The following is a 72,089-nucleotide window of genomic DNA, read 5'->3' on the forward strand; positions in this document are numbered from 1 at the left end:
ACTGACATGAATTGGTAGAACTATTTTTGTTCCATATACTAAAGAAACTAGAGATTCTGCCATTGGTATTTTCTCTATTGTTTTGTAGGCTCATAAGATATAATAAAGCTTTTCCAACCAATTACCTTTCGTTTCATCTAGTATGCTTTTCAGTTCATAGATATTTACCCATCCACCTCCTTTTCTTTGACCATTTGGTTGTTAATGAGCTAGAGAAGAGCAGTGATTTCTGATACCTAAATTTGAATAAAATGTTCTAATAATCTATATGTAGGATTTTTAGTATCTATGCAAAAAAAGGTTAAAATCACATAGAATACTTGCAAGGGTACAAAGTAGTTGTAATATAAATCCTCATGCAAGATCATTCTCTACAAGGATTCGATGCATCATTTGTATTTAAACTAATCCTTAATTAAAAATACAAGTCGGTAAAATCATAAAACAATAAAATGGATTTCAATAAACACTTATGGAGAAGATTAGGAGTTAGCGGTCACCATTAATAATCCTATGCAATTCTATCAATTACTTATGAATTTCGACATACATGCTTCGAAGGTTAGGTTTTCCTAATGCATATTCTGCTCGTGATATTCAAACGGAAATATATATCTAACATAAAATCCTTCTGTGATATTCATATCAAGTATAAACATGCAAGACTCATTAAGTTTGTGAAAACCCTTTTAAAAACCATTCAGGGTGAAGTTCACCTTAAGTGAAATTACATTAAGTAATCACAAGAAGTCCTCCTCAATTTCAAGGTGATGTTCTAACAAAAATTGCATCAAATTACTTGTCTAAATATCTTAATGGTGGCAAATCACTACGTCAATTAGATAGTTTAAGCACAGTAATTAATAATTCAAAGCAATTCATTAGGCAAATTAATAAAATCACATTGCATGGTAAGACTCGTAGCCTGACCCTAGCAAAATGAATTAGTTACTCATAAAAACACCTTTGTAGTTTGTAGTTTACAATTTGCCAGGGTTTCAGTGAATGCTCTCAATATCACGTAGAGAACCCTAAAAGCTGGTTGGAAGCTTATATACAGCCCTTTATTCATAATCCTACCTATATAACGCCTTCTAAAAACTAGGAAACAAAATAACAAAAGGATAACTTAAAAATCACAATCCAAATCTAATTAGGAAATCTGGACAGCTAGCAATTGTCCACGTTGCTGGACCATTCTAGCTCCAGATCAGGCCTAAAAAATCTTTTTTTAAAGCATAGTGATCTGTCATCTTCAACTTTGCAAAAGAGTCTAACTCCAAAAAAAACGCCATGTTCATGCCTAAAAATCAGAATTAAGCCTAGAACGTAAATCTGTCAGCACTGCGTGCTGGACCTTAATTAATTCGCCACAATCATGTGCCTTGGAATTAAATGTTGAAACTTTGACACAACCTTTTGACAAACACACGAAACCGCTCCAATTGGAATTACTAAAAAATTCCATTGTTTCATCACTTTATGCCCAAAATGGATTTGTGTATCCTACATTTAAAATACACATCAAAGTATCAAAGTATCAAAATCTCACCAAAATAATCACCAAAACATACCAAAAAATAGGGTAAAATATATAATATGGAATCGGCTCATCACTATATACTATGAGTCTATGACAATCATATTGGATACATGTTTCGTCGTCAGTAATGATTATTTATGGTACTACAAATATGCACAGGATGAATTCAAGATAATTTCCTCAGCTAGACTTTTTAATTTTGGTTAGAGACCCATGGGTACAGTGTCACAGCCCGTTCCGAAATACTTTTATCAAATGTGTGAAAAGACTAGAATGCCCTTGGGCGTTGAGATGAGTCGTATGTGACATGGTTTTAGAAGTGGACCAATATAATTATTTTCCTAAGTTTTTGGGGCCAATGAGAACTAAACCTTGGTTAGTTGTGATTGGTGTGTAGATTGGACCACACACACAGATCCACATTACTTTATTTCTATCTTCCCTCCCATGTTCTCTCTCTATCTCTCGGACTCTCTCTCTCTCCTTCTTCTTGTACGGACAAACACCAAGGACTTCTCAAACCTCACTGATCGAGGAAGAAAATGGTACCATTGTGTTCGTGAAGCCCAGACGAGTCGATTGGTACCCATTTCAGGTAAGGATAACTTCGAAAACCCTAGTTTTTCATAACCCACGATTTGTGCATTGTTCATGCACACGTAATTATGGATTTTTTTGGGAATTTGAAGCTTGTAGGAAGCTTAGTGAGGTCCCAAGAAAGCTCGGAGTGCTTCGTTTGAAGGTTTTGGACGTCGGGATCATGTGGACGAAGTTTGGCCGGTTTTCTTGGAATTCTCCGGTGAGATTCCATGACTTTTAGAACTTTAAATAGTATGATTGTGTTCTACAAGTTAAGAGCTTCATTTTGGTATAAAATACGTGAAAATGGTGCAAAAACGAGTGAGAAATGGGCAGTTGCAGATCTGCCCAGAATCCGACGCCGGTGACACAGTTCCGGCGTCTGGAGGTTGAAGACGATGCGCGTGGGCCGTGCGTGAGGCCGTGCCCTCCCCGGCGCGTGAGGGCGCGTGAGTCATAGAAATTTTTTTCTAAAAATATCACAATGTTCGTGAGGTTGTGTAGGTCACTATGGTATATTCATATACCCATTTTGAGCAATGTATGAAAAGTTATTAGCTAGTTTTGTCTATGTGCATTAAAATAACGTTTTTATAGTTAATTCGCATATAGGTGAGACTTATTCCGAGGAAGAGCGTATCCACGGGCGACTCGGGGGCTACAACCCTTCGACATACCAGTGAGTGGGCTTTTGTTTTCAGTATATATATATATATATATATATACTTGATATATTTCCTAGAAATGCATTTTTAGTAAAGTACGCTTTGAAATAATATGCCAATTACTTTTATATTCTGAATATGCATTTCATGGTTGCATATATATATAAATATGGTGCTGGGGAGGCACAAGTAAGTGTAGGTTAGTTATGTTTGGTTATGTGAGTCATCAATGATGTGATATGTGATTGATTGATGTTGAGCTCATAAAACTGCACCTAGGGTGATTGTGATTTAGCCAGAGATATGAAGTACATGCCTGTTTATTTACGTCACCTCCCATACTATATGCTCATATTGGATCCAACTTAAGTGCACAGTCTTGTCGTACAGACCTTATTTATGGTTCCGACTCGTAGGTGACTAGCGATTTATCGCCCGGCTATTATGAGAGAGTAAAATTGAGCATAATTATATTACACCCAATCTTGTCGTACATACCCCTTTTTAGTGGTTCCGACTTATGTGCAGTATATTGCCATATAGGTCATTGTAGTGACTCCGGCTAGATTGACTTTTGAGCTATGAATTCAGCCGTACAGACCACCTCAGGGGTTCCGGCTAACATATCATATTTCTATGAAATCATTCTTACCTGGATGGCTTGCTTCGTTATATTTTGGCATGGCATACATATGAATCTGATTATGTGAAGCATGAACTGAATTGATATGATTTCAGATATATATATGTATATGCTTATATCTTGATTCTAGGAAAATTATACATGTTTTACAGCGAGGGTTTAGTATATTGATAAATGAAATGATTTTGTAGAACATTTGTTTTTGCCCACTCACGTTTTCTGTTTTGCACCCCTCCAGGTTCTAAGTAAGCTTGTTGTTGGTGGCTCGAGATCGTCGGCAATTCTGACCTATTTGATTAATAGTAGGACATTCCTGGTACTGTGTAACTAGTACTTGTCCTATTGGACTGCATCTAGACTTTTTATGCTCTGATTAAGAGTGTTTACGATTGTAACTAATTTCTATCACTTCCTGCTAGTAGTGCACTCTAGAAATGTGGTTTTTAATTATTCGTATATTTACTATCTTTATCGCTTCTGCACTGTGCACATGGCTACGTCACTCTCACGTGACGGCCAGTATGCATTAACCTCGGTCGGGGTGTGTCATACAGTACCTAGTCCATTGATATCAATGGTTTCTTCTCACTTGCCTTTTGAAAAAGGTCATGAACATAGGATTTGAGTCACTAATCTCCTACAAGTTGATAAATAAGATGAGCATTCTTCTTGCATTCACAAGTTCGAAGTAAATTATCTGCATATTGATTCATGATCAGCGATTGTAATCAACTTATGAGAAAATGTGTCAAATCCATAATTGCGCTTTAATTGACTAACCAATTACATACGGGTTGAGATTGCTTTACCCCGGGTCATGCTCAACCGATGTGCCTTTACGAGCGAGACTCCTCCAACCGAATACTTGGTACACCTTTTCTAATGAAGACATTGCATCCCTCGGCCCAAGACATTGTATAAGTGAGCTTTTTAATCTTATTCGATGCTACTTCCCTTTTTTTTTTTGACAAGAAACGATATCATAGTCTTTTATTAATCAACACCAAACAATTATAGAGTGTCATTGGGTATATAATTCCAGTGACCAATAAATTGATTTGGAATGAATTTGCACAAAGCAAACAAATAACATTAAACCCCTAGTAAACACCCACAAACTCAACCACACAGTCGCCAAGCGCACAAATCTACCAGTACATCTCTGTCACAATAAATGATAGTTGCAACAGAGAGATATCGGTAGACACAACGGTCATCGTTGAATAGTGAGGCCACAAAAAGTCATCGCAAAAGTGCGAGACCACGTCAAAGTCACCGTTAGCAGACGAGACCCACAATACACAATGCACAAAGGCGAAGATCAAATTAGCCAAAAACCAGCGTTGCCGCGGTACATAGGGGAGAGATGAACTAAACTACACCGAGAAAGATTCGATGTACAACTCAAAAACAAGGGGAACGAGGCACCCAGGCCTAGGCCTTCTCCAAAATTTGGACAGTGGGATGCCGGTGTCCATGCTTAAGCCGAGCCAAACTGCACTGAGACGAACACACCAAGCTCCTAGACTAAGCCGATCATCCAGAGCTGAGAGCACCGAAGCCGTCGAGGAGGGAGACACCACCATGGAACCGAGTTGATGAGGGGGGATCCAAGCCAATTGCAACGTAGATCTAAACCCCACACAAGGAAAACGAGTACAAAATCGAAGAGAATCTTGAAAGGGCATAGCCCGGGTCGGGGTATAGGGCATAGATCCATGGAAATCTACACCCAAAATGGTGGGAGATAAGCAAGGGAGGGGAGAGGAGGAAGGGGAAAGGTCGGGAATGAGGGGTGGACGATGGCCGAGATGGGGAATAGGAGGGAAAAGAAAGGGATGAGGAGCTAGGAAAGGGAGGGGAGAGACTGCCACCGGCCCCCAGCCATAGCCAGAGGCCGGCGGCGTAGGGGTTGATGGCTAGGGTTTGCTGGGAGAGGGAGAGCTTGTTGGTTGGTATTTGAGTTTTCTTCTTGTATCATTGGGAGAGCTAGGAATTCGTAGCAACATGGGCCACATAAAATGTTTAAGAAAATGCAACACCATGGGTTTATAGACAAAAAGAGTCCATCTAATAAATTTGCCATTTTTATTTAATTGAGTGCAAGGACAATATAGAGATTTCATGCGATCAAAAGGTTAAGTTGGATTAGAAAAGAGAATCATCGGATTTGAGTAAAATTTCCTTATTGTAAAGGAAAATGTTATTAGCACTCCAAAAATCTCATTATACACTCCTTATAAGGGTATTTTTCTTTCTAATTATAGAAAGTTTGAATTGTTAAATGAGATTTTTGAAGTGCTAATAACAATTCCCATTGTAAATGGTAAACCATTTCTTAAAGTAAAAAAATAATAATAGAAATAAAAGATAATATTTTTGGGCAAACTGTAGAATTTCCTAAAACAATTCCCGCCAAATCGAAGTAAGTACCTCTCTTCCTTCCCCATAAAACCTAAATTCCCTTTTCTTTCGAAATTTGATAAACCAAGATTGGATTCCCAAAAGAATCCCCAAACACCAAAAAAAATGAAAGGAGGGACTGTTCAGATCAACTGGCACGACACCAAGCCGGTCCTAACCCTAGATTTCCACCCAATTTCGGGCACTCTCGCCACTGGTGGCGCCGATTTCGACATCAAGGTACTCTCTCTTACCAGATTTCGACATTAATCTGAACATTTTCGCTCACCCAGCACTCAAATTGTCCATTTAGAATAGCTTATTTCTAAGTGTTGATTTTTGCTAGAGTGATTTCATTTTGTTAATTGTTGAACTAACTGTTTATTTTTTCCTGTTTAATATTTACCAGCTTTGGTTAATAAGTTCGAGCGAAACAGAGAAGAAACTCCCAGTAGCTTCATATCAAAGTAGCCTTTCTTACCATAGTTCTGCCGTGAATGTTCTTCGCTTCTCTCGTTCAGGTAAGTGAATACCTATGTCTCATTGTTGTCTGCTTTACTGTAGTGTAATGAATATGCTGTACTGTAAAATTATGATTGAGTTGCATAGCGAGTTTCCGCGAATTCTGACATATTAGATCCTGAAATTCATTAAATGTTAGTAATGCTAACTCCAGACTCGGTGAACAGAATGCTTACTGGCTTTGTATATTCTGAACTTTCTAGGATTATATTAAGGTGAAAAGGTGTTTTCATATGCAGAACATTAAGTTTTTCATACCCTTATGAATTTATTTTATCTTCCAAGGGTAGCAGTTACTGTTTTATATTTTATCTTAGAACATTGTTTCCATTTGTATAAGGGCTCATTGGGAAGCGCTTTTAAAATGATTAAAAGCGCTTTTGGTGAAAATATTTTTGGAACCAATCCTTAGGAAAAAAATTCAAGTGAATCTTGAAAATGCACTTGAAGTGCTTCCTACAATTTATCCATGTATGATATTGGTGTGAACCTGTCATTGAGGGTTTTAAGCAGAAATGTAATTTCAGTTTTACTATTTAAGTGGTTAGGAATTGCATGGATTTACAAGGAAATGTAATTTGAGATTTAGTATTTAACAGTCAGGACTTGCACGTAATTGCTTGAAACTCATTCCATGATGAAATTTGTATGTGTTTGTTTCCAACTGGAACACCTTTTTAGTTTTCAGTGAATGTTCATTTCTCTTTCTTTTCGATCTAGATTTCACTTTTCTAAAGATGATAACTTAGATGGAACTTGCTTCTAATGTGCTTGCTTTGGCAATTGTAATCCTCCGTTCTTGCCTCAAACATTGCTTATGAAGAGAATCAAGCTGCTGATGTAGAAATATGTTTTTGGGGTTACGTTTCCCTTCTACGCACACCTGAATGTATAAGACTAAAAGTTACATTTTCATTCCCATTTACTGATGTCAAATTTTTGTTATGTCTAATTTCCATATGTCATAATTTCAAGGACAGAAATACAACTTGCTGACTTAATTAAAGTATGAAATGACTAGCATGTGAGTTTGTGTGTGTATTTTAAACATCCTCCTCCTTAGGGATGACTGGGATGATTTGGCAAATTTGGTTGAGTCTGATCGGGGGAATTTAGTTGATTACATTGATCTGATTTGGATGGTTTTGAGGGTTAGTTTCTGGGAATTTTCCATTGATGTTCTTTTCTTCTGCATGGTTACCAGACTCTCAAGTCCCCATTTGATCCATGAGTGCGATCCCAAACAGGTTGCTCCTAGGTTTTGAAAAATAAAATAAGCAAGAAGTTTCATGGTGGAATAAAGCATGTACTGCAAAGTAGAAGTTCCTATACTTTAAAGTTAGAATTTTGAATGAATGAGGATGAATATCTTCTGGGATGAAGAAGTTTCAAGGTTTAACAGCATCTCAATGGGAGGTGTTCTAATTTTAGTCAATGTTATGCTAAAATGACTGGGCAGTGGGCACTTTTGAAGTGCTTAAGCTAACTATACTAGCTATTTTAGATACTCACCAATTTTGTATTACTTTTTGAATTCAACTTATTTAACAATTATGTTTTAGTCACTCTAGCCACGCGTGAAATGTAGCAGTATTAAGGCATTGAATAGCTAGGCACTAGGAGCCACTTTCTCTCTCCTTAAACATAGGAGTTCCGAGAGGTTGAGGTATTTACGAACTAGATAGCTAGTATGGCTACAACCCCTCACGGAGATTCTCTAAATGTTGAGAGGTCTGAAGTTTGTACATTTTGTAACAATTGGAAAGTACAGAAAATTGTGAATCTAATGAAGACGAATGGCGTCACAGCTCCCAGAGTGTCAATAGAATATGAAATTATGGCATCAACTTTCCATTTTGAAGTCAGCTCTAATTGATCTCACGATAAATTAGATGTGTATTGATTAAACAAAAGGTGTAGAACCAGTAAAGAGAATTTAGAAGTATAGAGGGGTTTAGAGAAGAAGAAGAAGAATGAGACAGAGTAAGAGGAACACCAAGGCAATTGGAGATAATAGAAGAGAAAGATATTTATAATAAAAGAACTATAGAAGGAAGAGAGATTAGGTTTTAAAAGGCAGGGAGGGGTGTGGGGGGGGGGGGGGGGGGGGGCGGGACCAGGAAGGATAATTTCATTCATGAGTTCAGGTTTGTTCTTTTCTTGAATGTATTTCCCTTCCATATCTGAAAACCAAACTCTGTCCTTCAGATAGCAGCTTCACTTTGTTGTACATCTGAGTAGCATTGCATTGGCTTGTTAATGAAGATTGGGTATGCAATAAGAGAAGTTTCTTTTCAAAAGAATAAAACAAATAATTGAAGCTTGGGTGATTGTGTTATTGACACGTCTTCCCTTCATCATGGTTATTGTTGATGTTCCAACTAATATCACTTCTTCAATGATGATGCAGGAGAACAACTTGCCTCTGGTGCGGACGGTATGTGAAGCCACTAACAGAACTTAATTTATTTTATATGTATAACAAGACAATCCTGATTCGCCATTTTAGCTGATTCAATGTCCCTTAAGTTACATGTTCCTGATTCATGTTTTTCTTCTTATCATCAGGAGGTGAGCTCATTGTGTGGAAGTTGCATGCAACAGAAAATAGCAAAGTGTGGAAGGTCCTCAAGACATTGTCGTAAGTTATGCATTATCTACATCATGGTTATGTAAGAGATATCTTCTTTGGAAGCCTAAGACTATGTCCATTGGACGAAATCTAAATTTAAAGCCTTTTGGGTCAACAAAGAACTGTCCATGGTAGTTTAAGATCAGAAAATTTGTAAGTAGAGATAATTAGTAAAATAAATTGAGAGTCTTAGAAATGGGAATGGTAAAGTCGTTAGGTGACCGTCATGGAGAAGTGAACAAAAGCCGCCAATGAGTGATAACAATAAGCGGAGAGTTTATTAATGTTTTATATGGACAAAGGAATCCTATCCATGCATATAAAATAGTCCTTTTGACATAAAATGTCCAGGCTTTTACAGTTTTCGGTTCATATAAATAATGAAACACCAAATCGGATGTTCAACGTGCTTATTGTCATTGGATCCATAGCCTCTCCCGGAAAAAGAAAACTTGAACTTAGATAGCACCCGCTCCTTATCCCATCCTTATCCTTATTAGATTTGAGTTTTAGCATTGTAAATTAAAACAGGTTAACCAATTAGTTTGTGAATTATGACAAAACAATGATTTTTATTGTATACAAAATAATTACAACTCACATGCATGTTAAGCATCTCTCTATTCATAACTGAAACCAGTTAAACACCAAATCAGATTGGCATGAATGAAACTTAGTGATTGTTGGAGGCTTGGTGCTTTATTATCTCCTCTACCTATCTATTCCCCTCTGTTAGAATTACTGCAAACCCTAACCTTCTTAGTCTTCTACACATCCTCTTTCTTCAAAATTTTATCATCCTAAATCCCCATGGTTATATACCCAATGCTCACCTCAGATCATTCCTGGCATCACTAAGAAATTTAATTTGAATGGTGACCCTTTTGTATGCATTGCATTTGCATATTAGTTCAAGGTACAGCTGGCAAGGCACCAGTTTAGGCAATTTAGGTCTAACAGAATCAGGTATTTGCCTGCTTGATCCCATTCGTCTGTCACATGTAGCCTGAAACCAATGTGCTATTTGAATTTTAAAATTTTTGTTAATCAGACACACATACACACCCTAATGTGTTTCTGATTTGTCTGAAATTATCACCATTTGATCAAACAACAAAGCCTTTTCCCACTAAGTGGGGTCGGCTATATGACTCCTAGAACGCCATTGCGCTCGGTTTTGTGTCATGTCCTCCGTTAGATCCAAGTAATCAAGTCTTTTCTTAGGGTCTCTTCCAAAGTTTTCCTAGGTCTTCCTCTACCCCTTCGGCCCTGAACTTCTGTCCCGTAGTCACATTTTCGAACCGGAGCGTCAGTAGGCCTTCTTTGCACATGTCCAAACCACCGGAACCGATTTTCTCTCATATTTCCTTCAATTTTGGCTACTCCTACTTTACCTTGGATATCCTCATTCCCAATCTTATCCTTTCTCGTGTGCCCATACATCCCACGAAGCATCCTCATCTCCGCTACACCCATTTTGTGTACGTGTTGATGCTTCACCGCCCAACATTCTGTGCCATACAACATCGTTGGTTTTATTGCCGTCCTATAAAATTTTCCCTTGAGCTTCAGTGGCCTACGACGATCACACAACACGCCGGATACACTCTTACACTTCATCCATCCAGCTTGTATTCTATGGTTGAGATCTCCATCTAATTCTCCGTTCTCTTGCAAGATAGATCCTAGGTAGCGAAAACGGTCACTTTTTGTGATCTTCGCCATATTGCTCCGGTCATTAGTGTGGATAAGTATATAAATGGATAGAGATAGGAAAGCAAACACAAGATGTACGTGGTTCACCCAGATTGGCTACGTCCACGGAATAGAGGAGTTCTCATTAATTGTGAAAGGTTTACACAAGTACATAGGTTCAAGCTCTCCTTTAGGGAGTACAAGTGAATGATTTAGTACAAATGACATTAGGAAATATTGTGGGAGAATGATCTCGTAACCACGAAACTTCTAAGTACCGGAGTGTGGTATCGTCTTGACTTTCCTTATCTGTCTCATAGGTAGATGTGGAATCTTCTCTGGAAGTACTCTTCCTCCATCCAGGGGTGGTATCTGTAACTGGTGGAGATGCACAAGGTAATGTATCAATGTCACTTGAAGCTTACTTGTAGTTTCAGGCTTGGTCAAGCGCGATACAAACCATGTAGTAGGAGTCCCCCAAGTCGCCGAGCTAGGGGATCTGCTGAAAGAGGTAACAGACAAGGTAAGCAATCAGAGCTCCGGCTGATTGTTCACATTCTCCCTATCTTGCAGGCAGCATGAAGGATAAAGAGAAGAAAAATGAGAAGAGATGATATGGGATACTTTTGCTTTTGAAGAAGTAACTTTCCACAGGCTTATTCTTGAACTGGGCTGGAGGGTTTTCTGGTTTCCTCCAAAGTATAAGGCCGACTGAAGAATTTGAGGGTCAAAACAAGTCCATCAAATCTAGAGTACGTTCGACCCTGCTGATATGGGATACTTTTGCTTTTGACAGAGTAGTGGATGTATCGGCACGTGTGCTGTTACGCTTGTCTCCACATGCTTCCTTGTATCCTTCTCACTTGCCCTATCTGTTCCTCAGGCAGATGCGGTATCTTCCCTGGAATCATAAGATGTTGAAGATGAGTACTCGAGAGCAATGCCAGGGTAGGGGGTTCCAGGCAGTCAGTTCCTGGCTGGAAGCTTGATTCCAAGTGCTGACTGATTGCTCTCTTTCTCCTTGTCTTGCAGGTAAGAACAAGGCCAAAGGAAAAGACAGGGAAAAAGCATGATATGGGATACTCTTGCTTTTAACCCTGATGATATGAGATATTCTTGCTCTAGTATAGCTTGTTTACAGAGGTATTATCGGGGGGAAAGAAAGCTGAATATTTCGAAAGGCTTCGTTGGGAGTGCCCTCTCAGATAAGAGGAAGGGTTGAGCATTTTTGCAGGTCTGCCTGTCCGTTGGGGATGGAGGTCGACATATATAGGAGTCTCCCTAACATCAAGTAATAATGCTATTCCTTTACCCTGCTTGGTCATAGCACGGTAGTGGGAGCTGCCAGCTTCACAAGTTTTAACTCTGTCAGAGCACTTTGAAAAAGTGGTCTGTGGTATCTGGAAAGCTGATGTTGCGTGTGAAGATTACAGACAAGCTTTATCCAAGGAGATCCGGCTCTTGAAGTTGGGAAAGTGGTGCCTCTTCGGTTTTCGAACAAGCAATCATGTCGGGGATCTGGCTCTCGAGATTCGGAGAACGATGCCTCTTCGATTTTTGAGAAAACAATCATGCTGGGGGTGTGGCTCTCGAGATTCGGAGAGCGGTGTCTTCGATTTTTGAGAAAGTAATCATGTTGGGAGTCTGGCTCTCGAGATTCGGAGGGCGGTGCCTCTTCGATTTTGGAGCAAGCAATCTTGTTGGGAGTGTTTTCTCGAATATGAGTAAAGGTTGGGCATGTTTGCTAGTCTACCTTGCCACGAAGCACAGAGGTTGACACACAGGGACTTTCCAATTATCCAGCAGTGGTACTGTTCCTTTACCCTCTCTTCGATTTTTGAGAAAGTAATCATGTTAGGAGTCTGGCTCTTGAGATTCGGAGGGCGGTGCCTCTTCGATTTTGGAGCAAGCAATCTTGTTGGGGGTGTTTTCTCGAATGTGAGTAAAGGTTGGGCATGTTTGCTAGTCTACCTTGCCACGAAGCACAGAGGTTGACACACAGGGACTTTCAAATTATCCAGCAGTGGTACTGTTCCTTTACCCTCTCTTCGATTTTTGAGAAAGTAATCATGTTGGGAGTCTGGCTCTCGAGATTCGGAGGGCGATGCCTCTTCGATTTTGAGGCAAGCAATCTTGTTGGGAGTGTTTTCTCGAATGTGAGTAAAGGTTGGGCATGTTTGCTAGTCTACCTTGCCATGAAGCACAGAGGTTGACACACCGAGACTTTCCAATTATCCAGCAGTGGTACTGTTCCTTTACCCTTGTGGGTAATAATATGGTAGCTAGGCCTTCAAAATTTATGTGTCTAAACTTTGTTAGTGTTGTTTCTTTGCTATTCTTTTACCCTTCTTGGTCAGAGCGATGTAGTGAGAGTTGCAAGCTTCACGTGTCTCGACTTTGTCAGAGAACTTTGGCAAAGTTATATGTGGTACCCATGAGCTACTGTTGCGTGTGGGAAGTGGGTGATTGAACAGTACGATTCATGTGCTTTCTACTTCGCCAGAAATCTTCGACAGAATGCCCATAATTTCCGCAAAGCTGAGTGTGCGTGTGACAGGTGCTGACAAGGCTGGAAAAGTAGTCTCAACTTTGTCAGAGAACTTTGGCAAAGTTATATGTGGTACCCATGAGCTACTGTTGCGTGTGGGAAGTGGATGATTGAACAGTACGATTCATGTGCTTTCTACTTCGCCAGAAATCTTCGACAGAATGCCCATAATTTCCGCAAAGCTGAATGTGCGTGTGACAGGTGCTGACAAGGCTGGAAAAGTTGGTGCCTCTTCGATTTCTGAGATCGGCCCTCGTGGTCTCTGAGCAGCCTAGCTTTTGAGAAAGCAAACCTCTTCGATTTCTGAGATCGGCCCTCGTGGTCTCTGGGCAGCCCAGCTTTTGAGAAAGCAAACCTCTTCGATTTCTGAGATCGACCTTCGTGGTCTTTGAGCAGCCCAGCTTTTGAGAAAGCAAACGCATCTTCGATTTCTGAGATCGACCCTCGTGGTCTCTGAGCAGCCCAGCTTTTGAGAAAGCAAACGCCTCTTCGATTTTTGAAGCTTCGTCGAGTGCAGATTTTTATAGAGGCTGACATTAAGTTCCAAAGCACACTTGAATATCCACCAGTAGAAGCTCCATTCTTGCACTTCTAAGATCTTGATTTGTCCGACCTCTTCTCTCTTCTACACCTTTGAAAATGTCTGGCCCCTCCGACCGTCGTTTTGACTTGAACCTTGTTGAAGAGGCAGCCCCGCCTTCTCCAGACAACATATGGCGCCCATCCTTCGTCTCCCCTACTGGTCCTCTTACCGTTGGGGATTCCGTGATGAAGAATGATATGACCGCTGCGGTAGTGGCCAGGAACCTTCTCACTCCCAAAGATAACAGACTACTTTCCAAACGGTCTGATGAGTTGGCTGTTAAGGATTCTCTGGCTCTTAGTGTTCAGTGTGCAGGTTCTGTGTCTAATATGGCCCAACGCCTATTTGCTCGAACCCGCCAAGTTGAATCATTGGCGGCTGAAGTGATGAGTCTCAAACAGGAGATTAGAGGGCTCAAGCATGAGAATAAACAGTTGCACCGGCTCGCACATGACTATGCTACAAACATGAAGAGGAAGCTTGACCAAATGAAGGAATCTGATGGTCAGGTTTTACTTGATCATCAAAGATTTGTGGGTTTGTTCCAAAGGCATTTATTGCCTTCGTCTTCTGGGGCTGTGCCGCGTAATGAAACTCCAAATGATCAACCTCTGATGCCTCCTCCTTCTAGGGTTCTGTCCAGTACTGAGGCTCCGAATGATCCCCCTCCGGTGCCTTCTCTTTCTGGGGCTCCACCGACTGCCGAGACTTCTCCTAAGCAACCTTTGTGAAGGCTCCCTCTTGTTTGTTTATTTTGACTTAAGTATATGTACATATTTGTAATTTATCGGGGATATCAATAAATAAGCTTTCCTTCATTTCAACGTATTGTGTTAAATCACCAAAGCCTTCTTCGCTAAGTTCTTTGAATTTTCTTTTGTTGAAGCTTGTATGTTGGAGCTTTGTGAGTGGAGCATGTAAGTTGAGGTAGTGTTCCCTTAATTTCCCGAGCGAGGACAACTTCTCGGTTGGAGACTTGGAAAATCCAAGTCACTGAGTGGGATCGGCTATATGAATCTTAGAACGCCATTGTGTTCTGTCCTGTGTCATGTCCTCCGTTAGATCCAAGTACTCTAAGTCTTTTCTTAGGGTCTCTCTCAAAGTTTTCCTGGGTCTTCCTCTATCCCTTCGGCCCTGAACCTCTGTCCCATAGTCGCATCTTCTAATCGGAGCGTCAGTAGGCCTTCTTTGCACATGTCCAAACCACCGTAACCGATTTTCTCTCATCTTTCCTTCAATTTCGGCTACTCCTACTTTACCCCGAATATCCTCATTCCTAATCTTATCCTTTCTCGTGTGCCCACACATCCAACGAAGCATCCTCATCTCCGCTACACCCATTTTGTGTACGTGTTGATGCTTCACCGCCCAACATTCTGTGCCATACAGCATCGCCGGCCTTATTGCCGTCCTATAAAATTTTCCCTTGAGCTTCAGTGGCATACGGCGGTCACACAACACGCCGGATGCACTCTTCCACTTCATCCATCCAGCTTGTATTCTATGGTTGAGATCTCCATCTAATTCTCCGTTCTTTTGCAAGATAGATCCTAGGTAACGAAAACGGTCGCTCTTTGGTATTTCTTGATCTCCGATCCTCACCCCTAACTCGTTTTGGCCTCCATTTGCACTGAACTTGCACTCCATATATTCTGTCTTTGATCGGCTTAGGCGAAGACCTTTAGATTCCAACACTTCTCTCCAAAGGTTAAGCTTTGCATTTACCCCTTCTTGAGTTTCATCTATCAACACTATATCGTCTGCGAAAAGCATACACCAAGGAATATCATCTTGAATATGTCCTGTTAACTCATCCATTACCAACGCAAAAAGGTAAGGACTTAAGGATGAGCCTTGATGTAATCCTACAGTTATGGGAAAGCTTTCGGTTTGTCCTTCATGAGTTCTTACGGCAGTCTTTGCTCCTTCATACATATCTTGTATAGCTTGGATATATGCTACTCGTACTCCTTTCTTCTCTAAAATCCTCCAAAGAATGTCTCTTGGGACCCTATCATACGCTTTTTCCAAATCTATAAAGACCATGTGTAAATCCTTTTTCCCATCTCTATATCTTTCCATCAATCTTCGTAAGAGATAGATTGCCTCCATGGTTGAGCGCCCTGGCATGAACCCAAATTGGTTGTCCGAAACCCGTGTCTCTTGCCTCAATCTATGCTCAATGACTCTCTCCCAGAGCTTCATTGTATGACTCATTAGCTTAATACCCCTATAGTTCATGCAATTTTGTACATCGCCCTTATTCTTGTAGATAGGCACCAAAGTGCTCGTTCGCCACTCATTTGGCATCTTCTTCGTTTTCAAAATCCTATTGAAAAGGTCAGTGAGCCATGTTATACCTGTCTCTCCCAAAACTTTCCACACTTCGATTGGTATATCGTCTGGGCCTACTGCTTTTCTATGCTTCATCTTCTTCAAAGCTACAACCACTTCTTCCTTCCGGATTCTACGATAAAAAGAGTAGTTTCTACACTCTTCTGAGTTACTCAACTCCCCTAAAGAAGCACTCCTTTCATGTCCTTCATTGAAAAGATTATGAAAATAACCTTTCCATCTGTCTTTAACCGCGTTCTCTGTAGCAAGAACCTTTCCATCCTCATCCTTGATGCACCTCACTTGGTTTAGGTCTCTTGTCTTCTTTTCCCTTGCTCTAGCTAGTTTATAGATATCCAACTCTCCTTCTTTGGTATCTAGTCGTTTATACATATCGTCATAAGCCGCTAACTTAGCTTCTCTCACAGCTTTCTTCGCCTCTTGCTTCGCTTTTCTATACCTTTCACCATTTTCATCGGTCCTATCCTTGTATAAGGCTTTACAACATTCCTTCTTAGCCTTCACCTTTGTTTGTACCTCCTCATTCCACCACCAAGATTCCTTTTGGTGTGGGGCAAAGCCCTTGGACTCTCCTAATACCTCTTTTGCTACTTTTCGGATACAACTAGCCATGGAATCCCATATTTGGTTAGCTTCCCCCTCTCTATCCCACACACACTGGGTGATTATTTTCTCTTTGAAAATGGCTTGTTCTTCTTCTTTTAGATTCCACCATCTAGTCCTTGGGCACTTCCAAGTCTTGTTCTTTTTTCTCACTCTTTTGATATTTACATCCATCACCAACAAGCGATGTTGATTAGCCACGCTCTCTCCTGGTATAACTTTGCAATCCTTACAAGTTATACGATCCCTTTTCCTCATTAGAAGAAAATCTATTTGTGTTTTTGACGACCCACTCTTGTAGGTGATCACATGTTCTTCCCGCTTCTTAAAGAAGGTGTTGGCTAAGAAGAGATCATATGCCATTGCAAAATCCAAGATAGCTTCCCCATCCTCGTTTCTCTCCCCAAAACCATGGCCACCATGAAAACCTCCATAATTGCCTGTCTCCCTGCCCACGTGTCCATTTAAATCTCCTCCTATAAATAACTTCTCCGTCTGAGCAATTCCTTGCACCAAGTCTCCAAGGTCTTCCAAAAATTTCTCCTTCGAACTCGTATCCAACCCTACTTGAGGTGCGTACGCACTAATCACATTGATAAGTTCTTGTCCTATTACAATCTTGATTGCCATGATTCTATCTCCTACCCTCTTGACATCTACAACATCTTGTGTCAAGGTCTTGTCCACGATGATGCCAACACCGTTTCTCGTTCTATTTGTGCCCGAATACCATAGTTTAAACCCTGAGTTTTCTAGATCCTTTGCCTTACGCCCAACCCACTTAGTTTCTTGTAGGCACATAATATTTATCCTTCTCCTCACCATAACTTCTACTACTTCCATAGATTTTCCCGTCAAGGTTCCTATATTCCACGTTCCTAAACGCATTTTGCTCTCTTGAACTCTACCCTTCTGTCCTAGCTTCTTCACCCTTCCCCGTCTAATAGGATCAAAGTACTTCTTTTGTGTGTCCCGTGTAAAGTTGATAGGAGCATATGCTCCCAAACAACTTTGAGTGGAGTCGTTCGAAAAGAAGTTTCTATAGCCCCCTTGCTCATTTAACACTGCATCCGGGTGCCGATGGAGATACAGCGACCCTTGCTCACTTATCACTGTGCTCGGGCCACACAGCGCGCCACTTACGGGTGACGCCCTAGCTTTAACGCGATTTCGTTCTGGATTCATTTTCATAAGGATTCGACGTGATCATGGAGTGCCGGCTGTCGACTACCTGATGCCCTCCCCCTCCTCCTTTATCCGGGCTTGGGACCGGCAATGTAAGATAAACTTACACGGCGGAGTTCACCATTTGATCAAACGCTTACGTAATTTCTATGTTAGCTGATTTTTTTTAAAGGATCTTCATTTGATGCATACTTAAAAAGCAGTCTCTCAAATAGTGTTATTTTAGAGTTGAGGGACTGTAAAATGTGTATACACACAAATGACCTGTACTTGATCCTGTTAGTTTGTTGCATTCAGTTTGATACCATGTACCAATTTGTGATAGATAAAATTTGTAATTTTATGCATAGGTACTAGGTGAAGAATTTGAATTCAGTTTATGTAGTCGATTTAGTACTGGCAATCTGTGGCATCTTGGAGTTCAATTTCAGATGTATTTCAATCAAAATGTCAGATCAACTGTTTAGAGCTTTATTAGGTCATTTTTTTCTTGCATGAGTCCTATGTTCATGACTGGCTTTTCTTGAGTTAGATTTCACCGCAAGGATGTGCTTGACCTCCAGTGGTCTACTGATGGTGCATATCTCATCTCCGGGTCAGTGGATAATTCTTGCATCATATGGGATGTGAACAAAGGTAAGAAATAGATGGCTAACCAAAATAACTGTAGCAAATATCTGTTAATAGTTTATAAAAGATCAAGAATGATCTTTCCTGTTTCTATTCATCAGGTTCTGTCCATCAGATTCTGGATTCCCATTGCCATTATGTTCAAGGTGTGGCATGGGACCCATTGGCCAACTACGTTGCTTCCCTTAGTTCTGATAGAACTTGTCGCATTTACGTCAAGAAGCGTCATTCAAAAGGGACAGGTGCTGAGAAGACAAATTATGTTTCCCAGCATGTTATTTCGAAGGCTGAACATCCACTTTCGGATGATTCTAAGGTTGGCAAATAGTAAATCATCTATGCATTTCGTTTTTATCATAATAATACATGGTGGATGATTCTAAGGTTGGCAAATAGTAAATCATCTATGCATTTCGTTTTTATCATAATAATACATGGAATACACATGTTCTAAGCTTCTTGATGTTTTCTAATGCAGTCTGCAAAAAACCATCTCTTTCTTGATGAGACATTGCCATCTTTCTTTCGAAGATTAGCATGGTCACCTGATGGATCATTTCTGCTTGTTCCAGCAGGTACTAGCTCAATAGAATGCTCACCGAAATGTGGACTTATTTAGTGTAATTTTCTGTCCATGATGGTCAGTTGTGTTCCAATGGGTATTGTATGTTTGTTACCACCTCCCCCATTTTTGTTGGCAATTATTGTTGTATGGATGACATAGTCTCTAGGTGAGGACTGTAACTAATTTAGTAGCATCCATTGGGTTAGTCTACGTTGTAGAAATGTAATTTGCTCCATCATCTTTTAGATGGACAATGTCATATTCATGGATCTCACTGTCAGTTATAAGTTGAGAAGATCTAGCTTAAAGTAAGGCTCATAAATCCAAATGCCAACTTGAGTTAGCACACATGGAGCTAGCCTTGGGTGGTCACGAATGATATGATAGCAAGTAGTTGTGAGGTTCAAGGGCCATGGTTATGATGACATCTTGGGGCCATTGAGGGAATGGGCCACGTCAAATAGTATATGTGTCATATGAGTGATTTTCTTGTTGGTGAAGACCCAAAGGCCTAAAGGATGAGAAACTTTGATACCATTAAATCCCGCATAGGCTATGGGTGGGTAGATTTAGGGTATTTAAGTAAGTTCTAGAATATAATATTCATTACTTGTACTTTTCTTGATTAAGGTTTTAGCAATTTAGGTTTCTGTGCTTTATGTGTTGTAGGGCCTTAAGTATGTCATGCTATTGTTTTTTGTTTAATTGAATTATGATAGCTCAAAAGAACCCATTATTTGCAATCATATTGATTTTCAGGACTCTTTGTAGTGAATTTAATTTTTGATGATTGAAGTACACACCATTTTAATTTTCAGTGTTGGTAGATTCGCTCAAGACATGTATGACTTGTATTAGGCTATAAAATGAGTGTGGAGAGACTCTGGAATTTATGGACTGAAGCATCTCTAGAATAACATACTTCGGTTTTAGACCTTTCCGACTTGTGACTACTTATGCTGGATTTTTAAGGGAGCGTAGGTGCTGCTGGAATTCAATCTGGCAGATAGTGCTATCTTGGTTTAGGGCCTTAGTTTGAATTTTGTTTGATAGGTTAAGCACCCTTTTAAGGCTCGTTACTCAGGTTGATTTTGTGCTTTTCTGTCTTGAGTATAAGTATCCTAGACTGCTTTGGAATCATGGTAGATATGTACATGTATGCCTATACATACGCAAATAAGAATATGCCTATACATACACAAATAAGAATTTGCCTATACATACGCAAATAAGAATATGCCTATAAGTGTATGTATGCATGTATTATGTATGTATGTATGCATGCATGCATGGATCTTTACATAGTTTGAACTTTTAATGGGTTTTATAATTTTGTTTAGGATTGGTGCATATATGTTTTAAAAGGATGAAAAGATGATCTGAGATGTCCTATTTAGGTTACTGTATGTTCCTGAAATAAGATGGTCATTTAGACATCCCTCTGAATCCTGACTCCCTACTATGCATAATTAGTTAGTTACCACTAATGTTAGGGTTCATTACACCTTTTTTTGACGTAACAATCTTCCAATTTCAGGTTCCTACAAAGTATCACCCACACCAGAAACAGTAAATACTGCTTATGTATTTTCTAGGAAGGACCTTTCAAGGCAAGGCATCACCGTTATTTTTTAGTGCTGAATATTGTTTCTCTTAAAGTGATTCTTCATCTATATTCCACCTAAGTTTTGTGTTGGGTATCATAGCATGATCCTGTTCTTTTCAGTGTCACGACTCACGATTGTGAAGTAAATGAACTAAGTTTGAAGGGAACTTTCTTCTTGCATTTATTCTCACATTTCATGTTAACACAGGCCTGCTCTACAGCTCCCTGGTGCCTGCAAACCTGTTATAGCAGTTCGTTTCTGCCCTTTGCTTTTTAGCCTGCGGGGGTCAAATCAATGTACGCATGGTGGTTACATTGTTATTTTGCAACATACTGTAGCTTTGTTGATGGATTATAGTAATATGAATATTCTTTGGTGAATTTGCAGCTGGGTTCTTTAACCTTCCCCACCGCATTGTTTTTGCTGTGGCCACTCTAAATTCGTTGTACATTTATGACACAGAGAGTGTTCCTCCGATTGCTATCTTTGCTGGTCTTCACTATGCAGCTATAACAGACATTGCATGGTAAACTTTGTATCAGTTGTCTGCAGTAAACTATTTATTTGATGTTTTAATTATGATAAGTTTGACCTCTGATGTTTTTTCTTCAAAAGGTCACCCGACGCTCATTATCTAGCAGTGTCTTCTCAAGATGGTTACTGCACTGTTGTTGAATTTGAGAATAATGAACTGGGGTCACCTATATATTTATCAGGTTTTCTGTCCTTGCATTTTCTAAATCTATTTATCACTAATTTTTGTATCCATCAATTCTTCCATTGCTTGGTTTATCCTTACTCCAGTTTCATTGTGCAACAGAAGAAAAGACAGTCGTGGGTCACGAGAAGAGAAGCCAAGTTCACAAGCCAGAGGACATGGTAATTGAAGCTATGAAAAATGATAGTCCTGTTGAGAAGGAAGAGGACATAGCGACTGAAGCTACTGCGACTGATAGTCTTATAACAACAGAGAGTGGAAAATCAGAAACGAAAGGAAAAGAAGTTGTGGGTGAAGAGAACGAAAGCTCAGTTGAGAAGCCAGATGTCATGGTAGTTGATAGTATTGTTGCAGAAGAAATGGGAAAATCAGAAGCAGAAAGGAATGAAGGTAAAAATGAATCACCAATTGTAAGTAAACCTTCGAAAAGGCGTATTACACCCATGGCAATTGACCCCTAATAGCTTCCACTCTCACCTTTGTAAACACTAGTTAATGTAACGTTTCACTTGCCGGGTTCTGATTTAACAGCCAATCTTCAGTTGTAGGATTCGCTTGTGGTTATTGAATCGTAGTTACTGATGCTAGAAAGGCCATCCTTTTGATCCCTTTTGCAAGTCAATATTGTAAAAGCCAGATACCTTTGGAAATGTTTGCACTCATGAGTAGTAAGTTTGATCCTTTTTTCAATCGCAGTGTTGGTTGTTCGCAAAAGTTTTAAACTATATTTAACACTAGCCAGTAGTTAATTCGTACAATAATTAAGAAGCTTTCTTCACTCTCCCACACGAGAAGTGGAATAATTGGTGATGCATTGATGATTGATAAAACATCGGCTTTTTGATTCCATAACGCTCGAGCAGGAAGGCGATTCGATGTTCAACGCATTGATTTTGTTATCGGCAGCCAAACGGAGGCTGTTAACATAGGCCTTGATTTCCAACACAAACTAACCAGCAATTGTGATGCTGAACAGAGTAACCCTTATCGAACAGGTTGGCCAAGTAGTTGGCCAGAGGAATATTGTAACAAGTGAACGGGATGGGTTTAAAACCGCCCTTCAAGGAGGCAAAAAAACCATCCCCCCACATCAACATCCTTTCCTCTTTGTCACACGGGAGCCGCATCGCACTATCGACAATCTTAATCCCCAAACTCTCCTCCTCTATCTGTTTCAATCCGGTTTTGTACCCTAAACCCCGAAAACTAGTCCCGAATGAGTCAGAAAGCACAGTGTAATGGTGGACAGCCTCGCAGAAGAACTCTACGAAGGACATTGAAGATACTCTCGAAAAATTCAACAGCTCTTCTTCTACTAGGACAACAATCTTAGGTAATAGTTTTCTCATATGATCCAAGAATGTCCTCACCGATGCGAAGCTTCTGTTGGGCATGTGAAGCAGGTGGATCATGCAGTTGCCTATTAGTACTGCATCCAGTTATTCAACTAAATTCTTTTTCTCTGACCTGGTCAAACACGAACGGCAAGTTGAGAGTATCAGCGAACTCTTTTAGCCTTATTCTGGCTTGGTGAGCAGTTGCTGGTCGTCCACTGTGAAGGCTATTACTCTGAGGGAAGCTGCAGGGCCGCCTTTCGTTGCAAGGTCAACCATCAACGAAGGCCACTGGCTCCCTTCCATGATGTCAAAGTCAATGACATGAATTTCATTAACACCATGCGTGGCCTCGAGAATTGCCTGGTTGGCCGTGAAATGCACAAATTTGAGGTAAGGAGAGAGCTCCTGGAGCATCTGAAATGCGGACATTATGTTTACCAACGGTCCAGGAACTACCGGTTTGTGGAAATTTCAGGAGCAACATTAAGGCTCTTGTTTTAAAGGCCTTGAGTGAAGAACAATGCCAACCTGTTGAAAGGGTTGTCTTCATTTTCCTTATTATCCATTAATACAACTGTTTTAAGCTTTGAAATTATGTACAAAGCAAGGGGCCGGTCTTCGGCCTCAACAGCTTCAGCACCTGTGAATAAGAGTTCAGTTAAGCTGCTCTCTTCCAACAATTCCACTTGAATTTGAATCCTTCGTGTCAAAATATGAGCATTTTGCTTGGTTCCTTCGTTTACGTGCGAGGCAGATTCAAGACCAATTATATGGTTCTGATTGATGCACTCTACGTCCATGAGCTTTGCTTCTATTTGGAGCAGTTTGCTGAGGGGCTGATCAAGGTGGTGCGAGTCTTCATGGATGGCGAACGGGATGAATGAATCTGATGTTTCTGGTGATGTTTGGAAGGTAGTTGCACTAGTAGTTCCAAAGCTTCACCGGTATTGATCTTGAAGTTCATCAATGTAGCAACAATGTAGTTCAAATTTGTCTTCGGCGAGAATCGAACCTAAAACCTCTCACTTAACTTTTAATTTTTTCTAACATAAAAAAAAAAATAATTTGCTTATTACCCAATAAAAGGGGTCGATAAATATAATGTAGACATCCTACTGTTCGATAATCAAACTGACTAAAACAACACATTTTATCTTCTTTACTCAAGTTCGAATTACCATTTTTGTTCTTTAAACAAATATAATGTAGACGTCCTATCGTTTGTCAATCGTAGTCATAATGACACACCCCGACCGAGGCCAAGGCATGCTGATCGTCACGTGAGAGTGACGTAGCCATGTGCACAGTGCAGAAGCGATAAAGATAGCAAATATACGAATAATTAAAAACCACATTACTTGAGTACACTATTAAACAAAAAGTGATAGGAGTTAGTTACGACAGTAAACACTCCTAATCAGAGCATAAAGTCTAGGTGCAGTCCAGTAGGACAAGTACTAGTTACATAGTACCAGGAATGTCCTACTATTATTCAAATAGGTCAGAACTGCCGAAGATCCCGAGCCACAAACAACAATCTTACTTAGAACCTGGAGGGTCGTAAAACAGAAAGCGTGAGTGGGCAAAAACAAATGTTTTACAAAACCATTTCATAATTCAGCATAACTAACTCCTCGCTGTAAAACATGTATAATTTTCCCAGAATCAAGATATGAGCATATACATACATATATATATATATATATATATTTGAAATCATATCAATTTAGTTCATGCTTCACATAATCATTTTCATATGTATGCCATGCCAAAATATAACAAAGTAAACAATCCAGGTAAGAATAATTTCATAGAAATGTGATATGTTAGCCGGAACTCCTGTGGTAGTTTATAAGGCTGAATTCCTAGCTTAAACTCGATCTAGCCGGAGTCATTTCTATGACCTATACGGCAATATACTGCACATAAGTCGGAACCACTGAAATGGTCTGTACGACAAGGTTGGGTGTAATATAGTTATGCTCAATGCAACACCCTTATGCTAGTTGTGCGATAAATCGTTAATCACCTACGAGTCAGAACCACCTATAGTGGTCTGTACGACAAGACTGTGTACCTAAATTGGATCCAATGTGAGCATATGGTGTGGGAGGTGACATAATATACAGGCATGTGCCAACTCTCTCTGGCTAAATCGCAATCACCCTGGTGCAGGTTATGAGTTCAATGTTCATCAATACATTTATAATCATTCTATTCACAACTAAGGCTTTTGTCTTAATCGCATCTCATATAAACAATCAACATGTTCATCTCATTTATTGAATGGCTGCATCTAACCTCTCGTTAGACTGCCTACATACCCTAAATAGGGATTAAGCCGTTCATAGTTCACCTAATCAAACATAACTTACCTGAACTTACATGTGCCTCCACAACACCACATTTATATATATATATGCAACCATGGAAAATGGATATTCAGAATATAAAGTCATTTGGCATATTATTTCAAAGCATACTTTCATGTAAAACAAATTTCTGGGAAATAAATCAAGTATATAAATATATACTGAAAACAAAAGCCCACTCATTGATATGTCGACGAGTTGTAACCCTCGAGTCGCCCATGGATACGCTCGCCCTCGAAATAAGTCTCACCTATATGCGAATTAACTATAAAAACGTTACTTTAAAGCATATAGGCAAAACTAGCTAATAACTTCTCATAAATAGCTCAAAATGGGTATATGAATATACCAATGTGACCTACACAACCTCACGAACATCGTGATAATTTTAGAAAAAATTTCCTATAGCTCACGCGCCCTCACGTGCCGGGGAGGGCACAGCATCACGCGCCCTTATGCACATCACCTTCAACCTCCAGACGTCAGAATAGTGCCACCAGCGCCGGATTCTGGGTAGACCTGCAATTGCCCATTTTTCCCTCGTTTTTGCACCATTTTCTACGAAATTTTCACCCAAATGTCACAAATTTCAAGAGGAAGAAGGTTATACCTCTTTGGAGCCTCAAATCCTTCGAAAACATGTCAGAAAAATCTCAACAAAACCGGCCACCTTCGAACCTCGTGATCCCGACGTCAAAACCGAGCCAACGAAGCACTCCGAGCTTCGTGAGAACCTCCTAGAGTTCGCTGAAAGCTTGGATTATCCTAAAACATAACCATTCAAAAGTTCATGAATAGTGTTCAACTCGGAGCTTGAGTTTTCAACGTGAAATTGAACGAATTCTTACCTGAAATAGGTACCTTTGAACTCGTAGGATCCTCACGAACACAATGGTACCATTTTCTTCCTCGATCTATGAAGATTTGGCTCAGTTTCAAGGTGGTCTGTACGGAGGAGAGTGAAGAGAGAGAGTCTGCGAGATGAGAGAGAGAGAGCATGGGAAAGAGAGAGAAGGGTATGGATTTATGTGGTCCAAAAATGCACACCAATCCCAACTCTTTAATCTTTTAGTTCTAATTGGGTCCAATTAGTTAGGGATAGAACTAATTGACTCAATTTGACTCAATTCTTTAATTCCACACAAACACACATCCGACGCTAAAGGGTAAATCTATCTTTTCACAACCACGATGATAAAATAAAGTACATTTCTGGGATGGGCCGTGACACGTAAGATATAGGTGCCTTGTTTTTTAATTACTTAGACTAAACATTTGTTTCTTTTAAAATTTTGATTAAACATTCTCGTATAAATTTGGGGATTATTAATTTCATTTTATATTATTTCCTTTTGGCAAATTATCTTGTTTTCTTTTCATTATTCATGCATTTACAATTTTCAAAATTGTCATTAGTTCATAAAATTATGAAAATATGAAATCTTCCAATACTCATACAACATTGGTGTTTTATCTTGACTCATAAAACGTACCTAAAAGACAACTTGCACAAGTTTTTTTCTTTAAATAATTGGCAAATACATAATACACACATATAAAATGTAGACACAAACAATAAAATAGAAAGTTACTAAAACATACATATTGGTACATTTAAAATAAGAACGTACCTAAAATCCATCGGCACACTTCGATTTAACATGGGTACATTTTAATTCAGCATGGTTACATTTTAATTTGGTAATGGTACATTTTAATGTACTATGAAGACTTTCAATTCGGCATAGATACGTTTTAATTTAAAAATAAGTTGTTTTGGTACATTTTAATGTACTATGAAGACTTTCAACTCAGCATGGTTACATTTTAATGTCGTTAGAATCATAGTTGAATTCTAACGAAGAAAATAGAGATTGAGAAAGAATAATAATACTTACAGTAGTAAAGACTGTACCAAGTTAGAAACGATTTGTCACAGCCTGGCCCCGCCTCCGCCGTAGCACGATATTGTTCGCTTTGGGCCTCGACCACGCCCTCACGGTTTTGTTTCTAGGAACTCACGCGAGCAGAACTTCCCAGTGAGTCACCCATCCTGGGAATGCTCTGGCCCATTCTCGCTTAACTTCAAAGTTTCTATGGTGTAACATCCCACATCGCCTAGGGGAGTGAATCCTGTATGCCTTATATGTATATTCCCATCTCTACTTAGCACGAGGCCTTTTGGGAGCTCACTGGCTTTGGGTTCCATTGGAACTCCGAAGTTAAGCAAGTTCGCGCGAGAGCAATCCCAGGATTGGTGACCCACTGGGAAGTTCTCGTATGAGTTCCCAGAAACAAAACCTTGAGGGCGTGGTCGTGGCCCAAAGCGGACAATATCGTGCTATGACGGAGTCGAGGTCGGGATATGGTGGGGGCCCGGGCCGAGATGTGACAATTTGGTATCAAAGCCAATCCCTGGCAGGATGTGTGCCGACGAGGATGTCGGGCCCCTAAGGGGGGTGGATTGTAACATCCCACATCGCCTAGGGGAGTGGATCATGTATGCCTTATATGTATATTCTCATCTCTACCTAGCACGAGGCCTTTTGGGAGCTCACTGGCTTCGGGTTCCATTGGAACTCCGAAGTTTTCGCGCGAGAGCAATCCCAGGATGGGTGACCCACTGGGAAGTTTTCATACGAGTTCCCAAAAACAAAACCGTGAGGGCATGATCGTGGCCCAAAGCGGACAATATCGTGCTACGACGGAGTCGAGTCAGGGATGTGGTGGGGGCCCGGGCTGGGATGTGACATAAGGAATCCGAAACTAGTGAGCTCCCAAAAGGCCTCGTGCTAAAGGAGGTGAGCATGTACATATAAGGCATAGAGGATCCACTCCCTTGGGCGACGTGGGATCTAACATGATTTATATATATTATCTTATTGAAAATTCTTAATAATTTAAGTCTATCGGTCCTCAATTAATTTGGTTATTATCTATTTGGATATTATTGAATTTTTAAATTGAGGAAAGGATAAAGATAATAAATTAAATAAATATTATTTGAAGGCATTTCTAGAGTAGAAATTAATTTAAAATAATTTGAAAAAGCATCTAAATCAGGAATATACGTGAAATAGATGATTTAATCAAAAGTTAAAGCACCTAAATCTAAAAGTAAAAAGGAATGAATGTTTAATCTAAAAAAGTTTAAAATGAGGCATCTAATTCTAATTTCCTAATGCATATTTAGTTTAATGAGTAAGTCAGGAGTCAAGTTGATCAGCAGAACCCCGGAGCAGTAGGGAGGAAAGCTGCATGCATGGATTGAATACATAGTGAAAGGGACATGCTAGTACATTGGAATCACTAGCTAAGAAAGGGAATCGATGGGAACAACTTTTTTAGAATTGAATTTGGCTGCTGAAAGATCAGCAGCAGTTGATGTTTACGACAAATCACGGCTGAACACATGTTCAAGTTTTGCTTTTTTTAATCAAACTTGGACACGTGTCCAACCATGATTGGTTGTAAGCAGTAGCTGATGTTGATTTGTTCAGCAACGAAGTTCTATCCATTTTTTTTATGCTGCAATAAGTGAATTTTTCAATTGCATGACATCTTGAATGACATCGATTCTAGGGAGAGTATGTCCATTTCAATTAATTAAAATAACTATGTTGGATTTAAGTGTTGAACAAGTAAAAGGAAACAAAGAAGCTGATGAAATGAGCACTAAATCACGAGAGAGGCCTCAACTGCCTCCCAACTTGTGTCGTGGGCCATCTCTTGTGAATGTCAAATATTATTTAGAAATACTATAGACTTTCTGGTTTAAAGTTTCAATGTATATTTCATGTATGTTTGTACAAGAGTGAGTCCGGGTTTATACGAGAAGAGAGAGGGAAAAGAAATGGGAAGGATGGCTGCAGCAAGCATCCGACAAGAAAAGAAGAAGGCTTGTTGCCTACCTAATCTAAACCTTACACAAAGACATTACCCCAATCAGTCTCCTCCCTTAAATTAAGGGAAAGGTGATTTACTTACCCTTACCTTAAAGATTACAATGAGCCTTACCCTAGAGATTTACCTTAGGGGTCACATTGGTAGTAGACTCCATATGTAGCATCAGTAGATGCAGCATCACTACACTCCCCCTCAAGCTGGATCGAGGAGGTTAATCGAGCCAAGCTTGCCTAGAAAACGATGGAATGGAGCAGAGGCCAGAGCTTTGGTAAAGAGATCTGTTAATTGATCATGGATTCGTGTGAAGATGGTCCGGATGACTTGAGTTTGCACTTGCGCTCTAACAAAATGACAGTCCACTTTAATGTGTTTCGTTCATTCATGGAACACAGGGTTAGTAGCAATGTGCATGGTTGCTTGATTATCACACATAAGAGACATTGGATTAGTACTAGTAAACCTTAAGTCTGAAAGAAGCCCTTTAAGCCATATAAGTTCACATGCAATGGCTACCATGGCTCGATATTCAGCCTCTGCGCTAAAACGAGCAATGACATGTTGCTTCTTACGATTCCAAGTGACAAGATTTCCACCAACAAACGTGCAATAGCCCATGATAGATTTCCTATAAAGTGCATTCCCTGCCCAATCTGCATCAGTGTAGCCACTGATGGTAGTGGAATTGTTGTTACGCATGATGATTCATTGTCCTATCAAACCCTTGAGATAACGCATGACTCTCTTAACCATGTTAAGATGATTAACCATAGGAGAATGCATAAATTGGCTTGTCAAGCTCATTGCATATGTAATATCAGGGTGTGTGATGATAAGATATATAAGTTTACCCACCAGTCGTTGATAGTAGCTCACATCATGCATGGCTTCTCCATCTGTGTTGAGCTTTAGTTTAGAGTCCACATGAGTGATGGCAGGTTTGCAATCAATCATTTTTTATTTCTGAAGAAGATCCAATACATATTTTCATTGATGTAGAAACAATCCCTTTGAAGAGGTTGCCATTTCGATGCCCAAAAAATACTTCAGGTTTCCCGGGTCTTTGATTGCAAAGGTTTGGCGTAGTGAGAGTTTTAGTGCCTCAATTTTAGTAGCATTATCTCCTGTGATGATGAGATCATCCACATAGATAAGCACCACCAATTTCCCACTAGTGCCAGTTCTTACAAACAATGAGGAGTCAACATTACTTTGTAGGAATCCAACATTCTCTAGAACTGAGCTGAGCTTGTCATACCAAGCTTTGGGGGATTGTTTCAATCCATAGATGGCCTTGTGTAGTTTACAAACCATGTTGCCTTTAATACCATTATAACATGAAGGAGGCTGCATGTACGCATCTTCTTGTAACTCTCCGTGAAGGAAAGCATTCTTCGCATCCATTTGATAAAGAGTTCACCCACAATTGATTGCAACTGAGAGTAGAACCCTCATTGAATTCATCTTGACCATAGGTGCAAATGTTTCCTTGTAATCTACCCCAAAGGTTTGAGTGAACCCTCAAGCAACAAGCCTGGCCTTGTGTCTCTCGATAGAACCATCAACCTTGAATTTAATCTTGTAAATCCAACGACTTCCAACAGCTTTTTTTCCTGGTGGTAGTTGAACCAAGCTCCAAGTTTTATTTTCTTCTAGAGCATGAAGCTCATCTTCCATGGCTTAATTCCATTGTGGGAGGAGATATGCCTCTTGAAAGCTTCTAAGTTCACTGTGTTTATCAATTTCACAGAGAAATGCAGCATGAGATGTTGAGAACTCACCAAGGCTGATACTTTCATTGATAGGATACCGTGAGGCATAAGTAACATAGTCTTGCAGCCTAGTTGGAGGTTTTCTGGTTCGAGGACGATTTCTTTCAACACTGGATTATTAATAACCGAAGGAAGTGGAAACATTTCAAATAGTTCCTCCTCCTGACCTGCAGTATACCCTTTGTGAGTAAAATAAGGGCAATCTTCTTCAAATTTCACATCCCTTGACACAACACACTTCTTAGTGACTGGATTGTAGCACTTGTATCCCTTTTGGGTGGAAAAATACCCCACAAACACACACTTGGTTGCCCTAGCATCTAATTTGTCACGGTTCAAGGCTTGAATGTGAACAAAGCAAACACATCCAAAAACCTTGAGGTGTGTCAAATCAATTTTTCTACCCTTGAGTACTTCGTAGGGGAGATTTAAACCCTAGCACGCAACTTGGGAGTCGGTTAATGAGATAAGTGGCAATGAGGATGGCTAATGACCAAAATTTCTTTGGAACATGCATGTGAAGCATAAGAGCATGAATCTTCTCCAAGAGATCTCTATTTTTTCTCTTGGTTACTCCATTTTGTTGGGGAGTCCCTACACAGCTGGTTTGATGTATTATGCCCTTAGAACTTATGTATTGAAGCATGTTGTTGGATAGAAATTCAGTGCCATTATCTTATCTCAACACCTTAATGTCTGATTGAAATTGTGTTTTAACATGCATATGAAAATCTTTGAAAATAGTTTGGATTTCACTCTTTGATTTCATAAGATACACAAAACTCATTCGAGAGAAGTCATCAACAAATAAGACAAAGTACCTAAACCCTTCTATTGATTCAGTTGTTGGTCCCCATATATCGGTGTGCACCATTTCAAAAAGTTTACTTGTCCTAGACATTGAGTTACCAAAAGGTAGTCTAGTAAACTTAGAAAATTGACAAGTATCACAAGAAAAATGAGATTTAAAAAAATTTGGAAATAGTTTAGACAAGATAACTTTAGAGGGGTGAGCTAATCTCTTATGCCAAAGTTGGTTTTCTTCTATGGACTTTGATTGAGCTTGAAGAGCCTGACTAAAATAGGCGTTCTTGCACATGTAGTAAAGTCCATTTATACTAATCATCTTCATGGTGAGAACATCCTGAAACATCACGTTATTTGGTTAGAACATGGTATGGCAGTTAGGATGTTTGTGATCTTTCCAATTGACAGAAGTTGGAAAGGAAAGGTTGGTAAAGGCAGTGGAAGGTGTTTTGTGTAAGAGTAAGTTTATTTCTCCTTTTCCCAAAACTAAAATAGTTTTTCCATTTGCAATAGACACATGTGAGGGATTTGAAAAACGTTTAAAATGATGCAAATTTGTGATTTCGTTTGTCATATGATTTGTGGCTACTGAATCAATTATCCAACAATCATTTTCAGTACTAGTTAACAAGGCAGTAGTGAATGCTTTGAGTATACCTGGTGCTTCATCCCGTGAAACTTTCTCATTTCCAGCAAGAAAGCCGACAAACTATCCTAACATAGTTGCATGATTGTTCTCTTCATTTCCTTGAGCTTGTGAACCTTCTCTGTGTCCCTTGCTTTGAAGATAAGTTGCAAACTCATTGATAAGAGACAATGGATTGGCAGTGAACTCCATGGATCCTTGTGAGATAATAGAGGGATAAGCATTAGCAAGTTGGGCCTTGTACTGAGGTTGAAATTGCTGTGAGGACCTTGGTATCATTTTTCGATCTTTACTGAACTTAGGCTTGAGTTTAGGATGAAGTTCCCAACACTTGTCTTCCACATGACCAACGCCATTGCAATATTTGCATTTTAGGTGTGGATTTCTACCCTTGTACACCTTAGCCTCTAAGGTTTTGTAATTTGAGGCATATGCACGAGTCTTAGTCAATCTCAAGTTGTGCTCAGCAGTCATCACCTTCTTCCTTGCTTCTTTTCGTTGGATAGTTCACGGACATTGTTGAAGGTGGGAAGCTCTTGACTCATCAAGATGTGCCTCCTTAGATCCTCGTACTCGGAGTTCAAACTCCCCAACAGCTGGTAGATTATGTCTTCCTCGACTTGTTTCAGGAGAATGGCAGGATCTGTGGTATGTGGAAGGTATACATCTAACTCATTCCGCATAGCCTTGAGGCATCCAAGGTGTTGAACAAATGCTTTCCCTCCTTGTTGGGCACTGGCAATGTCTTTCTTAAGTTAAAAAACACGTGCATAGTTGTTTTGATTTCTATACATATCCTGCAAGGCTTTCCAAAGCTCACATGAAGAATTGTAGTAGCTAAAAATCTCAGCAACATGTTTCTCCATGGTGTTGAGCAGTAAGGACATAACAAGTTAATCCTTGCAAAGCCATGCACCATATGTAGAGGAAGAGATGTCTGGAGCTTCCACACTACCATTTACAAACCCTAATTTCCCTTTGCCTCCAAGAGCAAGAGACACAACTTGAGACCAAGGGAGATAATTAAACTCATTCAAGATAACTGAACACAAACATTGATTGGTCTTAACTCGACGTCTGAGAAATTTGAAGGATGGGTATGCGAGATGTCACCCTCTATGTTGACTAAATCTTCTTCAGCCATGGCTTAAGATTGAAGGAAATATGTTGACTAAAACCTGCTCCGATACCATGTAGATTTTCTAGTTTAAAGTTTCAATGTATATTTCATGTATGTTTGTACAAGAGTGAGTCTAGGTATATATGAGAAGAGAGAGGAAAAAGAGATGGGAAAGATGGCTGCAACAAGCAACCGACAAGAAAAGAAGAAGGCATGTTGCCTACCTAATCTAAACCTTACACAAAGACATTACCCCAATCAGTCTCCTCCCTTAAATCAAGGGAAATGTGATTTACATACCCTTACCCTAAAGATTACAATGAGCATTACCCTAGGGGTCACCTTGGTAGTAGACTCCATATGCAGCATCAATAGATGCAGCATCACTACAAATACAGAGTGGGACGTTTCTTTGGTATATGTATACGTATCAATCCCTTTTCGTTGAGAATATCGCAAACAAACTTATTTAAGGGATTTTTTTGTATGACACACTTTGCACCATATTTCAACCATCCAACCATTCATTTTTAGGCCTTCATTCAAGGGCCTTCATTCAAGGGCCTTCATTCAAGGATCACATTTACCAAAAGTCATTCAAATCCGAAATCATTTGATTGTTGGATTGAATGGTAGTCATAATAGTGTTTCTTTGAAATACCGTATCTGTCCATTTTCTTTACCATAATTGGATGTCGTAATCATCTTGGATTTGTCTATATTTTTATGAGAATGATCTATGAATGATGTATTAAAGTACATATGGTTTGGATCGTTGAAAAAAGTTACAAAATTAGCATCACAAAGTGTCCCTCAAATAAACTATTGCAAGGATGTTCATAGATCTTGTTGGAAATGTGCCCTAAAACCAATCATATGATGATACTTTACGGACATTTCACATGTTAAACTAATCTAGTTTAACTATAAAGGGCAAAGATTATTGTTTGAGCCGTCTCATATAAATGTTATATGCTCAAACGATAAAGTCCAAGGAATATGTGATTGGAAGAATGTAATCTAATGAAGTTAGATTCATGAGACCATTCTTTCGTAGACACATCCTAAATGTTCCTGATCATAGGATTGCCAATTGGGCATTGACAGTCCGTCAAGATCGGTACGTGCTATGTCTTCTCTCAGGGAGAGTGACTAGTCTCGAGTCATTGGTGTGTGTGACATCAAGACAAGTACGTAGGTGCTCAGTAGAGAATGAGTTCATTGAACGCGATCAACGAAGAGTTCTCATACTCATGTCACATGAGAACTCATGGTTGTGATAATGCAAAGTAGTCCTTTGACCTGAGCCATCATAGTTGTCTTGTGGTTAAGTCCTTGATCTTTGATTATGTCAAAGTCACTCCATCAGGAGGGTGTCCACGGCATCGTTGGGGTTAAGCCACTTAGCCATGGAGGCAAGTGAATGCGCAACAAGGGATCTCTAACCTTCAAACTGTTTGAGGGAGAATACTCTATGATATGATTTAGAATCTCTGGCCAGAGTATGAATGAGATTTAGGAATGCGTTCCAAATCACATTCAAGGTAATCATATAAGCACACGAATCACATTGGATAGTAGACATGAATAAATAAACTATCAAACCAAACAATGTGGTCAAGAGTATTGTATTAGAGAAAGACCGTATTGCATTTGTAATCCCAAACTGAATAGGTTTTCTCTACCTCTTCTGATTAGCTTGGGTAACCATGATATGCTGCAAGGTGTCACTCATGGTTTGTGGAAGCCCTAAACGTGTGTAAACACTAAAGGGAGAATTGAAAGTAAGTTTCAATTCACAATCGATGTAAAATGGTTTTAATCGCCCACTGCCTCGCTAAAAGGAACCTAATGGATCGCACACCGTGTAAGGTGGAGATTGAAGAAACAATGGAGATGAGTAAGAATGATTAAATGGTTTAATCATTTATTTATGGCAAGGATTAATTAATATGTTAATTAATCAAACGAATAAGTTCATTAAAGACCTCGGGATAGGTTTTGGACCTTAAGGCCCAATGGGCTTCGAACGTCAAGCCCATTGACTTAAGTTGTATGACAACTTAATGAATAATGATTCACTAAGACCCAAAAGCCGAAACAACACCCCATGGCCGGCCATTTAGAGGAAGGGTAGTGAACTTGCTTTAATTACAAGTTTGCCACTCAAATGAATAAAGGTATAAATATGACTTTATAGCCTTTTATTCATTAGGGTTTCTTTTAGAGAAAATTGGTGAGAACTTGTCTCTCCATTTTCTCTCTAGGAGGCCGGCCCCTTGGGGGGTGCATCTTGCAATCCCACTACTCCAAGGTCACTCATTTCTTCTCCAATCTCTCCTTGGTGAAGAGACTTAGAGGTTCCCTATTTTGGGAACTTGGAGAAACCTATTCTTCCATCCAAATCCATAGATTTAAGATGCAAGGAATGAAGGCCCTCTCTTTGGGTGATTAGCCTTTGCTTATGCAAAGAGGAATCTTCAAAGGTATAAATTTCAACTCACTTTGTTTTGAGTTGATTAATGGTTCACCAATCTACTAGGCTTTGAATTTCTTGGTTAATGTTTTGTTTTTAAGTGCATGCTAGCATGATTCCACCTTTAATTGTTAATTGCATGCTATATGATGTTGCTTAAATGAACATGTTTTCACAAAAATATTCCTTCAGATCTATGAATCGAGACTTACAAAATAGACAGTTCGGATCGTTGAAATTCGATGCCAAATGAGTCCCACAACTAATCCTCATTTAAAAATAATAATAATAATAATAATAATAATAATAATAATCCCTTCCCTTGCAATGGTGAAGCGCAATTCAAAAGTATTTCAAGAAACTTGTATAAACTACTACTTTAGCCAATACAGGATAATAATAAAAACAAGAATACAAGAATAATGTTTATTCATATTTCTCACTCCACGCTCTCTTAATGTGGAACCAAATTCCAGTAAGTTCAACATAAGTTCAATATGGATGAATGATACCATATCAAGGAAATCAATGATAGCAGTTTGGGTTATTAGTTATTACCTCATAAATTAATATCCTCGGACGAAAGTCTTGTAGACAAGGAAATGAAAAGCCTACACGTTATGTCGCCTATCAAGGTGTCACAGCCCATCCCGAACTTCTATTATCGATGATGTAAAATGACAGAATTGTCCTCGGACGTTAATTGATGTGTGTGAATTATTATTGGGTTAAATTGTTTTAGATTGGTGACCCAATTAGAACTAGGACTTTTCTTAGTTTTGATTGGTGGCTTTTGGACCACACACACACACACCCACCTTTTCTCTCTCTCTTTCCCGTGCTCTCTCTCTCAGACTCTCACTCTCTCTCTCCCTTCTTCGTACGTACCAACCCAGAAACCCTCTCAAACCTTGTAGATCGAAGGTTTTAAGATCCCCATTGTGTTTGTGAGGACCATACAAGTTCAAAGGTACCATTTTCAGGTAAGGAAACCTTCGATTTCATGTGGAAACCCTAGCTCCGATTTTTTCACTGTTCATGCATACGTGAAATCTTGTGTTTCAGGGAATTTGAAGCTTATAGGAAGCTTACGGAGGTCCTCACGAGTCTTGGGGTACTTCGTGAAGGAGATTTAGTGAAAAACATGTTCATTTGAGCAACATCTATGGCATGCAATTAACAATTAAAGGCGGAATCATGCTTGTATGCACTCAAAAACAAAACATTACCCATGAAATTCAAAGCCTAGTAGAAAGGTGAACCAAGACTCAACTCAAGAACAAAGTGAGTTGAGAGATTTTATACCTTTGTTGATTCCTCTTTGCATAAGCAAAGGCTAATCACCCAAGGAGAGGGCCTTCATTCCTTGCTTCTTAGATCCATGGATTTCTTGGATGAGGATGGTTGAAAGGATTCTCCAAGTTCCCAAAATTGAGAACCTTTAATTTTTCCACACCAAGGAAGGACTTGAAAAAGAGATGAGTGACCTAGAGGAAGTAAAATTGCTAGCTAAAATCCTTTAGGGTGGCCGGCCTCTTAGAGAGAAAGGGAGAGACATTGTGTTCTCATTTTTCTCTAAAAGAAACCCTAATGAAGAAAAGGCTATAAAGTCATATTTATACCTACCTTCATTGGAGTGGCAAACTTGTAATAAGTCCAAAACCCACTCCTTTATCAATATGGCCGGCCATAGGGTGTTATTGGGCTGTTTGGGCCTTTGTGAATATTTAGTCATTAAGTTGTCATACAACTTAAGTCAATGGGCTTGACGTTCGAAGCGCATTGGGCCTTGAGGCCCAAAACTAACCCGAGGTCTTTAACGAACTTTATTCGTTTGATTAATTAACATATTAATTAATCCTTGCTTTAAATAATTAAACCATTTAATTATCCTTACTCATCTCCATTGTTTCTTTAATCTCTACCTTACACGGTGTACGATCCATTAGGTTCCTTTTAGCGAGGCAGTGGGCGATTAGAACTCTTTCAAATCGATTGTGAATTGAAACTTACTTTCAATTCTCCCTTTAGTGTTTATACACGTTTAGGACTTCCACAAACCATGAGTGACACCTAGCAGTATGTCATGGTTACCCAAGCTAATTAGAAGAGGTGGAGAACCTATTCAGTTTAGGATTACAATGCAATACGGTCTTTCTCTAATACAATACTCTTGACCACATTGTTTGGTTTGATAGTTTATTCATGTCTACTATCCAATGTGATTCATTTACTTATATGATTACTTTGAATGTGATTTGGAACGACTTCCTAAATTTTATTCATACTCTGGCCAGAGATTCTTAATCATATCATAGAGTGTTCTCCCTCAAATGGTTTAAAGGTTAGAGATCCCTTGTTGCGTATTCACTTGCCTCCATGGCTAAGTGGCTTAACCCCAATTATGCCATGGAAGCCTCTGACAGAGTGACTTTGACATAGTCAAAGATCAATGACTTAACCATAAGACAACTATGATGCCTCAGGTCAAAGGATTACTTTGCATTATCCCAACCATGAGTTCTCATGTGACATGAGTATGAGAACTCCTTGTTGATCGTGTTCAGTGGACTCATTCTCTATTGAGCACCTACATGCTTGTCTTGGTGTCAATCACACCAATGACTCGAGACCAGTCACTCTCCTTGAAAGAAGACACTACACGTACTGATCTTAACGGACTGTCAATGCCCAATTGGCAATCCAATGATCAGGAACTTTTAGGATATGTATACGAAAGAGAATGGTCTCATGAATCTAACTTCTTTAAATTACATTCTCCTAATTACATATTCCTTGGACTTATCGTTTAAGCATATAACATTTATATGAGACGGCTTAAAACAATAATCTTTGCCCTTGATATTAAACTAGATTAGTTTAACATGTGAAATGTCCGTAAAGTATCATCATATGATTGGTTTTAGGGCACATTTCCAACACTTTGTTGGAAGGAATTGGACGTCGGAGGGCTGAGATCGACGTATATCTAGGTAAGCCGAACTATCGAGCTTTCTCGGGGAAAACCTAGTAGATTTTAAGCCTTGAAACTTATATAACGTGATTCTACATGTTATTAGCTTCATTTTGGTACCAATTTTGTGGAAAATGGTGAAGAAACGAAAGAGAATAAGTGATTTAAAGTTTTACCTAGAAACCGACGAAGTCACTGGCGACCGGCGACTCGTCGGAGAAGAAAGGAGCATATTCCGTTAAGTTTACGGAATATGCTAACGCGATCAGTCATCTTTAACAGTTGCCGTTGGGTTTTAACGGAATACTCCGTCAGGATTCCCTGCGCGTGGCCGTGCGTATTGTCGTGCACTCGCCGGAACGTGAGAGGTCAGAAAAATATTCTAAAAATTTGGGAATGATCCTGAGGTTGTGTAGGTCACTGTGGTATATTCAAATACCAAAATTGAGCATTGTATGAGAAGTTATTAGCTAGTTTTGCCTATGTGCTTTAAATAACGTTTTTATAGTTAATTCGCATATAGGTGAGACTTATCCCGAGGACGAGCGTGTTCAAGGGTGACTTGGGGGCTATGACCCTTGGACATACCAGTGAGTGGGCTTTTGGTTTTTAGTTTATATTTATATACTTGATATTTTCCCAGAAATATGTATATAAATGAAAGTATGCTGTAAATGCCATGCATATAAGTATAATTCATATATGAATTGGTATATGATGCTTTATATATATATATATATATATATATATATATATATGTGGTGTTATGGAAGCTCAGGTAAGCTCAGGTGAGTTATGTTTGGTTATGTGAATTGTCAATGATGTGATATGTGATTGAATAATGTTGAGCTCATAAGACTGCACCTAGGGTGATTATGATTTAGCCAGAATTATGGCACATGCCTGTTTATTTTGTCACCTCCCGCACCGTATGCTCATATTGGATCCAATTTAGGTGCATAGTCTTGTCGCATAGACAATCTTAGGTGGTTCCGACTCATAGGTGACTAGCGATTTATCGCCCAGCTATTATGTGAGAGTAGTATTGAGCATAATTATATTACACCCATTATTGTCGTACAAATGTTTTCCTTTGGTTCCGACTCTTGTGCAGTATGTTGCCATATAGGTCATTGTAGTGACTCCGGCTAGATTGATGTTGAGCTATGAATTCAGCCGTACAGACTACCATAGGCGTTCTGGTTAACATGTTATATTTATATGAAATTATTCTTACCTGAATTGCTTGCTCTGTTATATCTTGGCATGGCATAGATATGAATATGATTATGTGAAGCATGATTTGAATTGCTATAATTTCATATATATTTATGTATATGCATATATCTTGATTCTTGGAAAAATTATACATGTTTTACAATGAGCGGTTAAATATGTTGTTAAATGAAATGGTTTTGTAAAACATTTGTTTTTGCCTACTCACGTTTTCTATTTTGCGCCCCTCCAGCTTTTAGGTAAGTTTGCAGTTGCTGGGTGCGAGGACTTCGACGGTTCTAGTATAATTAGTACTTGTCCTACTGGACTGCACCTAGACTTTATATGCTCTGATTAGGAGTGTTTACTTTTGTATCTTACTCTTAACACTTCCTATTTAGTAGTTCACTCTAGTAGTTTCGGTTTTTAATTATTCATATAATTCTTATCTTTATTGCTTCCGCATTGTGCACATGGCTACGTCACCCTCACGTGTCGGCCAGCATGCCTTGATCTCGGTTGGGGTGTGTCAGTTTGGTATCAGAGCCTAGGTTTAGCAGTCCTGTATAGTTCTTGAATATTCTAATCCTTGTGATGTGTTATGTCAGAACTATGCCGCCTCGTAGAAAGCCCTGTCACTCAGCTGAGCCTAGTTTCCCTGATATTGCTTAATTAGGGGAAGCCATAGTTACTTCCCTTTAGTATGCATTCCATCCTCCCTAGAGGACACCTCTTGAGACTGTGTATAACCTGAAACTAAATCACTTCATAAGAAATGAAGGACATGAGGGAGCAGAAAAATGGCTTAATCATATCGAGAAAACCTTTCTTGTGATGCAGAGTCAGGGGAACCTTCATACTGATAGGTGGGTTGAGACGACTACCTGGTTTTTGGGAGAGCAGCCTGCATCCTGGTAGAGACAGGAGTCTTACCAGTTGACCCCAGCGGAGATTGCAGACTGGGGAGTATTTAAAGATTTGTTTAGGAAAATGTTCATTCCTCCTGAGTACATTGATCGTAAGAAACAAGAGTTTACTCATCTGAAGCAAGGAAAGATGTCAGCTAATGAGTATTACAGGGTGTTTACTGATTTGTCGAGATATGATCCGGAGGTTGCTGCTAATCCGATTGAGATGCTTCGTTGCTTCAAATTGGGTATTAAGAAGAAATGGCGTTCCATAGCGACATCGACTCACTGTGCCACTTACTAGGAGTTTTATGAGGTTTTACTGCGGATTGAGGACTCAGAGAACATGCCCGGCAAAAGTGAGGGTGAGGAAGGAAATAATGGGAACCAGAGGTGAGATGATAAGGGCAAAGGGCAAGCATTTAAGGGACCTCGTAAGACTCAAAATTTTAAGGGAAGTGGTGGCAGTTCCAGCTCTTCTAGTGGAGATTTGAGTTCCAATATGCAGAGGAGAGGTGGTAGATTTATTGGAGGCCCTAGATTTCAGAGACAGAGAGACTTTGGTGATTCAGGTGGTCCAAGTGCTCCTTTATGCCGCAGGTGTAATAATAGGCATTTTTGGGAGTGTAGGAGAGGCAGTAGTGGATGCTATACTTGTGGACAGATGGGTTATAGGGCTGCTCAATGCCCTCAGAAAAGTAGAGACCCCAGCAGCCTTCCTTCCCACCACCTGCACCGACCCAGCAAGCCTCAGGATCTAGTGGTTATGCCCAGACTAGATGAAGAGGTGCCTATCATTATCAGGGCGACGCCGCTCCTTACACCTCAGGACAACATCAGTACTCTCAGGATCCTCATTATCAGAGTGGTTACCCTCAGTATCAGGGAGGTTCTATGTCATACCAGCCACATTCAGCCGGTGGATCTCAGTGGTACTAAGGAGGACAGCCCTAGCAGGGAGAGATTGCTGCTAGCAGCGCAGGATCTTCGAGGCAATCTGGTCAGCCTAGACAAGGACGTGGTGTTCATGCTAACAGAGGTCGTGGTGGACGACAGCAGAATCAAGGACATATCCATAACATGACACTGCAAGATGCTAAGAACAATCCTGATTTAATCATGGGTATGTTAAATATTCTTGGTCATGTTGCTAGAATATTGATTGATTGTGGTGCTACGCATTTTGTTATCTCTCATACATTTGCTCAAGTGACACAACCTCATCCTACACTTCTAGGATATAATTTAGAGTTTTCTATGCCTAGAGGGGATCGATGTTTTGTGGATCGGGTATATCCAAGATGTCCAGTGATAGTAGAGGATGTTGTTATGCCTGCTAATCTTATGCCATTCGATATTATGGATTTTGATGTGATTTTGGGCACTAATTGGTTGCATTATAATCGTGCCAAGATAGATTTTTATGGAAAGACAGTCACATTTCATCGTCCTGGACTACCTGAAGTTACATTTGTAGGAGAGCCTAGTGGGGTGAGGCATGGTGTTATTTCAGCCATGAAAGCCAAGAGGTTGTTGTCGAAAGGTTGTCAAGGATATTTGGCTCATGTAGTGTTGAATGATGATGCTTCTAGTAGTGTGGATGATGTACGTGTGGTCAGATATTTTTCGGATGTATTCCTTGAGGATTTGCCTGGATTGCCGCCAGATAGAGATGTGGAGTTTGTTATTGATCTGCTTCTAGGTACGAATCCTATATCTTTGACTCCTTATAGAATGGCTCCTGCTGAATTAAGGGAATTGAAAGCTCAGTTGCAAGAGTTAGTGGATAAAGGTTTTATTCAGCCTAGTACTTCACCTTAGGCAGCTCCAGTTTTATTTGTGAGAAAGAAAGATGGAACTTTGAGGTTGTGCATTGATTACAGGCAATTGAATTGGGTAACCATTAAGAACTGTTATCCGTTACCTAGTATAGATGATTTATTTGATCAACTCAGAGGTGCCTGTGTATTTCCTAAGATTGACTTGAGGTCGGGTTACTACTAGTTGAAGATTAAAAATGAAGATGTCCCTAAAACTGCATTCAGGACTTGATATGGTCATTATGAGTTTCTTGTGATGCCATTCGGGTTAACTAATGCACTAGCAGCTTTTATGGATTTGATGAATCGAGTATTCCAGCCATATTTGGACAAGTTTGTTATTGTCTTCATTGACGATATTCTGGTATACTCTAAGTCTAAGGTTGAGCATGCTAGACATTTGAAATTGGTGTTGAGCAGTTTGAGGGAACACTAGCTATATGCTAAGTTTAGCAAATGTGAATTTTGGTTGAATCAAGTGGCATTTTTAGGACATGTCATTTCTGCTCAAGGCATTCAAGTGGATTCTCAGAAAGTTGCAGCTGTAGAGAATTGGGAGCAACCTAGAACCGTCACCGAGGTACGGAGTTTTCTTGGCCTAGCAGGCTATTATAGATGGTTCGTTAAGGGTGCGTTTGGTACGCGGGACGGGACGGAACGGGACGAGGCGTTCCGTCCTGCGTTTGGTGCGCCAAAAATGGGTGGAACGGGCTGTTCCACGGGACAGATTTTGGGTGTTTTTGCGTTCCACCTCCCATCCCTGGAACGGGTTTGTTCCACGTATGTGGAACACAATGTTTTACCATTTTAAGACAAATATACCCCATGTCTTTTTCAAAAATTACACCTTCGTTCCGTCCCGTCCCGTCCTGTCCCGTCCCGTTTCGTCCCGTCCCGTCTGCGTACCAAACGCACCCTAAGGATTTTTCAGTGATTACTTTGCCATTGACAAGGTTGACTCGAAAGGACGTTAAGTTTGAGTGGGATAATAATTGTGAGCAAAGTTTTCAGCAGTTGAAGTATTATCTCACTCATACACCTGTTCTAGCACTTCCAGATGATAGCGGTAATTATGAAGTTTATAGTGATGCTTCTTTGAATGGTTTGGGTTGTGTATTGATGCAACATGGTAGGGTGATTGCTTATGCTTCGAGACAGTTGAAACCTCATGAGAAGAATTACCCTACTCATGATTTGGAGTTAGCAGCTATCATCTTCGCTTTGAAGATTTGGAGACATTATCTTTATGGCGAGAAATGTAAGATCTTCACGGATCATAAGAGTCTTCAATATCTGTTTACAAAAAGAGATCTTAATATTCGACAGCGGAGGTGGATTGAGTTACTGAGTGACTATGATTGCACGATTGAGTATCATCCTGGTCATGCAAATGCAGTGGCGGATGCACTTAGTAGGAAGACTCCAGCTAGACTTAATGCCATCTATGATTGTCATCTTCCTCTTCTAGCAGATTTGAGATCCACTAGAGTGGAGTTAGGAGTGGAAGATCGAGAAAAGGCCTTGCTTGCTAATTTTCAAGTTAGGCCAATTTTAATTGATCGTGTACTAAAGGCCCAGATGAATTATGAGGAGACCTAGGAAATAATTCAAGCAAGGAATCAAGGTAAAAAAAAGGATTTCGGGATTCAAGAAACTGATGGCATGCTTATGCAGGAAAGCAGAATGTATGTGCCAAATAATGCAGAATTAAGGAAAGAAAATTTGGCTGAAGCACATATTTCGGCATATGTGATGCATCCATGAGGCACTAAGATGTATCATACCATTAGGCCATTTTATTATTGGCCGGGTATGAAAAGAGAAATTGCCGAATATATGAGTAGGTGTACCATTTGTCAACAGGTTAAAGCTGAAAGGAAGAAGCCGTTTGGGTTGATGCAGCCACTTCCCGTTCCACAGTGGAAATGGGAAAATATTACTATGGATTTTGTGTACAAGCTTCCTCGTACATAGAATGGTTATGACGGCATTTGGGTGATAGTTGATCGGCTTACTAAGTCAGCACATTTCATTCCAGTGAGGGAGAAGTATTCATTAAGCCGATTAGCTAAGTTATTCATATCACAAATTGTGAAGTACCATGGTGTCCCAGTTATTATTATCTCGGATCGGGATCCTAGATTTACTTCCAAGTTTTGGGTAGCATTTCAGGAAGCTCTTGGTACGAGATTACTTTATGGTACGACATATCACCCTCAGACAGATGGGCAATCTGAGAGGACTATTCAGACATTAGAGGATATGTTGAGATCCTTAGTGCTGCAGTTTGGAGATAGTTGGCATGATTGTTTAGATTTGATGGAGTTCGCCTACAACAACAATTATCATTCGAGTATTGGTATGACACCATTTGAGGAACTTTACGGGAAATCTTGTCGTACGCCTCTATGTTGATCAGAGGTTGGCGAAAGAGTTTTAGTGGGTCCTGAGATTATGGATGAGACTACTCAAAATGTTCAGGTAATTAAGTCTAACCTGAAAACGGCCCAGGATCGACAAAAGAGCTTAGCAGACAAGCATGCCACTAATCGGAAGTATAATATAGGTGATTGGGTATTTCTGAAGCTATCACCTTGGAAAGGTGTTATACGATTTGGAAAGAAAGGAAAGTTGAGTCCTAGTTACATTGGACCATATATGATCACCGAGCGAGTAACCTGGGGTGTTGAGTTTCATGATTTATCGAAAGAAGGTTTATGTGCAAGTGTGTCATGTGTGGAGAAGAATGCTCTAGCAAGCCCATCATCCATAGTTTACCCAAATTCGTCCAAAATCTGTTTTAGTTTACAATCTGTTTGTTTTGTTTTCAAATTCGTCAAAATCAAATCCCCTTTTACTTTAAAGTGTTTTATTAGTCAAAATCTGTTTTGTTTTGTGTTTTTAAGTGTCTTGAGTCAAGTTAGAACCTAATTTCGTCCAAAACCATCCCTAGAGTCAGTTCAGAGTCTAATTCATTGTTTTAAGCAGTTTTGAGTCTTTTTAGTTTGTATTGCATCTTTTGAGTCTAGTTTGGTGTTTTAAACTTAATTTTACGTTTTTAAGTCAATTTCAAGTGTTTTAGCAATCCCTCCTAATCCTCGGCCTAGAACGATCCCTACTTACATTCTTTACTACAATTGACAACAAGAGGGTTTAATTTGTGTGTTAAGATAATTTTCACATCAAATTTTTGGCGCCGTTGCCGGGGATTAGCAATTTTGCTAATCCCTTGTTATTTCTTTTTGTTATTTTCATGTGTTTTTGTTCCTAGTTGCTGACTTTACTTGTTTTCTTGTTTTAGGTGGTTTTTGACTTGAAGTTCTCAACCTATTCATAAGCACATCTGTGACTTTGATGACGATTTTGAACGAACTTTGAGACGAGCAAGGAATCAACAAGAACCCAAACCATCTCAACCTGCACCAAATCTTGGAGGGATCGTTCTACGCCGGGGATTAGGAGGGATTGCTAAAACACTTGAAACTGACTTAAAAACGTAAAATTAAGTTTAAAACACCAAACTAGACTCAAAAGATGCAATACAAACTAAAAAGACTCAAAACTAGTTTAAAAGACTCAAAACTACTTAAAACAATGAATTAGACTCTAAACTGACTATAGGGATGGTTTTGGACGAAATTAGGTTCTAACTTGACTCAAGACACTTAAAAACACAAATCAAAACAGATTTTGACTAATAAAACACTTTAAAGTAAAGGGGGATTTGATTTTGACGAATTTGAAAACAAAACAAACAGATTGTAAACTAAAACAGATTTTGGACGAATTTGGGTAAACTATGGATGATGGGCTAGCTAGAGGGTTCTTCTCCACACATGACACACTTGCACATAAACCAATTTTCAGTTGTTCTTTCGATAAATCATGAAACTCAACACCCCAGGTTAATTAAGTCCGCTTAAATTAACCTTCAAGTTCTCCTTAAGTTATTGAATTGGATGGGAAAACGCATACAACAATTCAAGCATTCTTCAAAAGTCCTTCAAGTGAACAGCACAATAAAGATACAATCAAAGATCATTAAGCATTATGAAAACTATAAGTATTGACGAGGCATTCGTTACTATGATGAGCATGAAACTCCTGCCAAGAATTCATTTAACGCGATCGTTTATAAGCGACCTCCACTACTTGTGAATATAAGTTTGTAACTATTAGGTGAAACTCCCTTATACTCTAGCATCATATTCATGCATGCAAACTAAGTGTGCACTTTCAATAAACATACACGAATAAGTTATCAATCAAGCAGTTAAACAAATTGAATTCACAACTTATGAAATCACAACTGAAGGTAATCAATTCATATTGCAAGTATGTTCATGGCTTTGAATTCCCCCCTAGCTAAAGGGGGTTTAGCTCCTCATACTCACAAAGCAAAGATAAACAAATTTAGATATTGAAAACAAAGAATGAAAACACCTAAAAACGCTCCAACAATCCAACTTGAATGGCAAGCACGTCCAAGGGTCCTCCTTCTTCTCTTTGTTGCGGCACAAGGTGTGGTTTTATGGATGAGTGGTAAATTATGGTGGTGGATGGATATAGGTGAGTTATGGTGAATGGTGGATGGGTGGATTGTGTTCTCTCGGCCAAGGAATGAAAGTGTAAGTGTATGGAGTTGTGAGATGTGAATGTAGTGTCTTTTGATGGATCTTTTTCTCCTCCCTTGTTATGGTGAAGGGTGGATGTATTTATAGGCTAGGGAGAGGGCCACCATCTAATTAAGGTGGTAGTGGTGTATGTTGTGGTAATGAGTGGATGTAATGGGTGTAGTGGGTGAGTGTTTGGTAATGAGTGGATGTAATGGGTGTAGTGGATGGATGTTTGGTAATGAGTGGATGTAATGGGTGTAGTGGATGGATGTTTGGTAATGAGTGGATGTAATGGGTGTAGTGGGTGAGTGTTTGGTAATGAGTGGATGTAATGGGTGTAGTGGATGGATGTTTGTAGTTGTAGGTCAACACACTTGCACACACACATGCTGATTTCTAGCCTTCTAATCTTCAAAAACGTCCATCCTCATGTCTCCATGCTTGCACTATCCAATCTTGGCCCAAAAATGCTCGAAAATGCTCCAAATAGCACTTTGTTGCCAACTTTGTTATTTGAACCTACAAACACACGAAAATAGCTTAAAGTACTAAAATAACTAGAATTCAACTAAGTAAATGCCAAGAAACAAGCTAACTAAGTTGCGTAAATATGCTCCTATCAGCGAGTTGGTGAGGTTGCTTATATGCTTGAGTTGCCTTTAGAGTTGTCCAAGGTACACGATGTGTTTCATGTTTCGATGCTTCGACATTATGTTTCAGATCCTTCACATGTGATTCCTTCTCAACCTTTGGAAATTAATCTGGATTTGACTTATGATGAGGAACCAGTGACCCTGATGGATTGGAAGGATAAGGAGCTCAGGAATAAGACAGTGTGTTTGGTAAAAGTGTTATGGAGAAATCATTCAGTGGAAGAAGCTACTTGGGAGACAGAGGATTGGATAAGAGAGATGTACCCACGCTTGTTTTATGATTATTAATGGATGTAGTGATTCTATGTAATTTCAAGGAAGAAATTTTATAAGGTGAGGATATTGTCACAGCCCGTTTCGAACTTCTATTATCGATGATGTAAAATGACTAAATTGTCATCGAACATTAATTGATGTGTGTGAATTATTATTGGGTTAAATTGTTTTAGATTGGTGACCTAATTAAAACTAATACTTTTCTTAATTTTGATTAGTGGCTTTTGGACCACACACACACACCCACCTTTTCTCTCTCTCCTTCCCGTGCTCTCTTTCTCTCAGACTCTCACTTTCTCTCTCTCCCTTCTTTATACAGACCAACCCATAAACCCTCTCAAACCTTGTAGATTGAAGGTTTTAAGATCACCATTGTGTTTGTGAGGACCATACGAGTTCAAAGGTACCATTTTCAGGTAAGGAAACCCTAGCTCCGATTTTGTCACTGTTCATGCATACGTGAAATATTGTGTTTCAAGGAATTTGAAGCTTATAGAAAGCTTAAGGAGGTCCTCACGAGTCCTGGGGTACTTCATTGGAAGGAATTAGACGTCAGAGGGCTGAGATCGACGTATATCTAGGTAAGCCGAACTATCAAGCTTTCTCGGGAAAAACCTAGTAGATTTTAAGCCTTGAAACTTATATAACATGATTCTACATGTTATTAGCTTCATTTTGATACCAATTTTGTGGAAAATGGGGAAGAACTGAAAGAGAATAAGTGATTTAAAGTTTTACCCAGAAACTGACGAAGTCACCGGCGATCGGCGACTCGTCGGAGAAGAAAGGAGCATATTCCGTTAAGTTGACGGAATATGCTAACGCCGTCAGTCATTTTTAACAGTTACCGTTGGGTTTTAACAGAATATTCCATGGAGTATTCCTAACGGTGTTAGAAAATCCATCAGGATTCCCTGAGCGTGGCCACGCGTATTGCCGTGCACTCGCCGACACGTGGCGTCACGTGAGAGGTCAGAATAATATTCTAAAAATTTGGGAATGATCCTAAGGTTGTGTAGGTTACTGTGGTATATTCAAATACCAAAATTGAGCATTGTATGAGAAGTTATTAGCTAGTTTTGCTATGTGCTTTAAATAATGTTTTTATAGTTAATTCGCATATAGGTGAGACTTATCCCGAGGATGAGCGTGTTCAAGGGCAACTCGGGGGCTACGACCCTTCGACATACCAGTGAGTAGGCTTTTGGTTTTCAGTATATATTTATATACTTGATATTTTCCCATAAATATGTGTTTAAATGAAAGTATGTTGTAAATGCCATGCATATAAGTATAATTCGTATATGAATTGGTTTATGATGGTTTATATATATATAAATGTGGTGATGTGGACGCTCAGGTAAGCTCAGGTGAGTTATGTTTGGTTATGTGAATTGTCAATGATGTGATATGTGATTGAATAATGTTGAGCTCATAAGACTGCACCTAGGGTGATTATGATTTAACCAAAGTTATGGCACATGCCTGTTTACTATGTCACCTCCCGCACCATATGCTCATATTGGATCCAATTTAGGTGCACAGTCTTGTCGCATAGACAATCTTAGGTGGTTCCGACTCGTAGGTGACTAGAGATTTATCGCCCAATTATTATGTGAGAGTAGTATTGAGCATAATTATATTACACCCATTATTGTCGTACAGACCTTTTCCTTTGGTTCCGACTCTTGTGCAGTATGTTGCCGTATAGGTCATTGTAGTGACTCCGGCTAGATTGATGTTGAGCTATGAAATTATTCTTACCTGAATTGCTTACTCTGTTATATCTTGGCATGGCATACATATGAATATGATTATGTAAAGCATGATTTGAATTGGTATAATTTCATATATATTTATGTATATGCATATATCTTGATTTTGGGAAAAATTATACATGTTTTACAGCGAGGGGTTAGATATGTTGATAAATGAAATGGTTTTGTAAAACATTTGTTTTTACCCACTCACGTTTTCTATTTTGCGGCCCTGCAGGTTTTAGGTAAGTTTGCAGTTGTTGGGTGCGAGGACTTCGGCGGTACTGACATATCTAAATAATTGTAAGACATCTTGTGGTACTATATAATTAGTACTTGTTCTACTGGACTGCACATTAGGAGTGTTTACTTTTGTATCTTACTCCTAACACTTCCTGTTTAGTAGTGCACTCTAGTAGTTTCAGTTTTTAATTATTCATATAATTCCTATCTTCATTGTTTCCGCACTGTGCACATGGCTACGTCTCCTTCACGTGACGGCTAGCATGCCTTGATCTCGGTCGGGATGTGTCAAAGGTATTTGAAAGATAAAACTAATGAAAATAGCTTGGAAACTTTGAGTTTTAATGAAAATAATAAAATAAAGGGTAATGTGAATAGTACCAGGATTGACTTTTTGGTGTAAAAATGTGATTTTTCGTTAAAGTGAACAATACCGGAAGCTTTTCGTTAAAGTTCCCTATTTTAAAATCCTAAATCCTGGTTAAGGAAATTAGATGGATAGTTAGCAATCATACTGTTATCAACTTTTGGTATTATAACTGGATTTTCACATTCTCTAAACTCACCTTGTTCTATTTTCTCACTCACTTTTTAAACCCCTATTCGGAGCTCAATTGGGGTTAGGGATTTCCTGCAAAGGCCCTTAGGTTTTTTGACTTGGGTTATGTCATAAACGAATTGGGAGGGTTGCAGTGAGTTGGGTTTCTTTGAAACCATGTTTGACATCATTGAAACTGAACTGGAGTTCGTCAAAATCTGATTTGAAAGAAACAGAGGAGGATGGCGGTGAATTTTTTTAATTCTTCTTTTGAAAATTAAATATATAATTGAGATATATATTAAAACTTATTCTAAAAATAATAGTGGGTGAAGAAATAGTATTTTGTTATAAATAGGCAAAAGTGAGAGAGAGAAAATCTTTGTTAGAGTTAAAATGAATTATCACACTGTTTATTTTTGTAACTATATTACACAAAAGATGCAGATAAAGAGAGGGGAGAGATATTTGTATTATTGCTTTCACTCTTGATCTTGTGTGTTGTTTGATCATACACTGCATGCTCTTTATATAGAACCATTTATGTGCAGAAGTCTACAAGGGAAATTAAGGCATGTTGAAAACATTGCCATACAAGTTGAAAACCATGTCATCCAACAATAACAAAATCTGGCAATACCACCATTTTTAGATATCCTAATTTTTCACTTTTGACTAAACCATGTGGGTGACACACCTCGACCCAGAATGTCCACTAGGACTCCGAATCAAGCTGTGCTGGCCGACACCTGGAAGGTGACGAAGCCAAAATGTGTGATGGTGTGGAAAATTGTGAATAAATTTAAACCTAAGGGTGCCTAAATACCAGAGTGCACTGGGGAGCGGGAATGAACCCACTTCACACGGGATGTTAGAGCGTAAGCAAGTACAAAAAAATGATATAAGAATCGTACCCTCGAAATAGATTCCGATACTAAGAATCGCCGCGAGTCTTTGGTGATAATAAAACTCAGCTAATAATACCTAGAGGGTGAAGACAAGACAATGGTGAGTGACCATGTAAGTAAATTACTAATAGAAAACATATAATACATGTAATCCCTCGTTACAACACCTATATAATTTCCAAGGAAATCATAATGTACCACAACACAGCATCTCAACAATAATATCAAATAATCATGCGATTAATATCTCATAATAGTACGCAAGTTGGAGTCACCACTAGTGACCTATACGACATATTCATATCCCATCACATATCTCATCAATCATGGCTAGCATATAAGTCAGAGTCACCTCTAGTGACCTATACAACATATTTATATCTCATCAATCATGGCTAGCATATAAGTCGGAGTCACCTCTAGTGACCTATACGACATATTCATATCTCATCAATCATGGCTAGCATATAAGTCGAAGTCACCTCTAGTGACCTATATAACATATTGATATCTCATCACATATCTCATCGGGTATGGCTAGCATATAATAGTCGGAGTCACCTCTAGTGACCTATACGACATATTGATATCTCATCAGTTATGGCTAGCATGTAATAGTCGGAGTCACCTCTAGTGACCTATAGGACATATTGTTATCTCATCATATATCTCATCAATTATGGCTAACATGTAATAGTCGGAGTCACCTCTAGTGTCCTATACGACATATTGATATCTCATCACATATCTCATCGGTTATGGCTAGCATGTAATAGTCAGAGTCACCTCTAGTGACCTATACGACATATTGATATCTCATCACATATCTCATCAATCATGGCTAACACCATATACTTACTTGAATTTACGTAAACTTACCTGAACTTACCTAAATGTCCTACGTTTACCTTTGCACTTCAGAGCGCTCACAGTAACACAATTATATATATATATAATGCATCATATACCAATTCATATACGAATTATAAACTTATATGCATGGCATTCAAGGCCTAATCTGGTTTAAACATATTTCTGGAAAAGTATCAAGTATATAAATATATACTGAAAACCAAAAGCTCACACACATTGCTCAATTTCTTAAACAAGGCTATGGTCTCGATTATTTAATCTCATTTCTTATATGGCTGCATCTAACGTCTTGTTAGACTGCCTACATACCCTAAACAAGGATCAAGCCATTCGTAGTTCACATTAATCATTTATAGTAATACGCATATGGATAGATCACGATGAAATCTAACTCAACCATCTCATAGTATTTTATAACTTATAAAAATATATATATATATATATATGTCATGGCATAAGTTTCTCAGTTTTATTTAAAAGCATTTATAGAAGTATCAATCATGAAACATAAGATGAGCAAGGAAAGATCCACTCACCTGGAGTCCACGCTACAACTTCCTAACATGAACATCAAGGCGTCATAAACGATCGGCGCCTTTGGTCAAGGCCAATTTGGCCTAGAAGGGCTCCAATTTCACCAAAACCGTACGAAACCCTTGATTTTGGGTGTTTTCAATCTGCCTCCAACACAACTCCGCCGTCCCAACCATTGCTTGGGCTTTGTTCTAGGCCTCAAGAGGAAGCTGTGGGTGGTGGCAATTGAAAGAAATTGCTTCAAAAATGGAAGAATTTCGAACACCCATCCACCGCACCACCAGTGCGTTTTTCTCAGTTTCTAACTCCAAACTTTCCAAATTTTGGGATGTAATAGGTAGAGGAAAGGCTAAGGAGTTGATTGGTAGAGGTGGAAGGTTGTCAAATGCTGGAAAATTGGACGGAAATCCGTCGAAATTGGGTGTGGGCACCGCCGGGTCGAAACGAGTCACGGGTTCTCCCAACCCGTTTCTCCTCTTTTCCTCTGCTTCTCACCCTCTCTCCTTTCCTCCTTTCCCTGTTCCGATTGGTCAGTCTCACTCTCTCTCTTCTCCCAATTCGGCCCTTCTCTCCCGGAGCTTTTCCTCTTCTCTGGTTGGGCAGTTCTGCCCAATCTCTTCTTCTTCCCTTTTTTTTTTCCACCAAGCCATCCATTTATTTCTTCATTAAATCTGGGCCATCCACTTTCATAAAAGAAATTCCAGATTTTACTAAAATTATAATTCCTAAAATGCCCAGACTTCAAACGTTAATAACTTCTTCGATATAGGTCCAAATCATGAACCGTCTGCGCCCATGCGTCCGTAGCGACGAGTACTACGAGGATATGACAAGAAAAAAAAAAATCTTAGGTGGCACAACATAGCAATTAACCTCGAACAACACGTGCCTCAAAGGGCATTTTCGTAAATTCACACTTCTATAATTTATAAAATAATAAAATTTGGGGCGGGTTGTCACAGTGGGCATTCAATTCCCACAATTTTTACAATAATATTTTAATTTTTAGTTTTTATCACATATGGTATCTGAAATTAACCCACCTCATCAAGATGATCCTTGAAATTGAAAATCAATCAATGTAGTCCTTGAAAATTGGTGTCGTAAATCAATGTGATCATTCCGTTACAATTCCATAAAAAATTATGTTATGTGCTGATGTGGCACATAACAGAGTCCCACAAATATAATTATTCATTGCTATGTGGATATAAAATATTTAAATAAAAAAAATTATTTATATAATTAAAAACTTTAAAGAAAAAAAGAAAAAAAAAGGAGATGATTGTTCATCATGTTCTTCCTCTCCCATCTAAGTAATCACAGGAGTAGACCAGTCGTTTGGGCCTTTGTGAGCACAGCCTTCGAGGTCGACCAAGCTCCAACTTCCGCCACTTCGTCCAATCTTTTTCCTTTTCAGGTCGGGTACGAGTTTGATTGGCACAAGCTAGAGCCCAATTACCCTCTAATCATCGGCTGTCACATTCCAGACCGGGGTGGATCACTTCCCGGGCCCACTCCACCATCATAGCATGATATTGTCCGCTTTGGGCCCCGACCACGCCCTCACGGTTTTGTTTCTGGGAACTCACGAGCAACTTCCTAGTGGGTCACCCATCCTGAGAGTGCTCTAGCCCCCTTCTTGCTTAACTTCGGAGTTCCTACGGAACCCGAAGCCAATGAGGTCCCAAAAGGCCTCGTGCTAGGTAGGGATGAGAATATACATTTAAGGATCACTCCCCTGGGCGATGTGGGATGTTACATCGGCGACATCGACATACTCATGACAGAGGTTGGGATGCGCATTCCGACGGTAATTCCTTCATTAATCTGCTTTTTCTTCCTATAATTTGTTTTTAATTATCCAAAAATAAAATTTGTTTTTTTTTTTAGTTTTTAATTATCCAAAAATAAAATTTGTTTTTTTATTATTTTAAAGTATTTCTAATCCACTTGGCAATATTAATTAGTCTTGTGGGATCCACTTATATGCCACATCAGCACATAACAGAATTTGAGACGGAATTGTGACGGAAGGATCACATTGATTTTCGACACCTATTTTCAGGGACTACATTAATCGATTTTCAATTTCAAAGACCATCTTGATGAGTTGAGTCAATTTCAAGGACCATTTATGATAAAAACCTTCTAATTTTTGAACTTTTTAATGGTGGGCAGGACAATAGGACTATGGGGTTGGTGTAGGAATTTATGTTAACATGGATAGTTGACAAAAGTGTTATTCCAAATCCAAATTATAATATAAGCAAAGAAACTAGGAACATTCTTAAATTACAAAAGTATATATTGGTATGAAAACATTTTAATTTACATTTTAAGAAAAGTTTAGTCGAATTTTGGAAGCTAACAATATTGGCAATCAAAGAAGGCTTAAACAAAAGTGACACACCCCGACCTAGAATGTCCACTAGGACTCTGAATCGAGCTGTGTTGGCCGGCACCTGAAAGGTGACGAAGCCATAAAGTGTGATGATTTGGAAAAATGTGAATAAATTTAAACCTAAGAGTGCCTAAATATCATAGTGCATTGGTGAGCGAGAATGAACCCACTTCACACGTGACATTAGAGCATAAGTAAGTACAGTAGAGTGGATAAGGTTATACCCTTAGAAGTAACCACCTATCCTGAGATTTGCCAAGAATCCTGGTTGATACGAACTTTCAGCAAATTAAATCTGAAGGGGCAAAAAACAGAAAGTGTGAGTGGGCAAAAACACAGCTTTTTAAAAACCATTTCAATTATCAAAGGTAGTAACCCCTCACCGTAAAACTTATATAATTTCCCAAAAAATAGAATATATACATATATCAAAACCATACTCGGAATAGCCAAAACCACATGTATGCCATGCCAAATATCTCAACATAATGAAATAAGTAAACCAAGTGAAGTAAATCTATGAAAGTAATATGTTAGCCGGATCCATCTATGGTGGCCTGTTCGGCTGAATCCATAGCTCATCAAGTATGCCTGCACACGAGTCAAAACCACCTATAGTGGTTTGTACAACAGGACTGGGTGTAAATAAATACACTCAAGTGCTACGATCACGTGAAGACTGTGCGAATAATCGTGGGTCACCTACGAGTCGGAACCACCTATAGTGGTCTGTACGACAGGCCTGTGCACCTAACTTGGATCCAAGGTGAGCGTGCGGTGTGGGAAGCGAACATCACGTGAAGGCCTATGCCTTGGCCACTGGCGGGAGCACTAACACAAGGGTGCAGGTTTATGAGCTCTCAATTCATCTCAACATACTCATCAACTCACATTAACAATCTATAACTCACATGGTACTTACCTGAGCGTCCACAGGGTCAAATCACAATATGCATACTATACTAACTCATAATTTCAATATAAATCATGAGGCATGGCATTTCAAAACATAATTCCATTTAAACGCATTTTCTGGGAAAAATACCGAGCATACATATTGTTTGTACCATACTTGACCAATCCCAGAACTATTGAGCACCGGTCAACATTATGCCGTCAAGGACTCAGAAGAGTTTCCCTCCAACCAGGAAGCCAATCATAGCGTGACACGTGTCGACATTAGAAGCCAATCACAACATGACATGTGTCAATGTCAGAATGAAACTAGAAACTCTCTTCTATAAATAGAGATCATTCTCTCACAATATTTCCTAATGTCATTTTACTAAATCATTCACTAGTACTCACTAAAGGAGAGCTTGAACCTATGTACCTGTGTAAACCCTTCACAATTAATGAGAACTCTTCTACTCCGTGGACGTAGCCAATTTGGGGGAACCACGTACATCTTGTGTTTGCTTCCCTGTCCCTATCCATTTACTTACTTATCCACACTAGTGACCGAAGCAATCTGGCGAAGGTCACAAACTTAACACTTTCTGTTGTACCAAAGTCCTCGCTGATTTTGTGCATCAACATTTGGTGCCGTTTGTGGGAACGACACTTATTCCAACTCTCTTCAGCTTTGCCAAGCTGGTTTCCACCATTCGTACACTCTCTTTTGACGAGGCATCCCTCTCCAACTTGGGGAGCGAATGAAGCCACAGCACACAGAATAACACCCCTTTTGCACCTAGTGCGAAGCAAAGAAAGGAGGAAGGAAAGAGGGTTGTTCTTCAAGCTAAAGTCAATAAGCTAGAAGCTCAGAACAACAAGATAGCAATGAAGAATGAGGTCCTCTAGAAGCAGTATGAGAAGCCCTTTGAGACGCTCCACGAAACTAGGTGTACTCAAACACGCGAGCTCTTTGCTCTTGTGAACATCAACCATCATCTGGGTGCCCCTCAACTCGAAGGGTCACCTCCCTTCGACATGAGTATCCCTGATGAGGAGCGAGCTAATCATCAAAACATTGATCAACATGAGACTTCTCTCAACCCAGATGCTTCAACCCGAAGCAGAAGAAGTGGAGGACGACACCTTCTTGCAGAAGGGTTGGAAGGATCAAAAGTCGTTTATCATGACTGCCGAGACCTTTTTAAAGCAACATCGAGAGAATCCCCTCCACATATGCTCGAAGATCAATGACCCAAGGATTTCTGAAAGACTCGGTCCCTTCCCATGACCCAGGCCAGTTGCCAATCTAGGGAAGGAATGACAGGTCCCAGAAGAACATGAAGGTACAGGGGACTCTGTGGTATTCCGATAGAGTCGCCCTAGAAGTCAGTACAACGATTCCAAGAAAAAACCACATGCCCTTGCTCAAACTTTCCTACTTCCAAGAGGCGATGGAGACTTACGAAAGAAAATTCCAGTGGTACATGACTCCACTCAAGACCTCCTTATCCTACAGCTCCTTAGGGAAGTAAACAAGTTGAAGGTCGAACGTCAGGCCGAGATACCTGACTAGAACCAACCCAGGCCTGGCCCTCTCACAAGAAGGATCCTCGACACCTCCCTTCAAGCGAAGACAAAACAAAAGCTTGGTTTACAACTCTATACTGGAAGGGAGGACCCAATTGAACACCTTAACCTCTTTGAGTCCACCATGGCATATCAGATGCACACTGACGAAGAGCGATGTTTTCTCTTCCCCTTCACCCTCTCTGGCGGAGCTCTAAACTGGTATTGTCGTCTTCCACCTGAGATAGTAGACTAATTTGAGGAATTGAGGAAACTGTTTGTCTCTCAACACATCTTCTAGACCGATCACTTGCATTCTGCAGATGACTTGTACACTATTCACCAGAAGCCGAACGAGTCACTACGAGAGTATGCCGGTCGCTTTAGCCATGAGTATTCTCACTGCGCTGAGGCAAATGACAAGACCGCCCTCAAGGCCTTCACGGCAGGCCTACGTGATTGTTTTTTCTAGTACATGATCAATGCCAACACTTAGAAGACTTACTCTGAGGTGATGGCACAGGCTTACAACCACACCTCCGTCGAAGTAAGGACATACCAAGGGAACCCCCATATGGTTAACCTCTATCAACAAATGGGAAGTGGAAGTCAAGTTCTACCAAGTGAAGAGATATTGGCCATTCAGACACCCATTGCATCATCTCCTGCCTCATTTAGCTACTCGCTAAGTCACTAAACGTATCTGTCTCTTGGTAAGAGGAAGGATTTTTACTCTCAGCAAGCCCATTACAACAAAAGGGATAAAAAGTTCGTATCAAGACAACCAGGGGTGAACGTACCGTCGACTATTATGACTATGGGGCCAAGCCTCACTCTTTCAAAGTGGAGGACTAGGTACTGAAGGAAATGCTATTATAAGAAGGCATAAACATTACAAATGTTTTGACTCTCAACTGCTTGAGATCTTTTATCACACAAGCCATTCGGCAAATATTTAAAGAAGAGGGAATTCAAACAACTTCTTCTGAGTCTTTTGCGTTCCTAGCATTGGAACACTTGGTCTACGCTGACCTACCCTTATACTCCAACTCAGAGCTTTAACATGCGTACTTTGACACAAAGTATGTGATACTAAGTGTTACAACCAACATGGTTCACATATCAAAAGCATGGATCCCTTCATGCATAGCAAAACATTCATAAGCATCAATCATATCAATCAACATAACCATTATACATTCCAACACATTCATACATAAACATCATACATTCCAGCACATTCATACATAAACATCATACATTCCAACACATCCATACATAAGCTAGCTGTGCTTCGAAAAGGTTCAACATACTTTGTGTCTTCGACACTTGCTACAATGTGCCTCGACACCTTGCCCTTATTCTCACCAACCAGGTGATGAAATGTGAAGAAGGAACTCATCTTCATGCCACCAACCAGGTGATGAAATGTACAACCCGTACTCTCCTTCATGCTACCAACCAGGTGATGAAATGTACAACCCGTACTCTAATATCATTTGGCAACTTGCCACTCATGCCACCAACCAGGTGAAGAATGAACTCATCTTCATGCCACCAACCAGGTGGTGAAATGTACAACCCGTACTCTCCTTCATACCACCAACCAGGTGATGAAATGTACAACCCGTACTCTAATATCATTTGGCAACTTGCCACTCATGCCACCAACCAGGTGAAGAAGGAACTCATCTTCGTGCCACCAACCAGGTAATGAAATGTACAACCCGTACTCTCATTCATGTTGGAAGTATGCCCACAAAGCCACTCATTTGATGTAATAGCTTTTGGAATACTTATTGTATTAAACTTTTATATGTTTAATGAAGGGCAAAGCTTATTGTTAATCACTATTTATTGTATCTTGTGTTTAAGCAATAAGGGAATCCAAGGAATGTATTTGATGTAAGAGATAAGTGATTTAAATAAGTTAGATTAACGAGACCTTTCTCTTATGTTCATTCCTAAAACGTTCCTAGCCATAGGATTGCCAATTGGGCATTGACAATCCGCTAAGGTTAGTATGTGTTATGTCGACTCAAGCGCGAGTATGACAAGTCTTAAGTCATTTAGTGTTGGACACTAAGACAAACACATAGTTGCTCGAAAGAGTAATCGAGTACACTGAACAACGATCAAAAGAGAGTTCAAACATACATGTCATGTAAGAACTCGATAGTTGCAATATGCAAAGTAGTCCTTTGACCTGAGGCATCATAGATGTCTAATGGTTAGGTCCTTGATCTTTGATCATGTTAAATGGCATTCCATTGGAGTGTCCACGACATTGTTGGGATCAAGCTATCTAGTCATGTAGGCATATGAATGCACAACAAGGGATCTCTAACCTTCCATGGTGGAAGGAGAATATTCTAAGATATGATTCGAGAGTCTTTGGCCAAAGCATATGAATATGACTTAGGAAGTTTGTTCCAAATCATATTCAACAGAATCATATGGAGAAGTATCACATTGGATAGTAGACATGAAACAAACTATCACTCAAACAATGTGATTAAGAGTATTGTATTAGAGAAGGACCGTATTGCATTGTAGTTGTAACTGGATAGGTTCTCCAACCACTTCTACTTAGCTTGGGTAACCATGATATGCTGCTAGGTGTCACTCATGGTTTGTGGAAGCCTTGAAGATTAGCAAACACTAATCAAAGGGAGAATTGAAATGTTGTTTCAATTCACAATCGATCGTTAAGAGTAACAATCGCCCACTGCCTTGCTAATTGGAACCTAATGGATCGTACACCGAGTAAGGGTGAAAGTAAAGAAATATAAATGAGATGGATAAGCAATTAAATGGTTTAATTGAGAATGGTCAAGATTAATTAATTAGTTAATTAATTTTACGAAAGGTTCGTATTGGGCTTTTAAGTTGGTTTTGGGCTTCGGGGCTCAAAAGCGTTTTAGTCCACAGGGCCCATTATGTTTAAGTTGTATGACAACTAAAAAAAAAAGGGCAATTAGCCCAATAACAAAGGTAAGGCCGGCCATAAGGGTGAGGGTAGCAAACTTGGATTAATTACAAGTTTGCCACTCACTTGAAATGAAGTATAAAATCAACTTTATAGCTTTATTTCTCATTAGGGTTTTTCTTGGTGAAATGAGGTGAAACACTTTCTCTCATTTTCTCTAAAGAGGCCGGCCACTTAGAGGGGATTACTAGCAATCTTTTCTTCTCTAAGTCATCCATTTCATCTTCACACTTCATTCTTGGTGTGGAGACTTAGAGACATCAAGCTTTTGATGTTTTGGAGAACTAATCCTCAAATTCTCAAAGAAGCAAAAGAGCACTAAAAGGAGGAAAATCACAAGGAAGATCCAAGGAGCAAGGAGGTGACTTGAAGGCCCTCCACTTGGGTGAATCCCTTATGTAATCAAGGATGAGCTTCAAGGGTAAAGAAACTCTAAATCTTACCTTCTCTTTAAATGATGTTAAAGAGTTTATTGGTTCACCATATACTAGGCTTTGAAAGTCATAGGTTTTATGAATTGTTTTTGAATGCATGCCTACTTTAATGTGTTAATAGTTTGCATATGTATTCAAATGTTCTTACTTGTTCTTAGCTAGGACAAAATTTTTCCTTCACTTCATGCCACCAACCAGGTGATGAAATGTACAACCTGTACTCTAATATCATTTGGCAACTTGCCACTCATGCCACCAACCAGGTGATCAAATGTATAACTTGTACTCTAACATCATTTGGCAACTTGCCACTCATGCCACCAACCAGGTGATCAAATGTATAACCTGTACTCTAACATCATTTGGCAACTTGCCACTCATGCCACCAACCAGGTGAAGAAGAAACTCATCTTCGTGCCACTAACCAGGTGATGAAATGTACAACCCATACTCTCATTCATACCACGAACCAGGTGATGAAATGTACAACCCGTACACTCCTTCATGCCACCAACCAGGTGATGAAATGTACAACTCGTACTCTAATATCATTTGGCAACTTGCCACTCATTCCACCAACCAGGTGAAGAAGGAACTCATCTTTATGCCAACAACCAGGTGATGAAATGTACAACCCGTACTCTCCTTCATGCCACCAACCAGGTGATGAAAGGTACAACCCGTACTCTAATATCATTTGGCAACTTGCCACTCATGCCACCAACCAGGTGAAGAAGGAACTCATCTTCATGCCACCAACCAGGTGATGAAATGTACAACCCGTACTCTAATATCATTTGGCAACTTGCCACTCATGCCACCAACCAGGTGAAGAAGGAACTTATCTTCATGCCACAAACCAGGTGAAGAAGGAACTCATCCTCGTGCCACCAACCAGGTGATGAAATGTACAACCCGTACTCTCCTTCATGCCACCAACCAGGTGATGAAATGTACAACCCGTACTCTAATATCATTTGGCAACTTACCACTCATGCCACCAACCAGGTGAAGAAGGAACTAATATTCATGCCACCAACCAGGTGATGAAATGTATAACTCGTACTCTAATATCATTTGGCAACTTGCCATTCATGCTACCAACCAGGTGAAGAAGGAACTCATCCTCATGCCACCAACCAGGTGATGAAATGTAATGAAAGGTAATGAAGGAACTCACCTTTGTACCACCAACCAAGTGATGAAAGCAACTCACCATTCATTCTTCCTACCAGAAGACGAGTGGTACAACTTGTGCATGTGAACTCCTAACATTCACAAATAATTAAAAACCCTCAAGCTTGACAACTCAACTAGGGGAGCATTTATGCCCAACAAGAGTTGTAGTCACCAACAAAGTCTTATTGCAAGCCAACAACAACTTCAGTGCATGGCATATGAAGATCAAGCTATTAAGCCCTCTTGCATCTACTTCAAACATTTCCCCTCTGTAACAATGCAAACACTACGACTCGTAGAAAGCTTCACACTCATGATCAAGACAATGTGAAGCAAAACCAATTTATGGTGCCAACAAAAGCTTCATCAATGGAGGGCAACCACAATTCTCTAAAGCTTCACACACTCTTGATCAAGACAGTGTGAAGCAAAACCAATTTATAGTAGAGCTTCATCAATGGAGGGCAACCATGATTCTCAAAAGCTTCACACACTTTTGATCAAGACAGTGTGAAGCAAAACTAATTTATGGTGCCAACAAGAGCTTCATCAATGGAGGGCAACCACAATTCTCAAAAGCTTCACACACTCTTGATCAAGACAGTATGAAGCAAAACCAATTTATGGTACCAACAAGAGCTTTATCAAAGGAGTTCAACCACAATTCTCAAAAGCTTCACACACTCTTGATCAAGACAGCGTGAAGCAAAACCAATTTTTGGTGCCAACAAGAGCTTTATCAGTGGAAGGCAACCACAATTCTCAAAAGCTTCACACACTCTTGATCAAGACAGTGTGAAGCAAAACCAATTTATGGTGCCAACAAGAGCTTCATCAATGGAGGGCAACCACAATTCTCAAAAGCTTCACACACTCTTGATCAAGACAGTGTGAAGCAAAACCAATTTATGGTACAAACAAAAGCTTCATCAATGGAAGGCAACTACAATTCTCAAACCTTCGAGGCAAATTCAAGACTGTTCGAAGCAAATTCAATTTATATGGTTCATCTAAACCTTCGACTACTACAAGGTGTGGTTGGCATCACAATCTCTTGCTCAACAGTGTGGAAGCAAAATTTGTATATGTTGTCTCTCTCACATTTTCAAATTTCTAGTTTCCAAAAAAAAAAAAAAAAAAAAAGGAAATTCAACAAAGCTTCATCAATGGAAGACCACTACAAATTCTCAAAAGCTTCACACTATCTTGATCAAGATAGTGTGAAGCAAAATCAATTCGTGGTACCTAACAAAGCTTCACCAACCAAAGCTTCATCAATTGAGGACAACTACAAATTCTCATAAGCTTCACACTATCTTGATCAAGATAGTGTGAAGCAAAATCAGTTCATGGTACCCAACAAAAGCTGCAACTCCAAAACTTCACCTACAAAGCTTCAACTCCAAAGTTTCACCTACAAAAGCTTCAACCACAATAGCTTCACCCACAATAGCTTCACCTACAAAAGCTTAACCCATAAAAGCTTCACCCACCACAAAAGCTTCACCTACAAAAGCTTCACCTACAAAAGCTTCACCCACAATAGCTTCACCTACAAAAGCTTTACCCACAATAGCTTCACCTACAAAAGCTTCACCCATAAAAGCTTCACCAACAAAAGCTTCACCAACCACAAAAGCTTCACTCATAAAAAAAGTTTCACCTACAAAGGCTTCACCCATAAAAGCTTCACCAACAAAAGCTTCACCAACAAAAGCTTCACCTACAAAAGCTTCCCCCACCACAAAAGCTTCACCCACCACAAAAGCTTCACCTACAAAAGCTTCACCTACAAAAGCTTCACCCATAAAAGCTTCACCCACAAAAGCTTCCCCCACCACAAAAGCTTCACCCACAAAAGTTTCACCTACAAAAGCTTCACACTATCTTGATCAAGATAGTGTGAAGAAAATCAATTCATGGTACCCAACAAAGCTTTAACCTCAAAGCTTCACCTACAAAGCTTAAAATATATATATAATTTTTTTTTTTTGGAAATTCAAAAATTCAAAAAAAAAAATTGCTTAGGCCTCCTCTTCTTTGGGCCTAACAACTTTCATAACAAATATATATGAAGGAGGAGTTTTGGGCTACCACTTAGAAAGGAAAATGGTGAAGTTTTGTTACTTTGGAAACTTAGCTACTAGCAAGACACCTCCTTCATCAACTCCCTCGACCGGAGACTTGGGGGACTCCTACCATATGCTACTGTACCTTGATACTCGGAAGTCTCATGACCACTCAGTGACTTGGATTTTTTCAAGTCTCCAAACGAGAAGTTTTTCTCACTCGGGAAATTAAGAGATTACTACCTCAACCTACATGCTTCACTTATAAAGCTTCAACATACAAGATTCAACAAAAGGAAAAATTCAAAGAACTTAGTGAAGAAGGCCTTGGCGTATTTAACACAATACGTTGAAATGAAGCAAAGCTTGTTTATTGATATCTCCGATAAGTTACAAATATGTACATATACATGAATTAAAATAAACAAACAAGAGGGAGCCTTCATAAAGGTTGCTCAGGAGAAGTCTCAGCAGTCGGAAGAGCCCCAGAAAGAGAAGGCACCAGAGGGTGATTATTTGGAGCCTCAGTACTAGGCAGAACACCAGAAGGAGGAGGAACCGAAGGTTGATCATTCGGAGCTTCATTACGCGGTTCAACCCCAGAAGACGAAGATAATAAATGCCTTTGGAACAAACCCACAAACCTTTGATGATTAAGTAAAATTTGACCATCAGATTCCTGCAGCTGGTCGAGCTTCCTCTTCATGTTTGTAGCATAGTCATGTGCGAGCCTGTGCAATTGTTTATTCTCATGCTTGAGCCCTCTGATCTCCTGTTTGAGACTTATCACTTCAGCCGCCAATTATTCAACTTGGCGGGTTTGAGCAAATAGGCGTTCGGCCATATTAGGCATAGAACCTGCACACTGAACACTGAGAGCCAGAGAATCCTTAACAGCTAACTCATCAGACCATTTGGAAAGTAGTTTGTTATCTTTGAGAGTGAGAAGGTTCCTAGCCACCACCGTAGCGGTCATATCATTCTTCATCATAGAGTCCCCAACGGTAAGAAGACCAGTAGGGGATAAGAAGGATGGGCGCCATATGTTGTCTTGAGAAGGCATGGCTGCCTCTTCACCAAAGTTCAAGTCAAAATGACGGTCGGATGGGCCAGACATTATCAGAAATGATGAAGGAGAAATGAGGTGCAATAAATCTCTGAAGTAAGGGGAAAATTCCTACAAGCAATAACTCTCTGAATGTACTTCTTGCACACAATTGATGCCCTTATAAAAGAAAAGGCAACAAGGCCGTTGGTTCAAAAATCGAAGAGGCACCACTCTCCGAATTCCGAAGAGGCACCACTTTCCACATGCAACATCAGCTCCTCGGGTACCACAGATAACTTTGCCAAAGATCTCTGACAAAGTTTAAACACATAAATTTTGAAGGTCCAGCTACCCTACTATTACCTACAAGGATAAAGGAACAGCACCACTACTTGATAACTAGAAAATCCCAATGTGTGTCAACCTTTGTGCTCCGTGGCAAGGCAGACTGGGAAAAATGCTTAACCTTTACTCACATTCGAGAAAACACTCCCAACAGGATTACTTTCTTAAAAATCGAAGAGACACTGCTCTCCGAATCTCAAGAGTCAGACTCCCAACAGGATTGCTTTCTAAAAAATCGAAGAGGCACCGCTCTCCGAATCTCGAGAGCCAGACTCCTAACAAGATTGCTTTCTCAAAAATTAAAGAGGCACCACTCTCCGAATCTTGAGAGCCAGACTCCCAACATGATTACATGCTAAAAAATCGAATAGGCACTGCCCTCCGAATCTCGAAAGCCAGACTCCCAACAGGATTACTTTCTTAAAAATCGAAGAGACACTGCTATCCGAATCTCAAGAGTCAGACTCCCAACATGATTGCTTTCTCAAAAACTGAAGAGGCACCGCTCTCCGAACTTCGAGAGCTAGATTTCATTGGATAAAGCTTGTCTGCAATCTTCACACACAACATCAGCCTTCCAGATACCACAGACCACTTTTTCAAAGTGCTCTGACAAAGTTAAAACACGTGAAGCTTGCAGCTCCCACTACATTGCTATGACCAATAAGGGTAAAAGAATAGCACTACTACTTGTTGTTAGGGAGACTCCTATATATGTCGACCTCCATCCTTCACAGCCAGGCAGACCTGCAAATAAAAAAAATGCTCAACTTTTCTTCACATCTGAGAGGGCACTCTCAGCAGAGTCTCTTGAAAAATGATGGTGTGATTATACAATTGGCCGATCTTTCTAATGCCTATCCAAAGGGAGTTTTGGAAGATGTTTTAGTGCAGGTCAATCACTTAATCTTTCCGGCGGATTTCTACGTGCTTGAAATGGACGAGTCAGACCACTCCCTTACATTGCCCATCCTTCTTGGACGGCCATTCATGAAAACGGCTCATACCAAGATTGATGTAGCCAAAGGATCAGTAACTATGACATTTGGTGGTGATATGATTAGCTTTAATATTCCTGAATCTGTTGAGAATACTAATGATGTTCGTTTTTATTGTGCCATTGATGTGATTGAAAATATAGGGCATAAACGTTCAACACTAATAAAAAAGAAAGTACCTCGAACCACAATCGAGGAGGAAATTGGAGTGAACAACAAGGAGTCCACGACCACACCTCTCAAAACTCCAATTCTGATCGAGAGCAATCCTTGTGCATTTGTTGATAATGCTGCCACTTCATTGCAGCACATTGGTACGTCACCTAACCCAATTTCAATTCCTATTTCAACTAATAGGTTGTTACCTTCTATGGTGCAGGTACCTAATCGAATGCAAGGTAGTAGGAAAGGGTACATCGATTGTTGGAAGCAACACACCAAAATCAGGAAGGACTACTATCCCCTTCCTTTCAAGGATTCAATGTGTGAGCACTTTGAGGAGCATGTCGTGGAGAATGTACCCCTCCATGCCATGGGCCCTGTACAAGCTTAAATTGAGGTATCGTCCCGCTGGAAGACGTTAAAGCAAACGCTTCTTGGGAGGCAACCCATGTATTCAAATAAGGAAGATTTTTGAATTGCTCCACAATCAGTTTTGAGTTTCTAAAAACCTTCCCTTTTTGTAGTTTTATTTTGCCATGATTGTCATTTTTATTTGTTGCTTGTTTAATTGTTTTTTGTGTAAGTTTATTTTTGACACACTGACAGTTATGCAAGGTATTTTTACATTCATAAAAAAGGAAAGGAACATTAAGCAGATAAATACAAGAGGGAGCCTTCACAAAGGCTGCTTAGGAGAAGTCTCAGTAGTCGACGGAGCCTTAGTAGTCGGCGGAGCCCCAAAAGGAGGAGGCATCGGAGGTTGATCATTTGGAGCTTCATTACGTGGTACAACCCCAGAAGACGAAGGCAAATGATGTTGGAACAAACCCACAAACCTCTGATGATTAAGTAAAATCTGACCATCAGATTCCTGCATCTGGTCAATCTTCTTCTTCATGTTTGTAGCATAATTATGTGCGAGCCTGTGCAACTGTTTATTCTCATGCTTAAGCCCTCTAATCTCGTGCTTGAGACTCATCACTTCAGCCGCCAATGATTCAACTTGACGGGTTTGGGCAAATAGGCGTTGGGCCATATTAGACACGGAACCTGCGCACTGCATACTGAGAGCTAGAGAATCCTTAACAGCCAACTCATCAGACCGTTTGACAAGTAGTCTATTATCTTTGGGAGTGACAAGGTTCCTAGCCACCACCGCAGCTGTCATATCATTCTTCATCACCGAATCCCCAACGGTAAGGGGACCAGTAGGGGATATGAAGGATGGGCACCATATGTTGTCTGGAGAAGGCGGGACTGCCTCTTCACCAAGGTTCAAGTCAAAACAACGGTCGGAGGGGCCATACATTTTCAAAGGTGTTAAAGAAAGAAGAGGTCAAACAAGTCAAGATCGTAGAAGTGCAAGAAAGGAGTTTTTACAGGTAGAAATTCAAGTGTGCTTTGAACGTCCTGCGTACCTCTATAAAAATCAACACTTGATAGGATTTTAGAGATCGAATAGGCGAGCTCAGAAATCAAAGAGGCCAACTCAAAAATCAAAGAGGCGCTAGCTTTCTCAAAAGCTGGGCTTGCTCAGAAACCACGACCAATCATCTTTTCCAGATTTTTCCGCACTTGTCACATGCAACCTCTGCACTCGACGGGATTTCAGAGATCCAAGAGGCAAGCTCAGAAATCGAAGAGGCATCTGCTTTTCCAGACGTGTCGGCATCTGTCACATGCAGAGTTAGCTTTGCGGAAATCACGGGCAATTTGTCGAAGCGCTTTTCCAGACGTGTCAGCATCTGTCACATGCAAAGTCAGCTTTGCAGAAATCATGGGCAGTTTGTCGAAGCGCCGATTCCAGATATCGAAGAGGCACTTGTTTTTCCAGACGGGTCAGCGCTTGTCACATGCACACTCAGCCTTGCAAAAATTACGGGCAATCTGTCGAAGATCTCTTGTGAAGTAAAAAGTACGTGAAGTTTACTATTAAATCATCCAACGGTTGCTGACAAGAGTGAAAGAATAGTACCAGTTTTTAATTCCTATAAATGTCACCCCTTACCCTCCATTGCAAGGCAGACATACATAACACTTCTTCTTCTCTGAGAATGCCTTTCCAACAAACCCTCTCGAGTCACTCAGTGTTCCTTATTCCTTGGGGTACCTCTGCAAACAACTCATCCAAAGCAAAAGTATTTCATATCATGAAGGTTGAAAGCAAGAGTATCTCATATCATGCTTTCTCCATGTCCTTTTCCTTGTCGTTGTTTTGGGACAAGGAGAAAGAGAGCAATCAGCCAGCACTTGGTATCAATCTTCCGATCTAGAACCGACTGCCTGGAACCCCTTCCTGATTGCTTACCTAGCATTGCTCTTGAGTACTCATCTTCATCATTTTATGCTTCCTCTTCGTCTACCACATCTGCCTGGGGAACAGATAAGGGAAGTGAAAATGATACCTCGAAGCATGTGGAGACAATTTGCCAATTCATCCTCAGCTAGGGACAAGGAGAAAGAAAGCAAGAGGTGGGCACTTGGAAAGATTGAAGAAAGAAACAGACCAACGCCTCTACCTCGTGCCTGCCTGCCGTGCAGAAGAAACAAGCAGAGAAGAATGCAAACTGCACAATCAAATCAACCCAGTAGAAGGAGTCTGATTTGAAACCTAGGAACTCTGATATTCCTCGCTCAGAATTCCAAACCAGTTCGAGATCAAAGCTGTGGAAAGTCAACAAGATCATCTATCTCCAAAACCAGATTTGCATTCTTAATCTCTACTCTGTCTGTTTTTTTTTTTTACTTTGCTATACTTGTCATGTTTATTCGTTGTTTGTTTATTTGCTTGTTTTTGTGTGAGTTTATTCTTGAAACATTAAGGACAATGTTTGATTTAAGTGTGGGGGGGTAACCATTATTTTGCATGAAATTCGTAGGAGTTTATCACCCATTACTTCTAATGTTGTTCCTTGCTGTTTTAAGTGTTTTTAAGCTGTTTTGGAGTTGTTTGCATGAAATTCGTAGGAGTTTATCACCCATTACTTCTAGTGTTGTTCCTTGCTTTTTTAAGTGTTTTTAAGCTGTTTTGGAGTGTTTCAGTGTGTTTTGACATAAAAATCCGAAAATCTCATAAAAATTTGAAAAATTGTTTTGAAAAACCCAAAAAGAGTTGTTTTTGTATGTTTATTTGTGTCTTAGGGTACCTTCCAACACAATGATGAGGATTTGGTTTTTAATTACATGACTGTTAAAGAGAGTTATAAACATGGATGAAAATTTGATTTACTCTTTGGTGTATGCTTGGTTGTGGTTATAATTTATGAATTCACATGCAATCATAAAGGAAAAATCAATTTTTGTAACATGCTTGAAGGAAGGAACTCAAATGAACGCTACAACCTTGTGAGACTTGAGCCTAAACGTTTATTTGGAGAGTTAATAATCTGTGCACTATTGTTTTCTAAAGTCGTTTCATGATCTCATTATTCTTTGCTTGGTTGCTACTTAGAAGGCGTTTCATCATTTAGTTCCAAATGCTATAACTCATGCCTATTTCATTCAAAGCATGCTATTGATTTGCATAACACATATTCAAGATGAAGTTGTGTAATGACCACCACAGCCAAAATGCCATGCCCTATTTCATTATGTGTTTAAGTTTAACCCCGTTGAGCCTTTTGTAGCCTATGTTCTTTGTTAACCCACACTATCCTCACATAGCCTAGATTAGGACCATCCATACCCTTGTTCTTGAAGCATAGTAAAACATAATTTAGAAGGAATTCCTTTTGTTGAACTTTTGCAGAAAAACAAGTGTGGGGGAAGTGATTCTTGTGTGTGTGTGTGTGTGTGCCAAAGTCCTTAATAAGGCACGGGTAGAAAAGAAAAAGAAAAAAAGAAACATTCGTGGAAAATAGAATGAAAAGAAGAAAAGTTGTGAAAAGAGTGAAAAAGAGTTGAAAAATATGTGAAAAAAGAGCTTTAAAGTGTTGTTTGTTGAAGAAAGGGTCCAAAACATTGAATTCGGCCCTAAGTGTCGCTTGAATCTTCCCTTTGTGTTTAAAAGTTAATTTCTGCATTATTATGTGAATTCCAAGTGTCTATTTCATTACTTTGCTTGCTATTGCTTTCAGAACGTTTGTTATCCTTATCCTTTCTTTGTTAGCCATTACCCTTAAACCCCGTTACAACCCTTAACTTTATCTTGAGTGTTATGCATTTCAATATGTGGAGTTTGGAATTGGTTTGAGCATATGGTGTCACTGGTTCTTGCATCTAAGTAGTAGCATTCCATTCATGAGATCATATCTAAACATGCTGAATAACTCCATAAAATTGCCCTCTTTGTTATACATATATGTGAGTGTTCGTTTTCATGTTTACATCAATCTTCTCACATATAACTAGTGTAGGGTGTGTAGTCAGAAAATGTGTGTGAAAATAGAGAGTATCTTGTAAGGAATTGAGTAAATTCTCTAAGGCATGTTACTACATTCAAAACATCGTTTTAATTGGTTAATTGTGAACTAGTAAGTGGTGACTATAAGTATGTGCTCAAGTGTAAGGATGACCAAAATCTGTGGGAATGATGATTTTTAACATGTCATTTTTCATTAAAAATCCCTGAGGCAATTGTTGGAAGGTCTAGGTTTTGTTTTGTTTTGTTTTGTTTTGTTTGTTTTGTTTTGCTCGAGGACTAGTAAAAGCTAAGTGTGGGGGAATTTGATAGGAGCATATTTATGCGACTTAGTTAGCTTGTTTCTTGGCATTTATGTTGTTAGTTCGTAGTCATTTTAGTATTTTAAGCTATTTTCGTGTGTTTGTAGGTCCA

At 39.6% G+C, this 72,089-nt stretch overlaps 2 protein-coding genes across 2 annotated transcripts; one reads left to right on the forward strand and one right to left on the reverse strand.

The window, feature by feature from the left end:
- The first annotated feature begins 5,826 nt into the window (after positions 1-5,826).
- Positions 5,827-22,166, forward strand: LOC103417546 (chromatin assembly factor 1 subunit FAS2). Its single transcript, XM_029100750.2, has 12 exons — positions 5,827-6,073; positions 6,243-6,354; positions 8,766-8,792; positions 8,924-8,996; positions 18,489-18,592; positions 18,688-18,902; positions 19,065-19,161; positions 20,689-20,761; positions 20,966-21,054; positions 21,146-21,284; positions 21,374-21,474; positions 21,579-22,166. The coding sequence occupies exons 1-12, from the start codon at positions 5,960-5,962 to the stop codon at positions 21,935-21,937; spliced, it is 1,503 nt and encodes a 500-aa protein (XP_028956583.1). The 5' UTR covers positions 5,827-5,959; the 3' UTR covers positions 21,938-22,166.
- An 827-nt stretch (positions 22,167-22,993) lies between these two features.
- LOC139193932 (protein NODULATION SIGNALING PATHWAY 2-like) lies at positions 22,994-30,492 on the reverse strand. Its single transcript, XM_070817781.1, has 3 exons — positions 30,134-30,492; positions 29,605-29,758; positions 22,994-23,227 (listed from the first exon to the last, which is right to left on the reverse strand). The coding sequence occupies exons 1-3, from the start codon at positions 30,490-30,492 to the stop codon at positions 22,994-22,996; spliced, it is 747 nt and encodes a 248-aa protein (XP_070673882.1).
- Between the last annotated feature and the right edge of the window lie 41,597 nt (positions 30,493-72,089).

Source organism: Malus domestica, chromosome 01 (assembly GCF_042453785.1).
Source record: "Malus domestica chromosome 01, GDT2T_hap1".
Taxonomy (NCBI): domain Eukaryota; kingdom Viridiplantae; phylum Streptophyta; class Magnoliopsida; order Rosales; family Rosaceae; genus Malus; species Malus domestica.

Coding starts and splice junctions, on each gene's coding strand:
- LOC103417546 (XM_029100750.2), top strand. CDS start 5,960: ATGAAAGGAGGGACTGTTCAGATCAACTGGCACGACACCAAGCCGGTC. Junction 8,793..8,923: donor ACTTGCCTCTGGTGCGGACG/GTATGTGAAGCC, acceptor TCTTATCATCAG/GAGGTGAGCTCATTGTGTGG. Junction 20,762..20,965: donor TCTAGGAAGGACCTTTCAAG/GCAAGGCATCAC, acceptor ATGTTAACACAG/GCCTGCTCTACAGCTCCCTG.
- LOC139193932 (XM_070817781.1), bottom strand. CDS start 30,492: ATGGATGCGAAGAATGCTTTCCTTCACGGAGAGTTACAAGAAGATGCG. Junction 29,759..30,133: donor AAAGACCCGGGAAACCTGAA/GTATTTTTTGGG, acceptor CACTACCATCAG/TGGCTACACTGATGCAGATT. Junction 23,228..29,604: donor AGGCTGAATATCGAGCCATG/GTAGCCATTGCA, acceptor TCCGCATTTCAG/ATGCTCCAGGAGCTCTCTCC.